The sequence below is a fragment of the Cyprinodon tularosa genome, unplaced genomic scaffold (genome assembly GCF_016077235.1).
Source record: "Cyprinodon tularosa strain WSP-4 unplaced genomic scaffold, ASM1607723v1 ctg604, whole genome shotgun sequence".
NCBI classification, from domain to species: Eukaryota; Metazoa; Chordata; class Actinopteri; order Cyprinodontiformes; family Cyprinodontidae; genus Cyprinodon; species Cyprinodon tularosa.
The window spans coordinates 372,427-444,515 of NW_024039346.1; the positions used below are offsets into that span (position 1 = coordinate 372,427).

Sequence of the window (72,089 nt, forward strand, 5' to 3'; positions counted from 1 at the left end):
AGCATCCTGTGGATTCTATATATTGGAACTTCACCTTAGCTGTTCTACTGAAAAATGACTAACCAGTTGCGTCACTTGTAAAAGTAATTTAAACATTATGACAGTGAAAGTTGGAGCACACAGAGGGACATCCAGCCGTTCCGCATGGCTGCTATGCATGCAGAGTGCAGGGAAAATTGATAACATTATCGATTTATTAGTATTATTCATCATTTTTATCTTATTTAAACAGAGGATCGTTTCCAAAAGATCAATATCAAATAGTTTTGATTTTATTGTGTAAACATAGAAAAGGAGATAGATGCTATAAGGGTGTACTACTAACAGAGACAACGCAAATATAAAATTCTGCTTTTTTTTACACTGCTTGCTAGAATTTACTCAGCTCAGAAGTTAGGGAAATGTCATATGGTTTCCAAGACAAACTGAATGCAGAGTAGGAGAAGGCAAAAAAAATAAGTATGAACTTGATATAAAGATATATATATATGTGTCCGTGTGTGTGTGTGTATTAAGTAGCATTTACTACTAAATTATATTATGTAATGACCTACTGTACAATTTATGGTTTTGTATGAAAATTCTATATTCTTTTGATTACCAGCAGGCCTGGAAACTATCTAAATGCTACCAACACCTCTGGTGCACACATTTTTCTTCAGCGTGTCTGATCAGCCAGACATTAACTCATGAGTCTCACACTCTGATCCAACACATGCTAACATTTGCCAGTAGGCTAAACTCACAACTGTGAAATAGCAATAATTTAGGGGTTTTTTCACAGCAAAACCACTCAATTTAGAATTTTAGTATTTAACCATAAAGATGTCGAACATTAAGGATTCAGTTTCATCACAGAATAAGCAAAGGGGTTATTGTCTTTCTTTTGCTCCAAGTAGTCTTTGACTTTTGTATCAACTTGGAATAGAAAACTTTAAATAGAAATGACCCACATGTCACTGTCTGTGTTTTAAACTCTTTGAAAAATTGAAAACCACGTAAAAAAACAAATTTCTTTAATCTAAATGCAAAAATGGGATGGATATGGTAATGTGACTCTGGAGGAGCTGCATAGATCCACAACATACTGTAGGTAGAACTTTTTGACAGGACAATAGCTAGTTACAAACAAGAGTAGAGAAGAGTTGTAAGAAAGAAATGTTTTGAAGTAAAGTCACATTAAGTTGCATTTGGCAAAAGTTTTATGGAGGGGGAGAGAATACATGAGAACATGGTGCACAGTTTATGGCAAGATAAATAAAGCTTACTACACAGCAGTTTAGTAAGACATCCAAAGCGACTGAGTGTGGAGCGGAAATAAACCCTTTTGTAGTAAAACAATCCAGAATATATAGCCACCACTGCAATGGAATGGTTTAGATCAAATTATTTCAACAACCAATCAATGCCCACATTTATATCCAACTGAAATTATGTGGCTCGACATGAAAGCTAAGCTCCCGAGATGCTATCACTCCAATTTGACTAAGCTTCAGCTGCTGTTTTTTTATATTGCTGTAGAATCATATTTCCTCCAATTCTTGCTCTACATAATGATTTGCCATAGAACGCAACAAAAATTTTTGATTTGAACTTTTCGAAAAGTGATCAATTAGACAATGTTCATGGGTATGACTATTTAAATATCATTAATGATTCATTCACCACTGCTTGTAAAGCAAGAAGTTTTTCAGTATAGTCAGACTCTGTACACACACACAAAAGCACTCATAACTAAAGCTAACAGCAGCTTCTGTCCTCATCCAGAGGCACCTGTAAATAATGCAGTGTTAAAGGTGACAGCCAGGCAGCAGTTAGAAGGCGAGCAGTTGGAGGGACCCCCACCTCAGCACCACACCCATACAGAAACCCCACTGCAACACAGATCCATGCCAAGTCTCACTTTTATTCTTCTTAACACCACAGGTGCTGAGCACCACCGCTGCAGGCCCCCACAGGGGGGCGGGGGTACCAGCACCACTACTCACCATACTCAAAGCAGTGATGGGCAATAAAAACACTTCCCACCTTAAGTGAAAGATACGACTTTAAATATTTTACACACATGCTGCATATGCAATTTATCCACACCTGGCTCTCTGGAGCAACAACATCTGGTAGCTGTTGCTTTAGGGGCAATTAATTCTTCATCTAAGTGTATAGGTCCTTTCTGAAAATGTGAAGGAATCCTTAGATGAGCACAAATTTCACATGAGCAGTCAGGGAAAAAAAACATTAAATACATTAAAAGGGTAAGCAGTTTGATGAAGTTTTATTATTTGTTTTGCAAAAACAAAAACAAAAAAAACTGAAATATAATTTAGGGATTATCCAAGTTCCACTTATCTCTAGTTGAAATACACGATCACACTTAGTAAACAGAAATAGCCACTCGATTTGGAAAACCCCACCTAGTTGTTCATTATAGTTAATTAATTATTGCAATAACTTTTTGAATCAGCTTGGTGGTCAGGTCATTGGTCATGTTATGGTCATTTCCTGCACATGTCCACCATTTTCTTTCATATATAAACATTAAATCTGAAAACTTCTGTGTTTTTCTCTCTAACAAATCCTCTGACTTTGTGATTTTAACCTGGGCTTTTATTTTTGCTGGTTATAAACAATCTCAGTTGGCTGAAATATTTTGCTGTTAAAAAGGCCCTGCTCTTTTTGCACATGAATTAAGGTGGATTTATGCTTGAAACCTTATAGCACCAATGCTTCTCCACACAGCCTGAATTTTACTCTAAATTATACATGGAAATATGGTTCATAAATATCATCACAATGCAGTGGCACGGGAAGGGGGGTGCTGCAGGGGCTGCAGCCTCCCTCGTCATAGCATCAGCCCCCCATGGTTGGGGGCTGTGGAGTAACATAATATTGTACTTAAAAACATGAAATTATTTATGTATTTATTTTTTAAAAGACTGTGTTTGATATGGGATTAAAATGATGGGCTGTGTATAAGATATAAACTAATGATTCATTATTTTAATATTTCATAAAAAACTAGGCTACTCCCCCGGAAGCTTCCGCCACCTCACATTCGTTTAGGCATGGCTAGCAATAGGCAGCAGAAATGTATTTCTGACTATTTCGAGGTAAGAAATGGTTTTAATTCCCCTATACTGCCGCCGAGCATTTATTTAGCGTTATTTATTTCTTATTTATTTCTATATGCTGAGCTTATTTGTCGTAGTCCTGTGGCTGAAGAAGTCTACGCTAGAATAAGGCTGCATATCACTAAATATTATGTCTGTATTAAGCTAATTAGTGATAAAATATGAAATTAGTTTGTTTTTTTTTTTGTGTTTTTTGTTTCAGATATGAAATCATTCCTATATCCATAGTTGAATGGACTTTCAAGACGTTCAATGCTCAGTTTAGGCTATATTTAGGCCATGTTTCATTCAATTATTCCTGATCCTCTTGATTGGGAGCTGTTGTTTGTTTTGAATTATTAAAAGAGAAGAAATAAAGTTTAAAATGTTCATGCTTTGTTCCGTTTTATTTTAAATGGCAGTTCTTGGCGACAAATGTAGGCCTACAATATTATGTTAAAAACGTCAGCCACAGCCCTCAACATAATGACGTCATGTGTTTTCCAACCCAGCCATCAGCCCCCCTCGCTTGAAACAGCTTCCAGCGCGCCTGTCACAATGAACAGATTATGAACAACTGTTGGATGATGGAGAGAGGCAGTGCATTTATAAAATACATTATAAAACTGTGTTTTATAATTCTACTTGCAACTAAGCAGTTTGTGTCTTAGAACCACGCCTAGAGTCGGCCACAATATTAGGTACATGGATCCACAAGGATGCTCCCAAGGTTGTGTTTGCAAAGTTTAGAGAGTATAAACAAGGCTTCAAAGTCACACAGACACAGCTGTTACAGCAATATTGAACTAAATATTGCATTTAAATATTATAATATATTAAGTAGAACCATAAAGCATGGTTTAGACTCAGCTGTGTTGCTATTTTATGAAAGAAAGAAAAAATAAGAAGGGATTATCTTGCATTTCTAAATCAGGATGCAAAAGAGATTAATCAAACATTTCATGAAAAGTCAAAATGAGAGAAAAAAAGATTAAAATCAAGAGCTCTCACATAGAACCTGGTAAAAAAAAAAATGAAGTAAATGAAAAGATTTAAGATAGAAAAACATCAGCAACCATGCTGAGGAAATCCAAGAACAGATGAGAAACAAAGAATCTTCAGGCTTTGTAACACCAGTGCATCACACTGTGAGTCATTATCCACATACTGAGAATGGTGAACAGTAATGAACTTCCCAGGTGTGTAGAAATTACTCCAAGGGGCCGTCCAAACAAAAGGTTGCATGTGTAACTATTGGGCGTGTTGTAAGTCATCTGCTAGTTGAGTGAACAATTGAAAAAAGGTGCAAAAGTGATACCATCCGCCTGTTTGTATGCCCCAAATGCAGCGACGTTCTGCAACAGCACTGCACAAAGATGGCAGGTATGGTCACTATGTGGAGATGATGCAGGCAGAGGGCAATAGAAAGGACCATCTCTTTCGTTGACAACACAAAAATAATCAGGATCTATGAGCTATGAGAAAATTTAGTTCAACAACAGTGCAGAGGAGTTTCTAGATTCTGGAACATTTTGCTACAAACAGACAAGGTCACCATTTTTACTCCTGAGAGTAATGTCACATTATCTAGTTAGACAGCTCAACGAAATAACCGTTTTTTTTTTCTTCTTTTTTTCCCAACAAATTGAACATTTGTTTTTCTCTTAATTTATTAAAAAATTATGTTACAGTTTTTAATCAATAAAAAGATAAATATTCATAATTGATAACATAATTAATAAGAGTGACAGAAAAAAATAGCTGTTGGAGATTTTGTGTTTTCATCATAGCAGATGTGTGGACAGCAGCATTACCATAGCAACATCTATTTTTATTTATTTTATAACTTTTTCCACTGATTTCGACGTCATGTTCATATATTCGTAATATAAATTTTAATATTTACAATCATGGTAAAAAAATGTTTGTCTGGGCCATTCTAACACAATATGCCCTGACTGAAGCTGTTGTAGCTTAGACTTAGACTACTTTTATTGTCATTTTGTGTACACAGTGTATACAAAATGAAATTTTGTTTTGTACAGCTTTCATGGCATTTCCATTTCTTAAAGTGCAGCAGTGATCAAATGTGTGTAAGAAAAAACATGTTGCAAAAAAAACGCACTGATATGGAAGTTAAAAGCATTAAATATATATGGTGCAATCATGCAGTATTTTCGTTTGGTCAGTGTGATGCACAGTGAGTGACATGATTTACAGTTTTCTCAACAGTTCAGCAGTCTGCAGTTTGCAGAATCTGCTGGGTCTCTATCTGCGAAGCTTCTTTCCAGAGGGCAGCAGGGAGAACAGTGCATGTTGGGGGTTTGAGTGCTCATTGACGATGTTACGGGCTTGGGAAACCCAGCGCGGGGATGAAATGTTTTTTATGGAGGGAAGAGAAGCCCCAATGATCTTCTCTGCTGTTCTTACCACTTTCTTCCAGTTTGTGGTGCTGCATCCTCCACACCACACAGTGAGACAGCTGGTCAGCTCTGACTTTACATTTAGGATTTTTGTCCTGCTGGGAAGTGAAATTCTGCGCCATCTAAAGTATTTTTTACAGCCTCTAACAGCTTTTCTTTTAGGGTTGTCCAGTGTTTGGTCTTATCCCATCAACTCTGACCAGCTTCCCTGCCAATCCTTAAGACGAACAACCCCACAGTATGATACTCCCAAAATCATGTTGCAGCTGGTACCCACTATTCAAATAATTATGGATGGATGGATGGATGGATGGATGGATGGATGGATGGATGGATGGATGGATGGATGGATGGATGGATGGATGGATGGATGGATGGATGGATGGATGGATGGATGGATGGATGGATGGATGGCAGAGGAGGACCTGGGCCTTGTTAATAAGACTGGGAGCAGATGGGAAGAAGCTGTTTTTCTGTCTGGGGGGGTTTATCCTGATGGACCACAGCTTCCTATGCAAGGGGAGAGTCTAAAGAAAGTTCATGTCCAGGCTAGGAGGGGTTAGCTGCAATCCTACCTGCTCACCTCTGGGTCTTGGAGGGGTACAGTTCCCGAAAAGAAGAAGTTCGGAAAATCCAGAAGTGGGTCTGTAATCGATTTAGGGTGCGTCTCAGCACAAGGAGCTCCAAAGACTTCACTACCACAAAAGTTAGGGTGACAGGTCTGCAGTCATTTAGACCTGTGATCCTTGGTTTATGATAAGTCAGGCTGACACATAACATGACAATGGTAAGGAGGTAGATGCTTACTTGAATGTTTCTCACAAGTATGGCCTTGTCAGAAATGTTACAAGTAGGGATCAGGTTGATCCTTTATTGCCGTAGATGGTGGCTTCCTTTTGACAATGTATTACCTCTTACCGGTCTTCTATCAAAAAAATTAAAATAAAAACTGTTTGAAAAATATTACTTGCACAAAATTTTAAGCTACTATGTTTTGGTCTGTTAAAAACAATAAAATAGAATATGGTTTGTGGCTTAAATGTGAAAAATGTTGAAAAAAATCAAGATGTACGAAGAATTCTGCAAGGCTCTGAATCAGAGTGCTTGATCAGCTCATTCTCATTTTGCTCTGCTGGATGATGATACACACATCTTTTATTGTCCAACTAAATCCTGTTATTATCTATGACCTGCAGAAAAAACCTGCTCAAATCTTTCTTTACATTGTATGGGGATACAAGCGCTATTGCAAACCTATTCAAACCAAATTTCAAACATAAAATACTTGTTTAGACCAGTGAAAAACCAAAAAAAACTTTCAGTTAAGGACCAGCAGTGACAGAAATGCTCATTTTGTGTCCTGACACACAAGCCAGAGGCAGCAATGTCCTTCTGCTGATGAATCACATAGATAGATCTACCTAATGTCTGGGCGTATTGTTGGAGGGGGGCATCTGTCTATGGAAAAGAAACTGATCAGGATAATGGTGAAAAATAACTGTCTTCTCAGGCCTGAAGGAAAAGAAAAACATCTTAAGCTCAGAATTTAGGACAGCTTGAAGTGACTGAGTAAGTGCAGAGTTAATACTTTTGGCAATAAACATTTAGGTTGATTACAGCACTTTGACTTCATCAGAAAGTGACCTTTGAAGACACTAAATAAAACCAGTTACCGTGATGGAGTTGAAACAACACTGAAGTGGTATATTGGGTTAGGACTGATTGGCTTAAAAACATTCATGCTGCACTCTTTTTCATCTTTAGTGCTGGAAATCACTGCTTTCCTGTTGTCTGAGTGGCCTTAAACATTTACCTTCCTCCTGTGCTGATAGGATTCCTTTGTTTATTGCTGTCTTTTCCCATGGGAATGAAAGCAGATTTAGAGTTCAATGCTAAGTGTGAAGTGCCCTGCATTCCCATGTACTGTATAAAAGCTGAGGACACCACCGAGGCTTATGAAAGGCTGTTTGCTGCGACCACATTGCCATCAAGGCCTGTGTCTGATGGTATGGAAGTGTGACCTGATCCGATGATTTCTTTTTTTTTTTTTTTTTAAGATTAGGGTAGAAGAGAACAAAACAGTCCTCTATCAGGGAGAAATAATAGGTAACATTTCTAAATCTGCACCAAAATAAGAGTTTCTGTTTTGAGAAAATTTTACGGTTTAAGGTCAAGAAAAGATTTGTTGAAATTGAAATTACTGAAACTCCCCTCAGCTCATGGACATTCATAATGCATTTCCTCCTCATGTGTTTGGGTTTGGCAGTTGTTTGGGTGAAGCTCAGAGCAGGTGAGGTCAGACTGCCGTGCTGGGGCTCGTTGTTAGTTTGTAAGGAGGGCGGGGCTGAGATGCTGGATGGACACCGGTTGTGGTGGCTGTTTATCATAAACACAGCCTAGCCCAGAGAGGTCCATCTGCTTTGATTTTATTTAGTGATTCCCCCCAGGGACCCTGAGCTGGAGTGAGAATAACAATACTCCAGCCCATCTGTTCCTGTAGAAACCAGCCCAGGCTAAATTACCGCACACTACGAGCGGCTGGCATATGCTGTGGCATAAAGCTACAAGAGGGCATTGTATGCCAGCTGTTCTGTTGACAAATACTTATCTGGCACTTCTGAACTCAGCTTGCTGAGCTGGTTTCAAGTTTGACTCCAAACTAAACCGGGTAAGGTGTTGGAAAGGGGGAGGGTGGTGAGGAGCATGTGTAATACATGCTGATTTATCCCCGGGTATCATTTTGTCAGAGATTGTCTGGGGAATTGGGTCACTGAATGAAGATTTAATCTGAACATACAGGGCAGATAGTCGACTGAAGCCCGCCAAGTGGGCAAAACAGACAACATCTAATCTTTATTATCCTCCAGTTAGAATAACAGATTGTAATCATATTGTTATTGTTTAAAGCTGAGGGGATGATCTTCATCCAAAGACCTAAAGTGGGCTTGATCATTGTAATCCCATCTGTAAAGAATAGGATCTCTACAATGAGAAATATAAATGTATAAGAGGTTTAGGAGGATTCACATAAATATTCAAAATAACAGCTATTATCCTGACAGTATCCACACGCATCTGACCAGCAATTTTTCAAGGCTTGCCACTGATTCTAAATCGGATTCAGGTCTGTGCTTTGATGGATTTCACCTTTATATAAAACTCTTCTTTATAACTTGCTCTGAACAACTCTTCAGTCTCCCTCCTCTGTCACACTTTCCTTCAAGAACTGCTCATCATTTAACATCCAGCTGTTTATACCAACACTGACCAACTTCCTTTAAAATAAACAAAAACAAAACATATCCCTCCTGTCACCGTCATGCGCATTCCTCACAACACATTCCAAAAAATCCCAATTTAAATCCCTGCTTTTTTCATGACAGTTTAATCAAATATACTGAAAAAAAACTCAGTATATTTACAGGTGACATCTAAAAGTCAGTGATTGGACTGGAGTTTATTTGGTGATATTAGAATAAAAGTGGGAATGCTAACTTTTTATATAAAAGTGAAGACCATGTATAAATTTCCACACACGCTGTGTCAGTCTTCAATCATTTATGTGCTTACAAATCTTTGGTCACTACTGTGTTTTGGTGTATATCTAGCTATATCAGCAAGTAAAAGTAGGATAATTTATATATTCGGATATTTAACATTAGATAACCTTCTAAATGAAGCTTAAACGAAAATTAAATCTGGACGACTCTTATTAGCCTCACCTGAATCACCTTCGATGTCCCTTGTTCAGCTCCAGCCAATCAACTCGGGGGGCCGCACCTCGTCCACAGTCAATTACCTTTAAAGACCCCCTCCATCTAGCTCCTGGCCGTTTCTCTCTACTGCACATAAGCAAAATTTCACCCATCTTTCCCCCCATTTCCTAGCCTGGGTGCCATTCCGAACTTAGTCCCGCCCACAAAGTTTGAGGTCGGGAAGTTCGGTCTGGCTCTGCTCCATAGTAGCGCAAGTATTATCGCCCACTGTCAGGCGATCCAATCAAATTGTCAGGGCGGGCTTTATACGATGATGGACAGATGACCAACAGTAACATAATCAACCATGTGACCAAAGCGAGCTTGGGTGACAACAATAATGGCTGCCGCTGGAGAGTTTAGGTGAGTAGATTCTGCTATTAGGTCTGTTCTAGAAGATATCGACAGCAAATTAATTTTAAAAGAGGAACAGAGAAACACGATCAAGTCTCATCTTCTTATTATAGGCGTGCAACTGCAAGCTTTGATTTTTGTGGACAAAACTATGCGTCGCTTAACATACGTCACGCACTCCGTTGCTCTTATTGGTTGTAGGTCTATCCAATGGAGTGCAGAGGCATTTTTTTCCCTGGTTCGTTCAAAAACACGCCCCATAATCACAGCTCTATGGAGCAGCATCAGACTCATTCTGACTAGAATTGAGTCGGACTACGTCAGGCTACCCATTTCCACCTCCTCCTATCTCAGACTACTCTCAGTCCCACTCACCCTCTGAAGACTATTCTAAACCTTTTCCTTTGTAACTCATCCAAGCAAATGTTGATTTACAGCATCAAAGTCTTCTGCCGGGGCCCGAGCACCAAAGAAGTTATTTCATTTATGTCTTCTTCTGTCTCCATGAACCCCAGTTGGTCTCAGCAGATGGCCGCTCACACTGAGCCTGGTTCTGCTGGAGGTTTCTTCCTGTTCAAAGGGAGTTTTTCTTTCCACTCTCGCTACATGCATGCTCGCCATCAGCTGGTTTTCCTTAGATAGAAACATTTTCAACCATCTGAATTTGTTACCAGCAAAAATTGATTGAATTGTATAATAATTTTCTAATTCAAGTTTTTCTCAGTGTGAGTCTCTCCAGGTCAAATTAAAACATATTTAACTATATAATGTATTTCAGTTATTTAGCAAATGATTAAAAGATTTATCGACTAACATAAAACATCTACATTTGTTGCTGAAATGCCAAGCAGAAGCGAATCGTCGCCTTCCTTAATGCATTTAAAACATGCAGCGCATCCTTCAAAACTGGCTTTATTTGGTTAACATGTACAGGAACATCACTGACATTAAGCTTCCACCCCTTACACATGTCCACACTGTACAGATTATATATACATATATATATATATATATATATATATATATATATATATATATATATATATATATATATATATATATATATGTATATGTCACACAAGAAGTTCCTCTGTTAGATTCCCTGTGACGTTGAGCGTGACTACAAAGCCAAAAAGGTGTCATTTTAAAGCTTCCCTTTGACTTTATTCTCACAGCCAAAATCTGTGACATGAATGGATCAAGGTAACACCTACAGCTGAAGGCAAATATTTACATACAGTTAAAAAAAAAGACAAAACAGTGAAATAAATTAATTTTTCCTTTTTTAGGTCAGGATAATTCAGATCAATATTATTTGCTAAAAGCCAAAATAATAAAATATTTGTGAAGACTTTGTTAAAAATGAAGTTCATAACCATTAAAATGTCTACAAGTCTATAATAAAATTATTAGGAAAAACTTATGTGATGGCTTTGCAAGACACACCTGATGAAGTATCTTAAAGCAACACCTCGAACATAACATTTATTGTATGACTTCAACCAAGAGAGGAAGAAAACTGTAGACCCTGATTAATTCATCCTTTTCTTTAGTCACAGCTTTACGACTTGACAAGGACTCCTGGATCGTGTTGAAACTTAACCGGAATATTTGAGCCAAAGTCCAGTTGTCTTCGATTTCAGCCTGTTTTGTGGTTGCCGTCCTTAGCTATAATAATTTATAAAAACATTGTACAGTATAAATGGAGAAAAGGGGTTTTTCATCTTCCAAACAAAATGTTAATATATTTTTTTTTTTTTTACAATTTTTTGGATAATTACTTCTCAAAATCTTTTGCTATCTAAGCTAATAGCAATTTTTCTTGTCTCAATAATCCAGTTAATGATTACTAAATGAGAGATCATTTCAGTTGTTTTAGTCCTAATTTGCACTGATGGATATGTCAACTTCAGGCATCTGGAAATCGTACCCATCTATGGGAATGTCCTCATACTGCTCAGAAACAAGGGTTCTGTGTCCCAGAGATGAAAGTGTTTTCGGGTGAAATCTGTGCATCAACTAAAGAACAAAAGGCTTTTTGGAGAAAACCACCTGAAGCATGAATCCTGCCACCAGAAACCTGAAACTGCACTCAGCTAGGAAGAAGCAGCAATAAAAAAAAGATAATTATTTTGGCATTTAGCACATAGAAATACAGCTGGTAATCTAAACTGACCTAAACCAGGAAAAGTTTGGCCACATTTATGCTCTTGGCATTGAAAATAATCCAAATATGTAAACATCTGGTTTAAGCTGCATTTGTCTAATGCTGTCTGCAGTTTGAAATTTTTTTTTTTTTTTCTGAATTCTGTGGGATGTGAAACCAGTTAACCACCTTAGAAATTCATTTTCTGTAAAAGTGGAACATAATCGAAGCCATGTGGGTCAGTTTTAATTCTTTAATAAAATGTCCTCTTTAAATACACAGATATATGGTGTCCCATGGTTACACCCATTGTGCCTTTTTCTTTTCCCATCCCTTGTTAACTGATAATTGAGTCCCCGTTAAAAATCAGTAGTTGCTATAAGACAACATAAAGTACAAACACTCACTTAAATATACAGTGAAAGTGGACAGAGAGTACCCAACGTCATCAACCCTGTTTCTTTCTTTTTTTTTCAGACTTTGTTATAATTAGAGTTTAAATAAATTATATTTGATCAGATCTGTTCTGTTATCTAGGGTCAGGGTGGAAATCTCACAGGTCACACCTTCATTAAAGGCAGTAAGAGTCAATACTTTGCTTCAGCTGGAAATCAGACCTGTCAGGACAGGCAGGGGGAGGGGAAGAGAGGCTTTGTAAACATAAAACATAATTCAGACTTCCTCGTTAACACAAAGAGCCAGACGCGGCATTTCTTCACACCACACACGCTCGACTCGAGGAAAAAACAGCCAGACTTCTCCAGTTTTTCACCTCATTGACCCTGTGAATGCACAGAGCGCTCCACCGAGCAGCGTTACAATAGAAGCCATTGTACAAGCCTCCTTTCATGCATTTATCTGCCACCTACTCTGCATTAGCGATGCAGGCCATTCTTTAGAGCTACAGCAGAGGAGCAAATCTGTATTCTGTAACAAAACTCTGATGTCCCCCAGCCAACAAATTAGCACCCAGTGTGACTTCAAACGGGGGCGAGTGGAAGAAAGAAAAACTTAAACGTTTCCTGATAGGTCCACTTGGAGATGGCGGAAAGGTGCCGACGTCTGTGGCAAAGCACGATACTTTCACTAAGGCTGCATTTATCCTGCAAATCATACAGTGAAGGACGTTTCTACAGAGGTTATGGAAAAATGGACGCCAGGTCATATAGAGCAGAAGAGCATGGGCATAATGCGACTGCACACCCAGTTGACAACTATACTGTTACTACCCGGAGAAATCTATGCTACTAAGAGATTTTGCACAAGGTTTCAATACAGCACATATAGGCTGGGTGAAAGGTATTCTACATTGTGTTGCTTCCTTAATGTGTGATATGGATGCTCCCATGTTTTACAGTGATTTAGAATAGCAGGACTCCTCTTTTCTTAAGGTAAATGAGGTGAGCAAGGTCCTCCCACAGGCTCCATTTGTTTTCGCTGCACATGTTTAGTCAGCCACTACGACGCAACACGCTCTGCCGCCCATCCTCCCTAAACAGGGAGTGGATCCTCATAATACCTACTTTGGCTTCATTAACCACTGCCGACGTGCAGCTGTGAGACACATGAAAGCTACATAGGACTACATAAAGAACACAGTACTTTAAACTAATGCACAGTGCAAATAGGCTTCTCTCTTCTCTTGTCCATCTCCCTAACTTCCCGAAATGAGCCGGCTTTGAGGGAGAGGATAGCTCCAGATACTGCAGCACCCCCCGGCACCCCATTCTGCTGGGAGACAACTTCTCTGCTATGAGTTCAGGTCTTTCTCTGAACCTCCAGGCTGAAGAAGTGGAGATGGAGTGGCAGAGGATGAAAGGCGTAGGCTTTAGACAGAGGAATCTACTTGTAAAGGCTCATGGTCGGGCTCTGATACATGCACATATAGGCGTCGCAGAGCAGACGTCGCGCCTGGCCCTGGATGCTCTTGGGGTCCAAGGTGTGCAGCTCCTCTGGGGTCATTTTCAGATAGGCTTCCACTTCGGGACAGGGAGACACCTGCGGTATGTTGAAACCATTCTGGCCCCCTGCAACATGAGGTTTAACTGTTAAATTAAGGCGCTTGAAGAACACTTACACATCCCTCTAAATTCTACATCTATTAATACAGCTATACATTGTTGTTGTTTTTTAGATCATTAACAGTAAATTTTAAGGCCTTAATAGGACTTCAAAATATCCCATCAACCTCAGAGGACAATTGAAGTAAAAAGTTGTTCCGTTGGAATGTGAGCCAGGCCTGTTTACGTTGCAGAAGGGGCTTCAAGAAACAGCATCATGAATTAGCTACTTTTTCTTTTCTTTTCTTTTTTATTAACTTAAATATAGATCTGCTCAACTGTAGAGATGGAGCCATTTCAAAGGATAAACCTAAAATTAATCTAATATTCTATCTGATCTGTGTCCATTTTTTCTAACTTTTATGACCATTTTAAATTTTCACACAGATTTTTTTCATTTTATAATTACTTTTAAATCTTATTTTATTCAACTTCTTAGTCTAAAATTATAACCCTACCTCATTCTATAGTTCTCAGGTGACATCCTGCTTGTGAATAATAAATAGCTCCTTTTTAGGCCTATCGTTAGATTCTCGATCCAGAAAGAACTCTGACTAGAAACAAAACATTGTGTGGCGGTCACACCCACCATCACGGTCCGCCATGCTGTCGAAGAAAAGCCAGGCAGAATCGGCGCTGCCGTACTTGACGAAGGCCACATAGTGACTGGTTTCGATGCACAGCACAGCAAACAGCTCCATCCGCTGGCGGGGGAAACCGCCCTGACGCCCCGTGCCTTCCTGCAGCTCCTTGGGGACGGATAGTTTGTTGTGTCGATGGGCTTTTCTTCTCGGGTGGAGGTGAACCTAAATGACAATGAGCAGAGGCACTGTCATATTCTTCTGGGTTTATTTTTTAAGAAAAATACAAGATATCTTATGTTTTTTAGTTTTTTTTTTTTTTATATATATATAAAAATCCAAGCAAGGCATTCACTAAAATGCTCTACTGGAAAATCATAAAAACTAAATGCAACTTTAATCTAAGTTGGAAACATGTCCTCTGCTACAATACTCCAAAATAATGATTTCTTTGGAACTGGCGCCACCAACTGGACAATTGTGACATTGATGTTGCAGCGCCGCTCTCCGATGTTTACCTGTGTATTGCACTTTTCACAGAACTGCTTAATCTTGCCAGCAGTGATATCCCCATCCTCATAACAGTCTCTGCATTCGTAGAGAGCCAGGCCTCCACAGATGCGACATTCCCTCGGAGCTGAACAAATGATAGAACGGGCTTCTTTGAAAAACTGATTGAAGAGCAAGGAAAGGTTTCTTTCATTTCAGCTGAGCTCCAGTGACAGGCCAGAGGAGTTTCATTACCAAATGCCACACAGCTGCAAATCAACTCTACAGACTGGGACAAAAAAAAAAACACACAACTTACTGTCTTCAAGAAGGTCTGTGATGTCTAACTCCAAGGAGGGAAAAATCTTGTTGAACATTTTGAAGTCCTTGCCGAAGCGTGGCATCTGGATGATAAGGCAAGACGGAGCCTTGGGGAGCAAGAAAAGGAACATTTATAAAGATTATAAAGAAAGTTTCATTTAGATTCTAAATCCTGTTTAACAAAGAAGATTCGACACAGTGCAGGTCTGGGCTATATCGCATGGGAATGTAAACTTCCCTAAAAATAAAGTGAAATAAATGAAAATACTACTTACCTCCGCAAATTTTAAGTCACTGTTTATGAAGGACCACTCCAGGAGCTGCTGGATGGTTGGAACTCCGACCTTGTCCTTCTTGTCCATAAAGATTTGGTAAAAGTAACAGTCCTGGACTTTCTGACCTGCAGACCTGAAAGACAAAACAAAATGTCATGGGAAGTTAAGATTTTACTTAATGCTTTATCTCTGAGATGAAAAATATTTGCTTTATTGGCAAAGGCTGCAGAATTACAGATGAATCTCAATAGATTCATTATATTTGAGGGGTTAATTTATTTATTTAATTATATATATATTTTTTAAAACAATTGCCGTAGTGAAATATCTGTTTTATGGCTCATACCAAAATAGTACAAAAATCACAGCATATGTCACAAATAGAGATCTGACCAAGTACTGATGGTGGTTGGAGGTGCTGGTGGCGCCAGTGTGCAGCAGCCTGGCTTCTGTCAGTGAGCTCCAGGGCAGCTGTGGCTACAATGTAGCTCACCGCCATCATTGTGTGAGTGAATGGATGAATGACTGTAAAACTCTTTGGTCAAATCCTCTAACTTGAAAAAGCTCTTTATGACTACATGCTATTTACCTTTTAGTATTTGTGTAATCGCTGGACAAAATATTTGATAGTAGGCTGATATTTCTGTTTAAAAAACATTTTTAACATTTACGTAGCTCAAAGTCCTTAACTGTTGGTTGGCTCTGGTGCGTATAAATCTCTTCCTTCCACTAGACGTTTCATTAATATGCTGAGTTACTGAACAGCCAGTGTTAGAGGCTCAGTATCTTAAAGTGAAGTGAAAGTGAAAGCCCTTTGGGAAACTCCTCCAACTCCCATTGTCATTGTGACACAGCACACACAAGTGAACACTGCACACCATGAAATTGCATTTATGCCTCACCCGTGCAAGGGGGCAGCCCTCAATGGCGCCCCAAGGGAGCAGTGTGGCGGGACGGTACCATGCTCAGGGTACCTCAGTCATGGAGGAGGATGGGGGAGAGCGCTGGTTAATTACTCCCCCCACCAACCTGGCGGGTCAGGAGTCGAACCGGTAACCTTTGGGATCCAATTCTGACACCCTAACCGCTCACCCACGACTGCCCACGTCTACCCGAGGATGTCAATGTCTGTGTGTTTGGTGTTAAAGGACCAGTTTCTCATGAATGAATGAGTGAAATTCTGAAATAAAGAACTCTTTGGGTGATGAATATAATTAATATCAGCTGTAAATTAATTTTATCTCAGTGGTATTCAGCCTATTAAGATGCTACTGGAGAACATATATCCACCCTTGTTTAAGGATAAGCATATTTAAAACAATACACACAAAAAAAACATTTTTCCAGCAGTTTAACAAAACAAAATCATAGTTGACTGAATGGTTGCTAAAAGGGTTTAATCTTTTTACTGTATCCTGCATAATTTAAGCAAGCTCTTCCTGATCCATGCGAGCTAATGAGAACATAAAATAGGAGAGCAGCTGTTGAGGCAGAAAAAAATATTGGACTGCACAACCTTTTACCACTAATAAAAAAGGCCTCACAGAAAAATAAAGTAAAAGCTGAATATCTAAAGGACGACACCTCAGACAAAGACACATTAATAAAATCTATGTAGGAACAGGATTTTACGTTAGGGCCTATCCAGCACCTTCAATGGTAACAGTTTCCATAGAGAAGTAGGTTTTAAATTCATGGAAGAAATAGATTTTTTAAAACACTAAATTTATAATAGAGTTTATTTTTCTACTTTAAATTCACCAGGAGCAATTTCCCCTTTAAAAATTCAAAGGTATATTTTAACCAAAAATAAAACAAAAATGTACCTGCAGTAGTTTCACTTTTAAAATGTGGCTATAGAGAAATTTGTCTGCAAGTGTGTTAATGTTATATGATCATTCAAGCCACCAGCATTAAAGCGAGTCCAGTGCCTTTTAGCCAATCAAATATGCTCAATAGATCATGTGACACACTGTGGCTTTAGGTAGAAATGGGTTTCTTAACACTGAAAAAAAATATTTGCAGGTGAATTTCTGCCGAAGTTGTTTTTTTATTATGGATTTTCTAGATTTCTAGGAAGAAAAAAAAACAATTCAAACACATAATTTCACTGTATAAATCAGATGTCTAAAAAAGGTCTGATCCTGATGAGACCTTTTCTCATGTTTTTGTATACATGAGTGTTCTCATGCATGCAGATAACACCCGCTGATGTGGTTTAATGTGTCAAAAAAGCAGAAGAGAATAGCAGCTGTCGAAACTGGTAATTCAGCTGCTGTGAACTGCAAAAAACGTACTTAGAACACAGTCATAAATATTCTAAATAAAACCTCCGATCTCTCAATTCTATCAGGTCCAAAGCCTTAAAGCAGCAGCATAAGCAAAACTTTGGGATGGACTTAAATCTGCATATTGCTGAATAAGAAACAAAACAAAAAACTATTGAATTATGTGGAATCAGCTAAACTTGTGTATTTTAACTTAGTTTTATAAATTCATACAATTCCAACTTGAAAATGCTTATTTGTCTTTCTTACTCACCTTCACCTATTTTTTTAGAAGCAACTTCGAGGAACTTTTTGCTTTCTTGTCAGTGTTAGCTCCTTACCTTAGCTTCAGGAGTGGATCCACTCTTAATATGTGATGAAACAGGATATTAAGGAACTCCTCAGGATCTGCAGAGCATAAAGCAAATCACTGAGGTTGGATGTGATACTTATGTGCCAATGCTGCCATCTACTGCTCACAAATAATGTGTTTGCTTTGAGAGTTAAGTATTCAACACAATTTCCGTCTGAGATAAAAATGGCAAATATATAGGAACAAGTTCACAATTATAAAGGATTTTGGATTCAGGACATTATCTTTCAATTTAACTGAACCTTTTTCTTCAGACGTAAATCCTGAGGCAGCTTCTACTTTCTCGAGGATCCTCCTGAGCTTCATCACTTTCGTGGCACAAACGTACCCATGTCTGTAAAACAAGGAGGACAGTGCTACAGGAAGACTTCTGGGATGTGCATTTTGGGTATAAGAGTAGAGTAAAAATATAAAATAAACAACCCTTTAACCTGGACAATGCCTTGCAAAAGTATTAATGCCCCTAGAAATTATTTTTTGCTGCTCTAAAAACCCCTAAGTTGAATGTGTTTCATTTAGATTTTATATGACAAAAATTAAGTGGTTTATCATTTTAAAGTGGAAATGGATTAAATCGTTTTAAATTACATATATAAAGTACGTGTGCCTGTATACAGCATTGTTTGGTCGATGTTCGTATAGCTATCTTGTAGAGACCGATCGATACAAGTTTTTTAAAGGCCAATGCTAATACCGATTACTTTGACAGTAGCCTAACAGATCCCAACATGTGCTTACGATATGTTTGCGCCCATCCTTGGAGCCAGTTTTGCTTATTCCTCTTACATTTGCATGATAAAAATTACATAATGACAAAAACCGTTAAGGTCTCAATTTAAACAATAAAAAAGTCCTATTAACAAATCAAAGAAAACATTTACAATTTTTAGTAAATGAAGGGGAGAGGCAATGCAAGCACTTCAGGTAAAGCTAATGTTGGTCAAGAATATAGGCTGTCTTTTGTATTGGTTTATTTTTACTATCTCATTCTGATTGAAATTAACTATTTGCAAAGTAGTTGAAGCTTAAAGGAATAGTACACCCAAAACATGATTAGCCTTCATTTTCTACTCACCCCCATGCTGAACAACACTCTGGAGTACTTTTTTGACATCTCAAATGCATCTGGAGATCTGGGAGGCTTCTTGCTGTCTGCTGACATTCAAATAATGGAGGTCTATGGTGACTGAGACAGAAAGGTCCATAAAAGTCCACAAAAAACGTGTCAATATTCCTCCATACTGCTCGTCCAATGTATTCCAAGTGTCCTGAGTGGGTAGCGTCCATAATTTACTCGAAACGAAGTCATTTAGAATGTTTTTAGAGCATAAACAGTAGTGTATAGGATTTCCTGAAAGCGCGTTCACGAGTCTACGGAAACCGCGGCAGACCAAACCAGATGAAAGTGCGCATTCAGCTCGGCAAAGAACTCCTGCTCTTCCTCAACACTGAAGTCCTCAGACATTTTTCTTTTGTTGTTTCTTTCTTTGCACAGGTAAACAGCACATTTCTTCTTCTACGCTTGCATTATCGGCAGAGCAGACGCTGAATGCGCACTTTCATCTGGTTTGGTCTGCCGACTTCAGTAGCGTTGTGAACGTGCGGGCGCACGCTTTCAGGAAATTCTATACACTACTGTTTATGCTCTAAAAACATTCTAAATTACTTAGTTTCGAGTAAATTATGGACGCTACCCACTCAGGACACTTGGAATACATTGGACGAGCAGTATGGAGGAATATTGACACGTTTTTTGTGGACTTTTATGGACCTTTCTGCCTCGGTCACCATAGACTAGAGATGTCCCGATCCAGGTTTTTGCACTTCCGATCCGATACCGATATTGTTTTTGGACTTCCGATCCGATACCGATATTGTTTTTGGACTTCCGATCCGATACCCATACTGGCCGATACCAGCCTATCCGAGCATGTATTTAAGTTTAAGTTAAAGTATTTAGCCTTAGTTGTAAGACTCATGTTGAAAAGGGTTTTAGTACTCTTGATAACATCTAGCCAGCTGAATTAGGTGAGATTGAATAAAACACAATGCTTGGTAACAACAAACTTATCTGTTTATTAAGAGATAAACACAAACTGGACAAAATTATGAATAGCAATCTGAAATTGCACAGTGAGCAGTAAAACCGTAAACAGTTAAAGGTGCAAGTATTACTGTAAGTTTTAAGAAAAATGCAAAACAGGGGAACACTGGCGCAAAATAGTGGAATGGATCGTTTCAATCGGCGAAACTGGAAAATACGGAACGGATTTTTTTGTAAAAACTGGATCGGCAGTCTGGATCGGCATTTTACATGCTTTGCCGATACGCATTTTTTTGCCAATATCGGCATCCCGATGTCAGCAGACAGCAAGAAGCCTCCCAGATCTCCAGATACATTTGAGATATCAAAAAAGTACTCCACAGTGTTGTTCAGCATGGGGGTGAGTAGAAAATGAAGGCTAATCATGTTTTGGGTGTACTATTCCTTTAACCAAGCTGGTTGTGAGAATATTTTCTGATTTCTATTTGTCATTGCATTTGGACTTCTGGACTCGGAGCAGATTAATCCAAACCATGAATCCAGTGAGATCATTCTATTGTGTATTGCATTGGTTGCCTCACTGGTTTGCTGGAAGGTAAACCTCTGTCCCAGTCTCTTGTTTTCACAAACAGATAATTCCAGCTGGGAATCTTTACTACAACAGACACTCAGAAGTAGTTAGAGTTAACCTTAGTACAATTTGGAGCATCCATTTTTTTGGAGATGGGAGAGATCCCACACATTCAATGCTGAAAAACACTGATTTGATTCCAGCATATTATACGAAAGAAGTATGATATCTTTTGCAAAGCACAACATTTAAAGGCTTGACAGCACTGTAGCCTAAAAGCAAGCTAAAAACAGAAGGTTGTTTAAAGGGCAGCTACTGTCACATACATGCGCAGTGGATTGACTATCTCTGTGCGTAGCAGCTCCTGAGTCTCTCTGTAATATTCCACGTCAGTTTTTGAACGTGGCCTCAGCAGAACCGTGTCCAGTACAGAGCTGAAGGAGAAAAGACTAAGGAGCAGAAAATAATAACTATATTAGAAAGAAGCATCTGTGTCCACATGTTTAACAAATATGGCCATTAAATTAAGTTACTGGAAAAGTGAAGTGGCACTGACCAGAATAGAGTTGAATCCAGATAGCAGGAGTTGTAGTGGCCTTGAATGCCTTTCTTTTTCCCCACCATAACATCCAGACCATCGTTCTCTGTCCGAGGTGGAGTGTTCTCATGCACTACCTCACTCAGATAACCTCCAAATGCTGCAAGAATTGAAAGCAATAACCTTAAAGAAACTGGAAGAGTAGAGTTTTGATATTGCTAAAACTCTTGATTTACCAATAGAGTTGCACCGCTCTATGGGGTTGGAGGAATGGTGCAGGGAGGGGAAGCGGGAGTCAGGCCGACAACATTTGAGCTTCACAAACAGAGCTTTTTTGGGTGGGCAGGTGAAGTAGCGAGTCCCTTTGAAGGTGCCATCAGTGCATCCAGGGCACTCTTCTTCCTGAGAGAAAAGCGTCACATTCGTAAATGTTACTAGTGGAGCAACTGCTTAAATCAACTGTAAAAAAACACGTTTTTTCAAGAAAAATCTTTAGCAATTTGCACCAGATCAGCACTATTGTTGGGCCATAAACCATGACATTAATTTTGGACACTGCAAATCAGCAAAGTTTAGAGGTCTGGCAAAGTTTTGAGGGTTTTGATGATTTTTAAGTATTTCATGTGTTTACTGTTGTGTAAGACAACAAGCTAACACATTTAGCTGCATGGTACACCACACTAACATGTTTTGAGCTGTTTTTTATAAAGCTAAAACAAGCTTTATTTCATGTGTTTCCTCATATGCTTATCACATGTGTTTAAATGGTAAATGGCATGTACTTATATAGCGCCTTTATTCAAGTTAGAAGACTTGACCAAAGCGCTTTACACTACATTCATTCACCCATTCACACACACACTCACACACTGATGGTGGCAAGCTACATTGTAGCCACAGCTGCCCTGGGGCTCACTGAGAGAAGCGAGGCTGCCGTACACTGGCGCCACCGGGCCCTCTGACCACCATCAGTAGACAATGCAGGTGAAGTGTCTTGCCCAAGGACACAACTAGGGCTGCAACAACGAATCGATAAAATCGATAAAAATCGACGTTTAAAAGCGTTGGCAACGAATTTAATCATCGATTAGTTGTGTCGCGCGATTAATGCGTCATCCGCCGCCGCCGTCATCCCGGGGAAGAAAAAAAAATATGGCGGAGCGAGTCAGCGCCGCAGTTGCAGTGTTGCCAACTCAGCGACTTTTCAGACCCCTCCAGCGACTATTTTTTTAAAAAGCGACTAGCGACAAATCTGGCGACTTTTTACGGTGTCACTGGCGGCTTTTGGAGACTCTTACGTGAAAGCATGTATCGTTCCTACTCTTGTCCTCCAGCGGCAGCTGCTGCCGTGGGGCGCCTCCCCCATCCCAACGCCTTTCTCCCTCTCCCACAGGAATCCCTCTCAGCGTGCAATCCGAGCCGCAGGATTTTAGTGAGGAGTTTACCCTCAGCGTCCAGACTGCAAATGAAGCGCGCATGCCCCGGGATTGACGGCGCAAATTGATCACAATAATTAAAATAGCCTGCGCTTTGTAAAGTGAAAAAAGTCGTAACATGCAACTTTTGTAAAAAACACATGAACATGGCACGAAGCACCACTGTTATGACGCAGCACCTGAAAAGAAAACACGTTGGAGCCTTCAATGGCAGTGAAGAGAGCTGATCAGCAGGATGAGTAACCATGTTTGTTTCATTTTAAAGTGGGGAAACGTAAGTTAGTTTCTCAGATAGCTCATCTGATTCTTTCCTTAGCTTGTTAGTAGGTTACAGACAGTGATAAGGTTGGCTTCTTATTTTACTTTTAATTTCATTTGAATTAGCTTAAGCAGCGTTTATATTTTCTTTATAAATAAATAAATTTGCAAATTATGAGGGCAAAGTTTTAAAGTTTAAATCTTCTGGCAAAGAAAGTAAAGAAGATCCTGCAATTTATGGAAGTGAAGCAGAATAAAATCCAGCAAGATCAGTAATATGTCAATTAATTATCTGCCACATTCCCATGTAAATATCTGTCTTTGGAGGATGGGTTTTTTTAACACCCCTAGTTCTCTCATTTTTATTCCAAATACAATTTATAATTTGAATCACAGGGCTATTTTTATCTCTATGGTTAAGTATTTTCTTAAGTAGCAACTTTAACTGCTATACTTTCCTGTCTTAAAAGGCAGAACTCTTCTAGTCTAAAAAAAACTCATTTGTTGAAATGGGGGGGGCCTATTGTTTGAACCCCTTAGGGGCTTTTAAAAACAAAAATGTCTTTTTTTGCGCTTTATGAAACAAAGTACCCTATATTTTGTGGATGTACAGCTACATTTCTCATGTAAGTTTGCATAGTTTTAACACAAACATTTATTTTTCATATAGCACCAGTACAGTTAATGAGAAACCTGTACTTGTGTGCTTGTTTGTTCTGTCTAAAATGTTTATTTTGGAATAAAGAGGTTAATATAAAAAAAATATTTTGTGTCCGATTCATCGATTAATCGAAAAAATAATCGTCCGATTCATCGATTTTCAAAATAATCGTTAGTTGCAGCCCTAGACACAACGACAATGAAAGTCGGAGTCGGGGCTTGAACCGTCAACCCTCCGATTACAGGGCAAACACTTTACCAAAACATGACTAACAAGTCATTTGAGAGGAGCGCCCTTATATCTTCTGGCTACTAGCTTAATCATATAAGCTTAAGGATCAATTAAATAAAGGTTATTGATTTCTGAATGCAGATCATTTAATGAAACTTTATCAAATAATGTATTTAGCTCTTGTTATTGAATTGTTAATTGGTTTGAACATATCCAAATCGCTCTAAATTAGAAAAACCCAATGTGACCTTTCTTTAAGATAAACATGATTCTCAAACATAAAATGCATTATGAACTGTAATATTGTTGCTTCATTTTATTGATAATGGTTTTCACCCATTTTATTATTTTTTGTGTGAATATACTGGCTTTGTTTAGTTGAGTTTCACTAGATTAGTCAGGAGTTTTTAACTGAAATATGTGACTTTGGGCTAAATTATTTTTCTTAATACATAGTTATATTTTTTATGGAATTTGTGGTGAATTTATTCCAAATATGTGCAGTTGTCTGTTTGACCATGATCTAAGCTCGATCCGCACTTTAATTTGTTGTTCTAAAACCACAGCCAGTTGGGGGAACGTTGAATAAGTCACAACTACACAACACTTTCTTGACGTGTTCACATTTGCTCCAAAATACTGAGAGGCATAATGCTACTGTTACAACTGAACAGGTGAAACTCTTTGGGAAATGTACTTGTTTGTTTTTTTAGCTAGGTACTGTGACTTCCCCTCATCACTATAGAGGAGCCAAACAAACAAGAAAGTAGGAACTCACCAAGCTCAGCTAGATGAATAATACAGAGACAAAAACCCCTAAGAAACCAGTCTGCCCCTTTCAATTTTTACAGATGGTCAATTGGGTTGGGGGAAAGTTGGGGTAAAAGCTCCTTTTACTTCATACTAGTTGTCATATTTTGAGCTTTAGATTTTGGATGCCAAAAAGGAGTCCAATGATTTGATATATAATGCATATAACTCACCAACTCCAGTCCAGCCAAAGGCTCCAGCAGGCCAGGAGGCAGGCCCACCCAGCGGATAACACCACATAGAGGGGGGTTCTCCTTCACCTCCACCAGTGAGCCCACCTCAAGACCTGACTGCCCTCGGGGAGGCGTCGGAGGCCGAGGAGACGGAGGGTTAGCAGGCGATGGGGGCTCAAGCTGCTCTCCCATTACAGACCCAACAGAAAGTGAGATGGGCCCTTGGCTTATATTCTCAGGGGTCTTACGATTCAGGCTAAAGGGCAGCGAGTGGAACTTGTTGTCACTTGACAGTGAAGTTGTGGGTGGGGCTCTGGATGGTGGAGGAGACTGGTTGAATTCAGGTGGGGTGTCGGTGAGTGACTTTGCAGGGTCTTCTCCTACTAGAAAGCAAGATGCAACATTTAGTCATAATGTGAAGGTTGTCTTTACAGATTTTGTATTGTCCAAATGGAAAAGACATTTTTGAGAACAGCATGGTTTAAAAAATAAAAATTAAATTGGACATACATCACCAGCAGCCATCTCCACAACATTTAAACACATCTTAAAACATGAATTAACAAGACTGTTGTAAGGAAATCTGGCTAAACACCTATAAGAAAAAAAAAATCATTATATCCAATAAGAGGTCACTCATTTTAATTTGACCTTGGGTCATGATTTGTAATTTTTCATAAAGGTCAATTTATCTCAAAGAAGATGAAAGCCTAAATTAATGTCAGATTGTCTAATATAAACTTTCAAATAAATATAAATTGACACAATTTTAAGATATTTAATCATTTAATGACTCTTTCTCTCGGTAATTACTGCTGACAGATTGTTATTATCGACTTCCTTATAGAGGATTTTTCCTGCCAAAAATCAAGAGCACACATTTTCAATTAGAGAGCAGAATTTCCTTTATTTGCACTCAAACTTGTAATGCTCATATTCAAAACCTCTGCTTTCTATCATACATATTCTCATCTCCATCAAATCTTTGTTTCTGCTCTCAGATCTACATAATGCTTATTGCACTCTTGTTTACTTCCTTTTCCTTTGCTTTCGCACACAAACCAGTCTCTGCTTTGGTCTGAGATACGCTCACAAACCTGTTGGCTCCGCTTGTGGATTTTTTTTTTTTTTTTGCTTTTTCTCAGACTGGAGTTGGATTGTTGCCTAGCAACCTTTCTAGCCAAGAAGAAGACTGCCTCAGAAAGGGTGCGCATATTTTTTTTCCGCTGAGTTTGCCTATTATTGCTTTCTGATAACAGAAATAATAATTCCTAATAAATAAAGGGTAATATATATATATATATATATATATATATATATATATATATATATATATATATATATATATATATATATATATATATAATATAAAACATATATATATAAAACTGTCAAGGTTTTCAATGAAAACAGCAAATTATCATGAAGTCACTTAAAAAATAAATCTTCTTTAACTCTTATAATTTGTTTACAAGCATAAACTTGATATATTTCATTGGGATTTTGTGCGATACACCAACAAGTAACAGTTAATTGGTGTGATGAAAATGGTAGACAATATTCAACAATTTTTATACATCTCATATTGCCTTTTTAATTTATGTGCTAAAAAAACATGCACACTTGCACATAATATTATTATCATTGTTTTTAATACAGCCCTATGCATACTTTTTTTTTTTTTTTTTACATACTGTGGTTTTTTTGTAGCACTAATAATGATGTGAGCGATGACCAAAGCCAAAGAGAAAAAAAAGTTTTTAAAAAATTGTAATGGTTTAAAAAATATATTAAACGATTTGAAATCATGCAATTTGAAATCCAATTTGCAACGCATTTGTTGTCAAAATGTTGTATTACTTTGTATTGTTAAAGAGGAATTGTAAATAGTATTATTAATCCATTATCAAATACTGGAATTTGTAAATGTATTTTTAAATCCTATTTCTAAATTAGGATTTAAAAACACAATTGATAAACCTGACTATAAATATATTTCCCCATCACACATTTAATAATATCATTTTTTTAATCGATTTCCATTTTTTTTCCTTTCCTTATTAAATTTTTGAAATTGCATTTTCTTTTTGCCTAATCCGCTCCAATCACCTACGTGACGTTTCTGGTCCCTGAGACCTTTGAAAAGCAGTTAAACCAATCACAGTTTTTCCTCATATGTAACCAGCTCTCTCATTGGTTAGACTGTCACACTTGGTTCGCAAACTAACCAACAAGATAGCTGGTTATATCTGTGGAGTAACTGTGATTGACTTTACAGGATTGCAGTGTGCTCAGGGACCAGAGAGTTTGCAGAAAAGGTAAAAATTATTTTTTTTATTTGAAAAAGGATTTGAAAACAGAAAATGAAAAGTTATTATTTATGAAATATCTAATTAGGAGAGATATTCTTTATCAGATTTAGGAATTTTGGTTTTAAATCTTCATTTGAACTGTAAAGTGCCTTGAGATGACATGTGTTGTGAATTTGGCGCTATATAAATAAACTGAATTGAAAATTGAATTGAATTTAGAAAAAGGGTTCCAAAATTCATTTTTAAAATCCAGTAATAGCTGCAAAGTTACAATTCCTCTTTAAAATTCTATTTAAAATATGAAATTTGAAAATGCTTTTCAAATTGCATTATTTAAATGTTACATTTGAAATTGTTGTAGTTCATTTTCAGTGACTCTCTAGGTCAGGGGTCACCAACGCGGTGCCCGCGGGCACCAAGGGGCCCTCAAGGACCACCATGGGGTGCCCTCTTCATCTTCTGAAAACAGAAGAACTCACTCAGTGGGTTAAGTTTAATTTTTTTTTATTCCGTTGCTCTTCTTTTTAATCATTTATGTATTATTTCATCATGTTAACTATTTCATCATATATCAGTGGTTTCAAAATGACAATATTAAAAAGAAAATTAGAAATGAATAAAAGAATAAAATAAGAATAAAAATGAGTTTTTATGGATGAGATTTACTGTAGGTGAACACTGATCCCTCCAGTTCATAGGTCAGTATTGGTAGCCCTTCCTATGACTCGGTAGCCATGAAGTAGCCCTCAGTCTTAAAAAGGTTGGTGACCCCTGCTCTATGTCATTAGTTTTCCAAAAGTTTGGGATGCCGTTTTACATAGAATCCCAATAAAACAATCATGTTTGTGCTTGTGACAAAAAAAAAATAAAATAGCATATATATATATATATATATATATATATATATATATATATATATATATATATATATATATATATTCATAAGACATTATGTCTAAAACCTCTCACAGAACATTTATATTTAAGGTTTGCTTTCTGTGGTCTTTATATGGAGAAGTAATATAATGACTAACTTATGTCTATGAGTTTAGCTTTTTCTTGGACAAAGGATAAATATTCCTTTAGTAAATCAGAAAAAAGATGGACATCTGTTGTGCCTTCATCTTAATTCATTGAAGAAGAAAAAAATTACAAGCATCCAAACAATCGGACAGTACTTCCCTGGTAGGATGTAAACAATCACATATTTACAGGATTAGATTAGTGAGCATTTGGAAGAAACTCATTTCACTGTTTACGAACGAACCTTTAATTTCTGAAATTACAACACACATCGGCAGAACACCCTGCATTTTTAACATTGCCAAGCAAAATGGGAAGACTACTTTTAGAATCTCCTATTTTAGCAGACTTATGGTTTTGATTGCCAACTTTCAAGAAGAATTAATTTTATTATTTGACAAACAAATCTAACTAGGAGCAAAAGCTAATTAAATAGTAGAAGACAAAGGTAATGACATGGAGTGGATAAGTCCCACACACCACAATATATAAAAAAAAAATTGTGTTTCAGATCCACTAAAAATATTAACAAAAAATAAATAAAAACAAAACATGAAAACCAGAACTTAAAAGGTGGGATGTGATGCTGACAGAACCAATCAATAATGACCCCAGTAACTAAAGCTTTTACAAATACTCGGGCATGCAATAGGCATCACAAAAACTCATTGTCAGCAACTGCAGCAAAATAAAGGTTAAGGCATGTAAAGGAGTCCTTTGCAGTCCCAAGCATAATTAAAAGTCTTTAGCCACACCAATTACTCCATACTGAAACAAAGTAGGAATAAAATGGTGATGAAGGACAAGACGAGTGGAAAAGTCTTAAAAGCAAGCTCCTGCATCAACCTACTAACCAGGTTTCATCCCGGCCAACGGTTATTTACACAAATTAGCTTCAAGTTTGTTTGGTTAGCATTTGGTGCTCCTGCTATTAAACAAATGAGCCCTTCTAGTGAAAAATAACGGGTGTCTGTTGCAGTAAATGCAAAACACATTTTCTCAGGAAAATCCTTTAACTAAAAAGTATTCTATTTTCTTTAAAGATGTAAAAGACTTGTTGCTACTATAGACTACACTAAGTTGGTTTATAAAATAAAACATCTAAAAATGCAGTAGCTATGAATGTATTTGCAAGAGACTGCGTAATTTAAATAATTTAATTTGTTTAAGAGCAATTGAAATAGTTCAGAAAGAGACTGCAGCATCCTATATGCACAAAGGAGGGTCATCACAGATCCTTCCTCCCAGCCACTATTTGGCCTTATAACTGTCATGGCTGTTAAACAACCTCAATAATTATTTACATGCCACTACTAGCAGTTTGGACTATTATTAGGGAGCACTGTGTGCCCTTTTACTTATATGCAAAGTTTATTTTCACTCTAAAACATGATGGTTCTTTGTAGCCTTTACTTCGCTGCCCTAATGACATCAGAGAGTGGATACCACTGAATCTCTTAGTTTTAATTTCTTTTAAAAAGCCCCTGCTGTCTAAAGACCATCTAGAGAGTGTGGTTAATGCTTTTATTTCCTCATGCCGGGACTAATGCAACTTTCGAAAGGAGTTAGCCAAGCCTCTCTCTCACATCTACAGCTGTTAAAGAATGCACATAAACCAGAGCACAAAACTCCTGATTTAGCATCTCTTCACAGGGTCCCTTCAAGTTTTGAATTAATTTTAAAAGTATTTAAAGTGCTCTGCCCCTTTTCCAATGTGTCTGGGTTGATTTTACTGCTCATAGATTTGCAGAATTGAGGCCTTTGTCCTTTTCTAAATCCAGAAAGAGCATTGGTTCCTAAACTGTAGAATGAGCTGCAGTTGTTGGAGGTCAGGTAGGCTCCATCTGTTGATGGTTTTGAAAACTTGTTTGAAAACACACTTTTTCCTATTTAACCCAGAATGATTCGGCATCTATGCTTTAATCTTTGTGTAATATATTTTCTTTGTATAACTTGTCACATTTGTGTTCAGGGCTGAAACAATCATGATTAATCGATTATTGAAATGATTCTCAACTAATATAGTGATCGATTAATCCTTAACTGGAGTGTTGAGACAGAAAAACGGGTCTTTAGATTACAACTCACGTAGAGCAGTAATTATACGTAAACATTTTGCATTTAAGATATATATAAAAAAAGAAATCCTCAAGTGGAAAAGTTTCAGTTTCACCTGGTTTAAATTTGTAAAAAATCTTCTTTAAGGAACCATCGGCTATTATTAATCGATTAATCTATTATTAATCGGTTAATATAAAAAAATAATTGACAGATTAATTGATAAGCAAAATAAACATTAATTGCAGACCTATTTGTGTTAATATATAATTCTTTTTTTCTACTTTACATTCATTTTTGTACAGCAGTTATTTCGTTTTTAGAGAGCTTTATAAATAAGTTTGTGTGATAGGGTAGTCCTTTTATGCAGTTTTTTCCTATTTTATAAGTTTGCTTTTCTATAGAGATAAATACAAATTCACAATTTGTCTTTTTTTCTCCTTTTTTCCATCTTTACAGTCTCACTTCTATTTTTGTTTCATATTTCTTTCTTATCTGCTCCCTGTCACCACCCTTCTGGTACACCTATATTTTCCCAATGAAGGACATCTCTATTTCTATTTTAAACATAATAAAGAAAGCTTGAACAAAATTACTTAATTTAGATGCTATTCAATTTGTAAAAAGGAGAAATGCAGTGAGTGATGCAATTTGTCTGACTTACTTATGGGTTTAAATAAATGGTGTTTAAATAAATATGTTTTAACGCTTCGGGTCATTAAAAACAAAAAAGCTCAGAAGCAGAAAATATTAAGCAGGCCTCGGCAAAACCTATCAGGCCTCAGCAGGAGCTTGCCAACAAGACGACCAACATCCCAAGAGTTTTACCTTCATCAATGTACCATGTGCTTTTGGATTTGGGCTGAGCTGGGGGGTCAAGAGAGCTGCCATTTAAAGTATAGTAAAACTCAGACTTGCTCCTACTGCCACACTGATGAGCTAATCCTGCAAGTAATGCAAGTACATGAGGGGGGAAAACAAGAGAGGAGTTTAATGTGCAGGTGCACAGCTGCTACTCTGAAATAAAAGGAAAAAAATCCAACAAAGAAGATTTATGAAACCACTATAAACCTTTACAGCAAAGGAAAGTCAACATTAAAAAATACAAAGCCATTCTTAAGACTGGTATAGAATGGTTAGGACATTCCTAAAAGTTCTCCATTAGTTAACACAAGCAGAAAGATTCTCACTTCTACAACTAAAAAGCCAAGTTGTCTTTTTCAGTATTAGCCTCTCAAGTGTAGCTGTAAAAATGTTAGGTAGCTCAGTATCATAATGTTGTTGTAGTACCTTTGCTCTTTGGTTTGCTTTGGCCAGAGGAGGATTTGTCACTGCCTCTGGGGGCAAAACTGTGCATTGGCAGCCTTTGGTTCTGCATGGGATATTCTGCACAGAAAGACAGACATAACTGCAATGTAAGTGAAACCAGAACTTTTCATTTTTGTCACGTGAAATATCAACAAAGAAAGCTTCAGAACCTACATGTTAATTCTCCGTCGCCACATTTAACTTAGAATTAGTTTGGGGGAAAATTCCAATTCTCTATTTGATTAAATGTCTTCTTTAACAGCCTGACAGAGTGGAAACGTCAGTATTTTGGAAAAAAAAAAATAATTAAAAAAGGAGAATGTATATATCAGTATATAAAGTTTTATGTATGGCAGAAACATGCATAGGCGCAAACCAACACGCCATTGTAGAGAACAAAGACCCAGGGTATCTCACTGGACTTTCAAACACAAGAGAGCCATCGCCACAAAAGGCTCTCTGTTCCCGCTGAAACACGAACGCCGAACACAAACTGACTGCTCAGTGGGAGCTCAGTGCTGGTCCGAGGGAGGGACAGCTCAACCTTTCCAGAGACTAAAAGTTCCAGCACTGCAGAAACTGAGTACACACACTGATAGAAATGAGGTGACTTACCTGGCATTACGTCACTGATGTGGACGAGTCGAGTGTGCTCCAAACTGGCAAAATTACACACCAGCTTCCCTTCAATCATACCATCCCAGTTCCCTATAGGATTGTCCTAAAAAAGTTGGAGACATAAACACGTTGAAATACTTTCAGATATTCCTCATCAATGCAGCCCTCATGCCCTCGTTGGCAGCACAAGCTTTAATTTCCCTCGTTTCTGATAATGAATCATCTATCACAACCTAACAGAGACGCTTTAGCTTGGTCCTCTCCATTATCATTCTTCAAACTACTTGGCTCCTCTCGACCACTTAAACAGCAGATCTTCCAACGCAGGTCATTCCTTATGAAAGCTCCAAGCAGAGCCTTGCTATTCCTCCTCCTCAGGTTCAAATGTAGGATTCTGTTCCAGGGGACTATCTGGAATAAGGTTAAATCCAGAGCAACTAGCGAGAGAAGGCAGGGCGAGGCTGATCGCACAGTGAGGCAGAGCAGTGGGCTCTCCTCAGCTCCCAGCTGGCCTTTTGCCATGCTGTTGGGTCATACAGCTTCAAGTCTTTACCTCACTCCCCGCGTGACTGCCTTGCCTTTGTGTGGGAGGCTCAGATGCACTGAGTGGGCTGCTGCAGCAGCTGATGTGGCTGCTAACAATCTGTAGTCAAATGCCTCGTTTATATGTTTCAATTTTAACATGAGGACAATGCAACAAGCCGTAGCGTCCAACTAAAAAGAAAAGTCCTTTATAGTCAAAACTTAAGACTAAATGACTTCATCTAGTTTAATAATTCAGCATTGACCCCTTCCCAATACCATAAGATTTTTTTCTTTATATTATTACATGAAATGACGGGATAAGAGCACACAGATCAAAACTAAAGTAAGAACATTAACACGGTTTTAGTTATCTGGAAAGAATACATATAAACCTAACTTTCTTAGGTGTAACAAAAAAAATTAGAACACTATTTGGTATTTTTTAAACAACAGTTATATAAAAATCTTACTTTTTCAGGAGCAAAAACTATTCCACCTGCTTTTAAAATCAATATTAAATCCTCAAATATTTCAGCTATAGTAGTGGGATCCATAACATTTATCATTGCTATTTCATATATATATATATATATATACATACACACACGTTTTTTTTTTTCAATAGAGGTAATTTTCAGATTTTCACTACAATGTATCTAGAAACCACAACCATTAAAAGAATCTGTCAAACTCACCTATCAAAGTTAGGGGGCGGTTATCTAACACCTGATTGGTCACCCTGCACATTAAGGCGAAGCAAATCGATTACAGAGACTCGATTCGCGTTAACCCCGCCCCCTAACTTTGATGGGGAGTTTGACAGATTCTTTTAATGGTTTCGATGCACTGCGACACAGGACCATGAAATAACTAAATGCACACTGAAATAATTATATATTTTTTTCCAATAAAATGAAGACATATTTTATTAAATTAATGACACGTTTATATATTTAATTCCTTATTTATTTAATGAATTACACATTTAATTAATTGTTGATCACTGTATTTATTTATTTAATTGTGGCACTTTATATTAGTGACGTGGTTTTAATTAATGAATGACACATTTATTTATTTTATTCCACATTTACTTAATTATTGACACATTTAATTGTTTATTTAATGCTGTATTTATTTATAAAATTTAGCACTTTTTAATCCTCCATATGGCAGTAGCATCAAGCAATGGGAATTTTTTTTTTTTAGCAACAGGAACTGACAGGTTGGTCAGTTTATAGGGAAGGGAATGCAACAATATAAAGAGATGTCCTGGATGAAAACCTGTTCCAAAAAAACCTTAGTCTCAAAACCCAAAGCATACAGCCAAGATCCTAAAGGATTGACTTAAGAAGCACTTTGTGAATGTCAAAGCCCAGACTGGGATCTTGGTTAAACATCTGGAGAGATCTGAAAATGGCCGCACACTGATGGGTCCTTTTCAACCTTAAGGAGCTTAGGTGCACCACTAAGGGAAACTGCCAGAAGACAGTAGAGCTGGCATCATATTTAAAAACACTTAAAGCCCGAAATCGTTAAGCAAGGGGTGTAAAAGGTTTTTTTTTTTTTTTTTTTTTTTTACTTGTAATAGATTGAATAGTGGAAAAAACTAAAAAAAAATTACATTTCCAAATATTCATAAAAGGTTTTGTGTGTAAAATTTTGAGGAAATAAACGTATTGTATATTATGTTTAATAGTTTAAGTTGAAAGTTTATAACATAACTAAATGAGGAAAAAGAACAGAGTGATGAATGCTTTCTGCAAGCTCTTCAATTGTTGCAAAAATTAATTTCTCTTTTTTGCCATTTTCTCTTTGAGATAAGAGAAAGATATACACAACAAGCAGGGATACAGGCTATATTGTTAGCCCACAAAAAAACAAAACAAAAAACGAAGAACGTCTTGTCAAGGTGTTAAAGCGGCCAGTGAGCAGCCAGGGCTGGATAAATCAATGAACTGATTACCTATCCTTATTAGCGGGTGTAATTCCTTCTATAAAACTGAACCATTTTTACGTCCTCCTTTGAGTATGTGACGAGTTTCAACATGACAATCAGTAAAAAACTTTACCTTAGATCCAACAAATAGTATTTCCCATTTTTATAATTCATATGAATGGAGTTAAAACTTCAACCTCTTTAGGTCAAAAAGAAAACCTTCATTTCAGAACAAATGCATCAAACCAACTGGTGATTTGGGCTTTATTTACAATCACAAATGCTAGACACCTAACTTCTCTTTGCAAGCTATTTGGGAATTACAGAAACTATCATGGCCAAATGCATTTAAAAACATCCAATTTTTATGTTTGAACCCGCCCCTGTCTGGTTTCAAAAACAGCAGGTACAGCATCTAATTGAACTGGAGCCATACTTACCATGTCCACTCCCACATAGTAACCATGGCTCTCATTCCCTGGTAGCAGGTCACAAAATATGACGGTTCCTCTCTCCGGCTCCTCTCTCAGCACCACCCTGGAGTTGATCTCCAGCGGAGGATAGTCCTGGTCGTCCTCCAGTCTGATCTGATTCACCTCCAGCTGGCCCAAACTTTCATTATCATCGTCCTCCCAGAGTTCCAGCTTATCCAAGGCAACAAACACGCCGCACTCTTCCTCACAACGGAAGAGCTGCCGGCCCTGGTAGGAGCCCTCCGTGAAGCCCTGGCCCCGACCCTCCTCCTTGGACACGAGAGGAGAGAGCGGATCAGACATAATTCAGAGATAGGACAAAGCTTAGAGGGAAAGTTGATTTTTTTAAAAAAGGATCAGGCTGTGGATCTTTTATCAATCCTCACCCAAGTTTTTCAACTTTCCTTTTCATGTACACCTCTAATGCGTTTTTGTGAGCTAATGTTGGATTAATTTTTCAGGATCAGCTTCCTTATAAATAGAACTATGCTTAGACTAAAACCAACACTGCGCTGCTATGGTGAAAGCTTGTTTATATTGTTGCAGGACATAAGGTCCAAAGCAAACAGCATCACATCAGGGATTCAGACTTAGTGCCGATATTATTCACAAGTAAATTACACCGGGCTCAGTGGTGGAGGCGGTAGCACTGCTGCCTTGCAGCAAGAAGGTTCTGGGTTTGATTCCCGGCTTGGGGTCTTTCTGCCTGGAGTTTGCATGTTCTGCCTGAGCATGCGTGGGTTCCCTCCAGGGACTCCCACAGTCCAAAAACATTGCTGTTAGGTCAGGATGGATGGATGGATGGATGAATGAATGATACGGTGCAATTATTTGCTTACATTTATGTTAGCCTATACAGTGAATGAAATTATACCTAAAGGATAGAAAAAAAAAAGGAAAAACTCTTCATATTCATTCCACTTTCAGGTAAGGATAGAAAAAGATAGAGATTATATATTTTATGTATGTTAAAAACAGATATTAAGATAAGAAATCCAAACCAATTATCCAGAATTTCTGAAACGCAGTTATTGCTCAGTATTCATAGTCAATATGCACCATGATGATTAAAATGTCTTTTTAGTTGTTTTTTTAGTTTAAGAGGGATACTTTAGAGTTTTTAAAATGAGAATTTGGGAAGCTGTTGTTCCTTCCCATACATATGCCAAATCCTCTTAGGTTTTTAGATATGTGAAGAAATGCTAACCGTTCATCAGAGGAAGCGTCCATTTTAGATCAAATTTTAAACAAAACCAAGTTCGACTGAAAACACCACACATCGCTGCCATGTTTCCTGTCATTGTCTTATGTTGATTTAACCCTGTATGCTGTATTAATCAGCCTGTTCTACTGTGACTCAAAGAGCCGGCCAAATATTCGTTTTTCCAGGTTCATAATCTTTCAGAGATTACAGCAGATCGACAATTGACTACAACGACTGATGTCGGTTACTGATGTCGGCTGAATCTAGGCTAACCTCTGGTTCTAAGGGATAGATTCATTTCATACAGATGTTTGAGCTCAGATTTGGAAACAGTGCTGGGTTTGGAAAAAGAAGAAAAACAGTTTGGACTTTTTTGCTGTGCAAATTACTTTTAGCAACATTGGTGCATAACAATTCCTCTCTGTTTTATACATTCAAACACTAACGACAATGGTCACAAATTGTGCTTTAATAGAACTATGTGTACCTCTGCTTTAATGAGATACAAACTGTCCAAATCACTAATGAGTTATGTTTTCCTGTCTTTTGCAGCATGTTTTATATGCATGGCAGCCATATTCAGTGCTGTAATTAGTGCTGCTCAGTTCCCTCCAACTGACCAATTGGGAATTACCACTTCAAGGGGCATTTGTTTTTTTTGTTTTTTTATTCTTTATTTCTGAAGGCAAATAAAAATACATAATCAAATCTGAGCACAAACAGAACATATTTTTAACTGTCCAGCACCCTAATGCAGCTATTATAACTTCACAGAACCTCGTTTTCAAAACCTGTGTATCCTCTCATAGATGATCACTTAAAAGTCGATTTAACTAAGAAATTTAACAATCTAAGTGATATAATTTAAAATATTATTTTTGCGAATCCTTTATCAATTTGTTGTTTTTTTACCTGCTCTTCTGCAATGTTTTATAAATTAGCAGTAAGTAATGCTTAATTAAATTATATTATTCTGTGCAATGAAGCAAATTATCTTGCATTATTACATTCTAATATACAGAAATTAATTGATAAAGTTAATGCTAGGTGTGTTACTGAGAAATAAAAAACAAATATATAGATAAGAGTAGGTAACAAAATACTACTGTGAGGAAATTAATACATATAAGCAAGGTTCTACTTTCGCTAATCTAAAAATATACCACTGACAGTAACAAAACAACATTATTTTCTGTCAATGAGGCTCAGTTCTTTTTGCATCTAATTTTGTTGAACATCTGAGCAGCTTCTATGGTTATAAAAAATATTTACATATTTCTTATACATTCATGTTGAAGTAACTGGAAGCTTACAAGTTATTTTCACCCCTATATAATCTATGTTATTCAAAAAGTCTTTAATTTGTTATTGTTTTTTTGATTAGTAATGAAACTGCTATAGAAATCCTAATCCTCACCAGGAGCTCGACGCCAAACCAGATTCCGGAGAGGGCTCGGTCAGGAAGCAGCGAGCCTTTGAAACGCACCACTCCAGGTAGAGGTTCATCCCCCGAGCGCAGCTGGACGCGCACCTTGGAGCCACAGTCGATGTCTCGAACGCGTTCGAGCCGTTCCTCGTCAGAGAGCAAGTTGTATCGCTCCTCACAGTTGGTGATGGGGAAAAGCAGCTCAGCCAGCTTCTCGTCCAGCTCCACCACGTCCCGCTCATCTAGGCTCAGCACCACGTTGGTCTGGTCCAGGATACGGAGGCTCTTCTTGCCCTTGCATGGGGGAAGCGTTCGGCCCAGGCTGTTGCGCTCCTGGCAGGCCTGGCCGAGGCTACCACGGGGAATCCTCAGGGTCTTTTGGGTAGGCTTCTCCACAGAGCATTCCTTCACAACCATGTAGAAGCGCCAGTCCTCCCTGAAGCCCCCGCTAGCCTTGTCCCCGCTCCACAGGGCAGAGCTCATAGCTGCATGGCAGACTGGAGGCCAAGCGCCAAGACAAGCTTGACTGATGGTCTAAAATAACAGTCAAAGAGGATAATTTAATAATAAGCAGAACAGACAACAATATCTACTTAAATGCTTGAAGAAAAAAAAGCTGAAGTTAAAGTTACCAGGAAAACTCTCACTTTTAAAAAACAAGCAATGCTCTTTAATCTGCATGAAAGGAATAAAACTGGATGGGTGGATGCACTGTCTGCAAAGCTGCAGCATTCTGCAGTTTTGAAAAAAAAAAAAGGGTTTATGATACCACAAAGATTCAGAGCATTATATAACGCAAACAACACATACAACATGAGTAGGAGCTGTTGTTTCCGTTTTGACAGGGCAGAAACACACGAGTACAGATTGTTTAATAAGAAAATTACTAAGGAGCATTACTGGATACTAGATATTCTGTCATATCTAATGGGTACAGACTATGTCATGGTCAAGGAACTGCATTTAAAACCGGATTACACCCACCAGCCTTTTTTATAAAGAACCCAATGATCTGCTTGTTTAGACAAATAGCAGAAACCTTACAAAAATTTTTAGTTTTTCTTAACATCTCGATTAGGTCACCCTACTAATGGCCTACCAATGACCTCCATACCTTTGGGAGATAAAAATAAAAAAACAGACATTCGCATTAAGGATTTGCAGCTGTTATATCTAAAACAACAATTGTCTGACATCTTTCATAAGAATTAAGGGTGGTTTTGAAGGCAAAAGGATCATCAACCCAGTACACAAAATTTTTCCCATTACAGTGGCTGGTGCACTACAAAAACTGTAAATCTAAATAAGTCAGTTTTTCTTAAAATATGTGCATTTTTTCTTGAATTGAGGAGGTAAGTGAAACACTTTGCCAATGGAACAAGACAATTTACATTTAAAATAAGAATAAATAATTTCATTGTTTTATTTCAAGTGCATATTATCTAATCATCTTATTTTAAGCATAAAAATAGTCATTCCATTGGCAAATCATTTTATTTACCTACTCTAATTAAGGGTAAATACACTTAATTGAAGAGGTTTTTTGTTTAGTTTCTCGATCTTTTTTGTAGTGTGATCACATATTTATGAAATAGTTCTCATTGGTAAATGGTGAAGCAGAGCCATCCGTGAGTTGATGTTCTGCTTTCAGGAGCACCTCGTGTGTAATTACTCAAATCTACACATTTGAAAGTGCTAAAAATAGATAAGGAGCAGACAGTGGATTTTTTTTGTCTGCCACGCATGACAGGACGAGCATCAGCATGGTGGATTTCCCCTAATCACGTCTCAGATGTGACGGTGTTGAGCATATCTGATGCACCGCATCCGTCATTGGTCGCAAGGATGACAGCAAAGACTACTTTAAAACAAAAATGTTTACTAAGCACGTTTTTGTTTACAAGATTCAACACAACATCTGGACCGATCCTTAACTTACTATTGATCTGCAATGCACAGGGTTGAAATAAGACAATGTTGCAATTTAAGATATTTTTAACCTGGTAGAAAAGTGCACGCGCTCGCTCTTATGGCATTAATGTGTGTTGTCCATCATAAAGACCCAAAATTCACATTGGATTTAACTTAACATGTTCTTTGACATACTATGCAGGAGTGTATCACCAGGCAGAAACTGTCAGTTAAAGCCCCTCCACCCCTTTCTGAGAGGGAAATAGCTAAAATGCACCAAACAGTCATTCATAGCCAATGCAAGCGGCGCAGACGACTTACCTTCGAGACGAGGCAGGTCACTCAGAGGCTACTGGTGACTGACAGATCATCTCATGCGCTCATCACAGTTAAAAAGCGGCTTTTAAAGGCATGATAAATTCTCCCTGTTGTAACCTGTGTTAGCTCAGCCGCTAGCTAGCTATCGCTAGCGTTCAAAACAGCTGAGTGTCAGGCTAACGTTAGCCGTGGCGACAGCTAATTCTACGGTCAGAGGGCTGCCACTACTGAAATGAACAAGAAGCATTTAAATATTTGTTCCACATTAGGGGGAAAAAACGAAACAATACGCTATAACGCAGCTTACATAGTCTACATTTATTATTTACAGGAGACGACCTCACCGTTGGTATGGCATTACGTCACAGTATTCTCTATAGACATTGGCCATTCACTATTGTTTCTTGGCGCTGATTGGTTACTTTTGTATGTGTAAGGCAGGCCTATTGTGAGGGGTTTTCCCACTAGGAAAACATAGTTAGGTTGAAGCGCACACACACTCCGACACCCAACTCCCTCCCTCCACACACACACACACACACACACACACACACATTTAGCTCACTGCAAAATTAAATTATTTAATATGAAACTTTAAATCTGAAATAAAATTGTAATAAAGCAGGAGCTAAATTAGTATACTAATTGATTTTTTTATTTTTTTATAGCACATAAACCTGTCATAAGTCTTTATTTGTAGTGTAGAGTAATAATTAAGCCAAATCCTGATGTCTTGAAACATTTTGTTGTCATAACCTATTATATTATTGCAGCTATTCAAACAAAAAGATAAAAAAAAAAATAGGCTACCTTGTATTATTTATTTTTCAACAAACATTATTGGCTTTTGTGGTAACAACATGATGAAATATGTATAATTTCTGTTAAAAGGATGTTAAATAATCCATAATACTTAAATGTTAATTTTTTATGAATGTTTACTATATGGTTACTATCGTGCAGATGAAGCTTTTTATTGTAAACATGATGTTATTGTTATACAATAAAAACAAATCAAAGTTCAATATATTAAGACTAATATGGCTATGCCCAAATATTAATAAAAAATGCCTACTGATGCAAAACATTTTTTTTAAATAATATAAACAGTGAACAGGACTTACAAAAAGTCAGTGTGGCATTTTTTCTAAGATAAAAATATGATCGTGCTGCCATTGAAAAATCTATTGCCTACAATAAAATATAGATATGAAATATTATTCAGCATGAAAAGCACTTCTCAATGAAAAAAAAATATGCATATTGCAGGAAGATAGCTTAAATAGCTTGGCTGTTGAACGTGATAAAAATAGAGGAAAATCTAGTCTAACCAGGTTTCTTGTTCTCTAAAAATGGCCTGCTCTATTTTTAGTTCTTGAATGTTAATAAATGTTGTGACATGTCACGGTTGAAAAATAAATATTTATTGTCTTTGCACATTAGAGAGAAAATGACAGTAACATTCTTTTCCGGCAAGTGTAACTCTACATGCAAATATACTAAAACAATAAAAATGAAAGAATAAAAAGCAAATACAATTTCAAATACACAGTGTTTACATTATCCCATCAAGAAGTATATATATATATATATATATATATATATATATATATATATATATATATATATATATATATATATATATATATATATATATATATATATTTGTTACAACAATGCAAAAAGCTATTTCCCAGAGTGACAGGATATCAAACTCAGAAAACCAGTCTTGATTCAGTCTTCTGCAGTTTTTCAACCTCTGCTGAACTGAGGTCATTGTTTTTCAACCTGATCAGAAAAAGAGGAGAGTTGAATTAATCATCAACAAATTCTATTGAATTAAGTGTTTATAGCCAGACTAAACTGGATTATTGAAGTTCTAAATGTTACTAACTCTTACATTATACTGGTGTTTGATCTTATTTCTGTATGAATGGTCTTATACAGCACTTCATTAATTTCTAGTACCCTACATTGCTTTTCACTGCATTCCATCATTCACCCATTCGTGCACACATTCCCACACTGATAATGGTAAGCTACATAGATAAGGTTGATAAGGTTGAATCTCTATTGATATATTACATTAGAAAGACCCGCCCTACAACGGCGCCAATGAGCCTTCTAACTACCAATAGCAGGCACGGAGCATGAAGTGTCCCAATGACACAACAACAAAAGACACACATACAAAGCAGGGACTCAAACTAGCAACCAATTTGTTACAGGACAAATCCGTCCCTATTATTCCTTTCACCAGAGCCATTGTTGCCCAAGTAATGATGTAGAATGCTTCCCCAAACCACTCATGCTGGTTCAGTTTTTACAATTTTCCAGGTATCCACCCACACGCTTGGGTTAATTCTAATGAGACACTCAGTGAGGGCCTTTTGTCTTTTAATTATTTTTCCAAACGTATTCACAGACTCCTAAAATCACTTCTATGGCCACATGCATAGAACATTTAGAACCCTCACAGGAATAAGATTTACTAATTGATCAAATTTTTTGTTGATATAATTTATTAGGAACAAAATCAAATTAGCGACAAAGTGTTAGGTCAGTTCTAATCACAGAGGTGGTTCAATTAATAGAGAGGAAAATAGTTTTCAAAGGCTTATTCTACTTTATGTAGAAAAGCTGCTAGACCACCAAATCCCATGCTGCCTTTAGATGAGTTCAAAAACAGTGCATAAAGATCTTAATAGAAGCCATTTCCAATGGACATCACCATCACCAAGTAACATGCAATGGATGGGCACTGATATAAAGGGTTTTGCTACTGGATTATAAAGCAGTAAGTTGAAACCTGTTCTCTAGAGTAATTAATTCTCTCCCTCTGTGTATTAATCCAGACTTGGTTTCGAAAATACCATTTGAACAGATTTATTTCAGACTGGTTTTGATAAATGGATGTGCCCAGTTTCACTTAAAGAGCGCTCAATGCCTTAATCTACCAAAACATTTCAGATAATTTTATGACCCTAACATTGTAGGAACATTTTTGGGAATTTTCCCATCCTTATTCCAACATGACTGTGATAAAATACACAAAGCAAGGCAATAAAGACATAGGCTTCCAATGCAATCAGTAAGCACTGTAGCCAAAACAGAAGTGCATCAGTGGTAGCCATGATAGGTGTTGCCTTAATAGCATTTGTAAGGACGGAGGTAGGAAGCGGAAGCAGGATGCTTCTTCAATTTATTTACCATAGGGACTTCCTGACAATCCTACTTGGTGCAAAGGAGCTATAACGATTGGCAAAATATTTTGAGAGACAGACCTTATAAGGACAACTTTCCTAGCGGAAATGACTTAAGCTGGTGAAGATTCTCAGTCATCCAGGTCATAGTCATTCCAAAAAAAAGTTTAAAAAAAAATAAATAAAAAAAACGTCTGGACTTTGTTTTCCAAGTTTGAAGGCGTTTCGCTTCCCATCGAGGAAGCTTTCTTAATTCAAAAATGTCTGGAGTAGCGCTCGAGTTCCAGGCAATTAGAGTGGCCTAAACAACTTAATTTCTTTAACTTTTTTAAACTTTTTTCGAATAGCAGAAATGAACAACAACAAAAAAAACAACAAGTGTACTGCTTCAGGTGTAGTGTGTGTAATGCATGCAAAGGTACACACCATCATATATTTTGGATTGTGTGATTGGGGTTTTTTTTTTTAGTTCTTTTTGGAAAGTTGTAGTCCTAATTGGACAAAGATCTTTCTACAATGTCTGCCTTTTAACTGTGCTACATGCCTACCATGGTTAACATGGGTAACAGGGAATTATAAGGGGTTTTTTTTCTGGAGAGGGAACCTGAGAAACGGCTACCAGATCCATGGAAGGCATCAGCCACACAAAAAGGATGAAATGCTTGTGTGTTTCCGTCCTATAATGGCAGATTCCGCAGAGCAGGCCAGAGTTCTTTTCCTACCCACAATAGTGTCTTTACCGTTGATTGTGCAAAAGGTGAAGGAACAGGGGCTAGGAACAGGGGATAGGAGGCAGGGGCTACAATTTCATGTATTCATAATCATTCTTGTGCTACAACTCTGGTCTAACCACAGCACTTTTAGGATGAATTAGAATATACACTCACCGGCCACTTTATTAGGTACACCTGTCCAACTGCTCGTTAACACTTAATTTCTAAGCAGCCAATCACATGGCGGCAACTCAGTGCATTTAGGCATGTAGACATGGTCAAGACAATCTCCTGCAGTTCAAACCGAGCATCAGTATGGGGAAGAAAGGTGATTTGAGTGACTTTGAACGTGGCATGATTGTTGGTGCCAGAAGGGCTGGTCTGAGTATTTCAGAAACTGCTGATCTACTGGGATTTTCACGCACAACCATCTCTAGGGTTTACAGAGAATGGTCCGAAAAAAAAAAAACATCCAGTGAGCGGCAGTTCTGTGGGCAAAAATTCCTCGTTGATGCCAGATGTCAGAGGACAATGGCCAGACTGGTTCGAGCTGATAGAAGGGCAACAGTGACTCAAATAACCACCCGTTACAACCAAGGTGGGCAGAAGAGCATCTCTGAATGCACAGTACGTTGAACTTTGAGGCAGATGGGCTACAGCAGCAGAAGACCACACCGGGTGCCACTCCTTTCAGCTAAGAACAGGAAACTGAGGCTACAATTAGCACAAGCTTATCAAAATTGGACAATACAAGATTGGGAAAACGTTGCCTGGTCTGATGAGTCTCGATTTCTGCTGCGACATTCGGATGGTAGTGTCAGAATTTGGCGTCTACAACATGAAAGCATGAATCCATCCTGCCTTGTATCAACGGTTCAGGCTGGTGGTGGTGATGTCATGGTGTGGGGAATATTTTCTTGGCACTCTTTGGGCCCCTTGGTACCAATTGAGCATCGTTGCAATGCCACAGCCTACCTGAATATTGTTGCTGACCATGTCCATCCCTTTATGACCACAATGTACCCAACTTCTGATGGCTACTTTCAGCAGGATAATGCGCCATGTCATAAAGCTGGAATCATCTCAGACTGGTTTCTTGAACATGACAATGAGTTCACTGTACTCAAATGGCCTCCACAGTCACCAGATCTCAATCCAATAGAGCATCTTTGGGATGTGGTGGAACGGGAGATTCGTATCATGGATGTGCAGCCGACAAATCTGCGGCAACTGTGTGATGCCATCATGTCAATATGGACCAAACTCCCTGAGGAATGCTTCCAGCACCTTGTTGAATCTATGCCACGAAGAATTGAGGCAGTTCTGAAGGCAAAAGGGGGTCCAACCCGTTACTAGCATGGGGTACCTAATAAAGTGGCCGGTGAGTGTATACTGCAAAGCTAGGCCGTCAAGGCCTGACCTCAAAAATGCACCTCTGATCAAAAACACTCTTCTAAACATTATAAACAGCCTTTGCAGCGTAGTTAAAGCTGTTAGAGCGGTAACAGATGAGCAAACTTCATAATAAACATAGAAAAAATATATAATACAGCGTTGTTAGTAGAGCAGTCAGTGTATTAAGGCAGAGTAGCAGTTGGTTTTCATACATAATTATGCTTTCACATTTTTGGTTGTAATATGATATATTTGTAAAAAAGTTCAAGGGGTGGAAATGTTTTTGCAAGCAAATTACCTACCATACTGACTTGACATGATCATTGTGTTTCAAAGCTTGAGTCAGAGACTCCACTCCTGTTCTGGTTATGCAGTTCTCAGTCAACCTTACAAAGGAAATAAGAAAACTGCCTTTTTTAGTCATGCTGCAAGATTTATTCAAATGACAAAAAGAAAAAAAAGAACAGCTGGTTCATGCAAATGAAATCTACCTTTGTGAAGGTATGAAGACTCCCCTAAGACTTACCAGAGCTCCTCCAGCGATGTGCTGTTCCTGATGATGTTAGAGAGGGCAATGGCCCCTGCACTTCCAACACCATTGCCTACAAGGCTGCCAGAGTATGCATGTTCATGTTATTTTATATCATTGCTTTTACAGTATGTGAAAACAAGATCATAATGATGACAAAATGTGACTGATTTCTGAAATACTTAAAAAAAACAATAAAACAGTTGCAACGTATATGCCCTTATAACAGAAGCAGTCCTATCTAGTTTTATTTTCTACTCTGTCCAGGCTTATGGTACATTTTCTTTGCAAATGTTTAAAACAAATATTACCTGATCCAGACAATGGAATTGCCGTTCTGTAAAGCACTTGCAAGGGCCTTGGCTCCTTCATCTCCTATCTTATTGCCCCATAGCCTGAGAAAACAAATTTATAACAATACTGTAAGCAACTGGGTAATACACAACAAACAAAATATTTTTGCACAAAACATGTTTTACCCTAAATACTGCAGTGAATTGTTGAATTTCAGTCCTTCTGCCAGCTGCTTTGCTCCCTCTGCTGTAATATTGTTGTTACCCAGCCTGAAAGATATAAAGTACTGTATTGTTCTGGTACCTTACACAGCCACCATGCATGATGTAAAATGTAACTATTTTCTCTATAGGGTTGTCACTTTTGATGATGGTGTGTTCTGACCTTAAGGACAGGAAATTTTGTTTGGTCTTTAGCAGGTAAGAAAAATGCTGTGTGCAAGCGTCAGTTAGCCTGTTGTTGAAGAGCCTGGACAAAATGAATGAAATATTATTGAAACTGATAGCAATTTAGCTGTGTGTTTATAATAAAGTTTGCAACGGTTGCTAATATACTTACGCAATTTTCCGGAAGTTGTCAAGGTGGATGACTTTATCGATCAATTTGCGGATGCTCTCGTCTGTAATGTTATTATTTCTGAGGCTAATAAATAAGAAACAAACATTTGCATATAAATATAACAAAAACATAAATTAAATACGGTATGTTACATTTTTTATTTATACACTGAACAAATTGCTGAATGTAAAAAAACTAACTGCAGGAAGAAATTTAAAAAAGGAAACTAAGCCTCATATACGTAAAAGGAAAATAATATAACCAATGATTCATGTGTAGTGGCAAGTGAACGCAAACAGTACTATTATATGTATGTATTATATGTATAATTTAAATTGCACAGATTGCTTGAATACACCAGTCAATCAAGATGCAGTATTATATTTTCATCAAACAATCCATTCAAAAGTATAAGTTATAATTTCATCTCTAAAAAAGCTGTGCCAGAGATGTCTATGGAATTGACAGTTTTTTTTAAAAAAACATGTAGGTTACTGTCTCTCAATACACAAGTATTTCACAGTGTTTGGAAAATTATCATGACTCATATTTTTAAAACAGATGACTGCCTGGATGTGGCCAACTACAGGCTAATCTGTAAAATATGTGTTTGTAAATAGTAATAGAAAATTGCATTTACAAATAAATCATACCACATTTAGATTCTATTCGATAAACATTGGGGCCTTTATAATTTGGCCTTTTCAAAACAAAGACCACAGATATCATCCTATTAAAGACCATCACATACAAGCTGGACAGAAGGACAGAGGATTTCAAGAAGGCCTTTGACAGTAAAACATGACATCCTCATTAAATCACTGATTATTGTGAAGTGGATAAAGTCATATTTAGAAAACAGAAAGCAGTGTGATCTGCTCAGTAGTGTCACCTTGAGCAGTGTTAATAACTATATGGGTGTTCCTCAGGGATAAACCTTGGGCCTCCTCTTATAAACTTGCATCATTAATTTCCTTAAAAGCCTGTCTATCTGCAACATGCCAAATGTATACTGAAAGGAGAATTTTTCCAATAATATCTACACAAATACCCAGGCTAACCTGTTGGGTTTATATTTAAATGTTTGTTTTATCCAAATCACTAAACGAAGAACTTTATCCAACCAGAATGCACATTAACTGTGATTCAGCAATGCAGATTCTTAGAAGCAATTATCGATTCTAAATTGTCCTTGAACCCTCATCTCAAGAAAATAACCAATAAAACGAAATTCATGTTGGACGCATTTTTTGCAATACAACATTATACACTATATTGCCAAAAGTATTTGCTCACCCATCCAAATTATTGGAATCAGGTGTTCCAATCACTTCCATGGCCACAGGTGTATAAATTCAAGCACCTAGGCATGCAGACTGTTTTTACAAACATTTGTGAAAGAATGGGTCGCTCTCAGGAGCTCAGTGAATTCCAGCGTGGAACTGTGATAGGATGCCACCTGTGCAACAAATCCAGTCGTGAAATTTCCTCGCTCCTAAATATTCCACAGTCAACTGTCAGCTGTATTATAAGAAAATGGAAGTGTTTGGGAACGACAGCAACTCAGCCACGAAGAGGTAGGCCACGTAAACTGACGGAGCGGGGTCAGCGGATGCTGACGCGCATAGTGCGAAGAGGTCGCCAACTTTCTGCAGAGTCAATCACTACAGACCTCCAAACTTCATGTGGCCTTCAGATTAGCTCAAGAACAGTGCGCAGAGAGCTTCATGGAATGGGTTTCCATGGTCGAGCAGCTGCATCCAAGCCATACATCACCAAGTGCAATGCAAAGCGTTGGATGCGGTGGTGTAAAGCACGCCGCCACTGGACTCTAGAGCAGTGGAGACGCGTTCTCTGGAGTGACGAATCGCGCTTCTCCATCTGGCAATCTGATGGACGGGTCTGGGTTTGGCGGTTGCCAGGAGAACGGTACTTGTCTGACTGCATTGTGCCAAGTGTAAAGTTTGGTGGAGGGGGGATTATGGTGTGAGGTTGTTTTTCAGGAGCTGGGCTTGGCCCCTTAGTTCCAGTGAAAGGAACTCTGAATGCTTCAGCATACCAAGACATTTTGGACAATTCCATGCTCCCAACTTTGTGGGAACAGTTTGGAGCTGGCCCCTTCCTCTTCCAACATGACTGTGCACCAGTGCACAAAGCAAGGTCCATAAAGACATGGATGACAGAGTCTGGTGTGGATGAACTTGACTGGCCTGCACAGAGTCCTGACCTCAACCCGATAGAACACCTTTGGGATGAATTAGAGCGGAGACTGAGAGCCAGGCCTTCTCGTCCAACATCAGTGTGCGACCTCACAAATGCGCTTCTGGAAGAATGGTCAAAAATTCCCATAAACACACTCCTAAACCTTGTGGACAGCCTTCCCAGAAGAGTTGAAGCTGTTCTAGCTGCAAAGGGTGGACCGACGTCATATTGAACCCTATGGATTAGGAACGGGATGTCACTTAAGCTCATATGTGAGTCAAGGCAGGTGAGCAAATACTTTTGGCAATATAGTGTATAACAACCGTAGCAGCAAAAGCATATTTTAATTAATTAATTAATTCATTCATTTATTACATCACCCGTTTGCTACTATTTGTTCTGTTTTTATATGTTTTGATAAAATGTCTCTTGCCTACTGCTGTTGCCTTTGTCATAATATGTATTTATTTTCTTGAGAGTGGCTTTGCCTGCCCTGCCAACATCAACCTGCCCTGGAACTGCAAATGGAAATTTGCCTACATGGCTAGAGGTATGGAGCTAAATTTGGGCCATAAAAAAAGTAAAAAAAAACAAAAAACATTTACATCCGGACTTTTTGAACTCATGTTAATTAATATGAACTGTCCTATATTTAATAAATAAATAAATTACCTAAAACTAACCTATAAACTTTAATAAGCTGTTGAATACTATCATTAATAGATACGAGGTGCAATAACAAAACAAACAACACAGAAGCTCCCCAGTTTTTAAAAGGATATTGTCAACAATTTCTCTTTTTAACTGCCTGAACCTGATAACTGCATTCATACATGTTTTATAATTGGTGTATTATTACCTCCACTAATAATCAGACGCATATTCAAAAGCAAACAAATTTAGATTAGTCTATACACAAAGTTTGTCAACTGTTTGCAAATTGCAATTACTGTACAGTCTGTCATCTTGAGAGTACAGTGATAGAATAATACTAAAGCATGGAATATCGCACATGCAGGCAGTTCAGTGTGATTGAGAGGCAGTGGTGAGGATCGTTTGTAGACTAACACAACAAAGTTAGTTTGCACCACTACGGCACAGTACAGCACCATGCACATGCAGCACAAGACACGGTTTCACCATCTCCAATAAAGGAGAAAAGACTTAGAAGTCAATGAAACCATAGATATTATAAAAAAAATAAAATAAAATAAAAACATTGGGCAAGCCTTCCCCAGGTGGAAGGAGTTAAAAATGAGGAAGATTTAAAAGGAAGGCTGAAGTTATCAATTTTTTCGTTCAGTTATATGAGATAGGGTTGCTCACTACTATAGAAAACAGTAGATTCCACAAACATACAGCAGTCTTGTTGGTACAGAATTGCAGGTTTTTCTCTGGTTAAGTAGATTACAAAGCCGCAATGAAAGCTGTCAGTTCTTTGCCGTGACAACCACAGACACTGTAAACAATTTCACTGCATTATCAGTGTTGTTGCATTTTTTTTCCTAAGTTTCTATTGTTTTTTTAATTATTTTTTTGTTTTATGACACACTAAGTTTGGGTAAAGAGAGGGAGAAGTTGACTAAACTAGCTAACTACCTGGCCAGCAGCTAAAGAAACAGTTTATTGACACTACGGCAGTGTCACTATCCAATCTGTAGCAGAAGCAGGACCCATGCCATCAGCTAATTTGTGCATATGCAAGCAAATATTTATCCAGGTTTCTATAAGTAATGTATTTAAGGTACTGAAAGTACTTATTTCTATCGTTAAATCACCAAATACTAAAATTGCTTGTTTGACATCATCATCAGACATGCTCAGAGAAGTCCGATAAAATATGATTACATCTGCATTACAACAAAAGGCAAATATAAAACTCAAAATGACTGTATTTCTGTAGAAATCCAAAGCTGTCCTGAAGAAGCGTAGGATCCCATTTTTGGGACAGATCGGGCACAGATGAGTGATGCAACAGAAAGGATTTGAAGGCATTAATTTTACCAGAAAATAAATTGTTAACTTTTACACATTGCAAATTAGTATGCTTATTATTGCTAGGGAGGGAAAACAATTATTTTGGTCCTTTTTGATAAAGTACAATCGAGGGCGACCCAGATGTTTTTCTTATCGGCATGCACAATGAGCTGATGGATCGTGCTACCAGTACAGAGATAATTCATTTTTAGCAAAGGAAATGTTTTCTGTAGAACTCCAGCAGAAAGACATACTGGAGTTGCTTTGTCAAGGCATTGACGCACTGAGGTATAGCGTATGAGTGAAATACCCCCTTTTCACTGCTAGATGACAGTAATTCTTACACAAGATCCCTTTAAAACCAGTTAAGCTACTGTTAGTGAGAAAACCAATCATTCCAGAATGAATTCTAAAAGTATTGATCATTTCAATTACGGTATGCAACAGGGTACAGCAAGAAGAGCGAGAGGCAGTTTTTGGAGTTATGCAGCTCGAAACAAAAGGGGTGAGGTCTAGAATTAGTCAGTATTCCCCATGCAGTATGCTAATGTTCGTCTAAACTCTGTTGCTACCCTAAAGTATTTAAGTCTTTGAAAAACAAACAAAGTTTTTGTGTACCATACATAGCATATTATCTGCATTAGAGTCTGCTGCCTGATATTTCTTGGATTAGTTGGACAGTGAAAACCCATCTGTAGTCTCCATTTGCCTCCTGAGGGATGATCAGAAGCCTTATATTGGTGTAGATCAGATACTGAATGATGGATCAGAAAAGTCTAAGATAATATGGGATTATTCTGACATTTAGCTGTGCCAATAAAGCTATTATCTAGTCAAACTCTTAAAGCAAAGAGGCGTTCAGATGTTGGACTTACTACAAAGAGTTACAAACGTGCATGCAGGGAAGAAGCTGCTCCACTCCAACATCGCCCACGGAGTTGTTGTCCAGCTGGATTCCTACAGGATTCTTTAGGTGTTGGAGCACAAAAGCAAGTGCTGTGCACTCCACAGGGCCAATGTTACAGTATGTCAGTTTCAAGTGGTCAACTTCTAACTTACTCATGGCATCTTTAGCAATCCTGGTCTCCTGCATCTCATAGATACATTTAATGAGCCAGACAAATTCTGGCATAGCATGCATACTCTTCTTCTCCCCCTGCACAGGTTGAGGGATCGACTTGAAATGTTGCTGCATGCCTTTTGAAAGGCATTTTGCTGCTTGTTTGGCCTTCTTCTCTAGCAAAACACTTGAACTGCAATGAAACCAGAGCTTTCGATACCTCTGGGACAGGAGTCCAGAAGCAAAGGTGGCTGTGATTTGCAGATTTGGGGATTCTGCTGTGGTAGAATGGTCCTCTGAAATAGTATGTTCATTAGCGCAAGGCAGATAAAAACATGCACTACTGAGGCTTCTTTTCTTCATTTCATGCAGTTCAAAGAGCTTAGGGATAACTGAGCGGCCAGTGTTACTTGATAAAATAGTATAGATAGCGGCAAAGAAGCATTGCATTGTGATGTGAAGAAATTCATAGCATATGCTGTGGACCAGGGACATGTTTTTGGTTTGAATGAGAAAGCCCATGCAGATATCAGACTCAGTGAGGCTGCATGTTTCCAAGTCTGTGACTGAAAAGACATAACTGGAATTTAATATTCCCTCTAAGGCGAGCTGGCCAAGACGCAAGACTGTCCCAAGGTTCTGCTGCAGCCAGTTTACCCCAACAGCTCCCTTAAAGGTGCTGTGGTGCTGGAAAAAGTGTTGTAAGATCATCAGGTAAACATCAGTAACTGTTTGAAGACTTCCCTCTCCACATCCAAGCAGCTCCTTGTGACACTGTGAGACTATCCAGCAGAGAACTGGAATGTGGCAAAGTCCAAGTAAAGCTGTGTTTGCCTGTAGAGACTCCAAGACCTTAGCAGCCTCATTCGGATCATTGTGATGTTTTCTCACAAAGCAGTTAATGCCAGAAGGTGAGAAGCCTTTCAGATGTACCTCTTTCTGTAAGTGTTTTTTCAAACCAGGCCCCACTGCTTCTGGACGACTGGTAACAACTTTTCTCACCCCTTTCATTAGAGAACCCTGGATTAAGTTGAATAATAGTACATGAACAGGTGCCTGCTGGTTGGGGCAGCAAATTATATGTTCATCCACCAAGTTCTGCTTAAGCTCATCTAGACCATCAAAGGTAAAGAGGACAAGATTAGGGTGATCCAGAATGAACTGGAAGATCTCCTCCTGCTCTCTGTCCGGCCAGCAGCAGTGCTGAAAAAGTAGCTCCTTCACTGACAGATCCCTCTGCTCTGAGTTCAACCTGCGACAGCTAAATGGAAACAGCAGGACAAAGTTCTGAAGGCCAACTCCTTGAGCCCAGAGAAGGTGCAGCCTCTGCAGCCAGGTGCTCTTTCCACTCCCCGCCTCTCCAGATACCAGCACTGTGTCTGCATCTTCATTTACTGTTCCAACAGGACCAAATATGTCCTCAAAATCAAAGGATTTGTAGTCATCACCACTGCTGTTCGGTAGCTCTAGGTGGAGATCAGTGTAGATGTCATCTAATGGCATATGGCTGGTCCCTCCATAAGTACTGAGGAAGCGAGACTGTGCTGACACAGAGCTGCTCAGCTTCTTACGGTACTTTACAAACTCTGAGGGGCAAGAAGACAATACAAAAAACATTAGATAAAAACCAACAAAACTTGTTGTGCTGCTTGTAAAAGATGAAAATTGATTATCAATGTGGGTAGTTCTGTACTAATATTGGCTAAGCCTATGAAAAGAGCAATGACTCCAACCGCTACACAATGTGGCATTATACGTAGTTTGTGAATGCACCGAGGAAGTGTTGCCTCAAATTCTGGAGACATATTGTGTGGTGAAATGTTTTGCCATAAAAACCATTGTTACATTAGGAGGAAATCTCAAGGTACCTAGAGATTCACTTCCATACAGAAAGCCCATATTCTTATCTTTAGGTAACACAGAGTACATGTCAGATTTAATAATACTACTTATACTTGAGCAATAGTATCTAGGTGTTACTTTATTGTATGTCTATTATCATGTCCGTTGGTTGTGCTGTTCTTTTTACATCTCTTTGCAGATGATGAAGCAGACTGAAAGTTTTTTAGCATTATTTCCCTTTTATCTCATCTTTTCTCCTTTTTTTCTGTTTTTCCTTTCCTGTTCTACCTACATTGCAATGTCCATATAATCTGGAAAACTTCCTGCATAATTAGAATAAAGCAATTCCATCCATCCATCCATTTTCCTACATGCTTATCCAAAGTGGGGTCACAAGGGGTGCTGGTCCAGCTGTCTACGGGCGAGAGAAGGGGTACACCCTGGACAGGTCGCCAGTCCATCGCGGGGCAACACAGAGACAAACAGGACAAACAACCATTCACGCACACACTCACACCTAAGGAGAATCTAGAGAACCCAATTAACCTAACAGTCATGTTTTTGGACTGTGGGAGGGAGTACCCGGAGAGAACCCACGCATGCTCAGGGAGAACATGCAAACTCCATGCAGAAAGACCCCAGGCCTGGAATCGAACCTGCAAGGTGCAAGGCAGTGCAAGGCAGCAGTGCCACCCACTGCCCCAACGAGCAGCCCAATAAAGCAATTTATATGCATAAAAGAAGCGGAACACTATGGCGATAGCCGTACTGCTCCGCTTGTGAAAGTAAAATCTGTTGGGCTCTTTTTGGCATCAAGACAATGATTCTTATTGTCAAATCACCACACAGGACACTGTATAAAAAAAGAAAAAAAAAAGAAACGTACAAGCCTAAGAACACCCTGCCATTTTTCTGGACTGTCAGCATCATGTTTTAGGTGTTTTGCTGAAGGGACTGGTCCTCTCGGTGATTCAATAAAGAGGAGAGAACTCACATGGAAGCAACATTTGAACCATTGATTGGTTGAATGAGCGCAATCATACAACCAGATTAGTCATGAATGTATTTTAGAAGGTCAAAACATTTCACCTGTTTTCTCTGCGTGTATTTACCAACTATAAAGCCATACAAACCGGCCCCACTAACATTTAACCTTGCATCATTTTATGAATCCAAACATAACTTTATTGGTGCTCTTTCAAAAAAGAACAGGGCTGAAACTTCAGCCACTGCTGGCAACACACCTTTGTTAAGGGTTGGAGATGTCTCCTCCAGGTTTGGACGAGATTCCTGGGTGTGCTCAACATACTGCAGGACGACAGCAGCTGCCGACTCTCCTTTGGATCTGACATGATCAAGTAGACGCCTTGCCTGTTACACACGCAAGGCAGATGACAATAACACGATCATAAAGGTCTACTGTAGGTAACAGCTTGACATTAGGGAAAATGCTGCTTAAATTAGTGAACATTCCTAAATCTTTACATCATAAGGTGGTGTAAGTGCTGTAAAAGAAAATGGTGGTTTCAAGGAGTTATGTGAAAAAATATCTTGACTAAAGTTACTGTTTAGTGAGCCTTGACTAATTTAGGTCTGAGTCATATGCTTCACACGTCACAGCCTTAAAATTGCGAAGAAAATATCATAAGAAAGTGTAATTCTGACATTGCAGATGTATTTCAGCAACAGCCTCATTCTGCTTTTCTTTTTGGGAGAATCTTTTCGTGTTTTTGATAATAATATAATTAGTGTAGTTTACTTGTTAAGTTTCCCTCATCATACCAAACAGTTATGTAAGTCCTTATCCCCCTCATGATAGGTCATTGATGCTTTAATCTTTTCTAGAATGGACTACTAAGATCTGAAAATGTAATATGTTTAATAAAATTGATTGGTGTCTAGTTCTAGCTCTGGAATAGTCTCCCTCCTTCTGTGAGGTCTGCTAGACCTCTTAATGGATTTAAAGCTCTTTTTAAGAACCTGTCCTACATTAGTTTTCACTTCAGAGAAAATAGTCAGTAGATCTAAGTCTTCGGCATTGGATTGTTTATTTATTTTTTATTATTGTGTTGTTTTTTTATAATATATTCTATTTATATTCACCTGTGCAGCACTTTGGGTGAATATTAAATATGTATGTTAAAGTACTTCTTTGAATTTAAAATGTTTTGGTTGATTTATTGATTGATTGGTTACTGTACCTGTTGGGAGGGGGTGTGAATAGGCAGCTGGACTCCGTCACAATCTGAAGAGGAAAAGTGACCTGATTCCACAAGAGCTGCCAGAACACCATCAAGGCAGCCTTGGAGTTTGCTGATGAGACTTGGCCTTTGAGTCAAGAGTGCCTCGGTAAATGTTCTCTGAGGCTTTTCTCTGTCATCTGAACTGGAAGGGAATTCTGAAGAGAATAAACCAGCTCCCTGTGCTTCCGGCAAGACCTGTTTGACAGCAGCAAAGAAGAGCCCACAGCTTTCTGCACCTTTCGTATAAACCAGGTCGAGCAGTTGCCTTGCATTGCAATAAAGGGTCCTTCCTGGTACCAGCACATTTTGATAATCCTCCCATCCGAGCTCCCCTTGGGCGAGCAGCATATCCACAACTCTTTCGAGATGCTCAGATGACCCACTGCTGCAGAGGGCGTGAAGAATTTCAGCACGTTGTTTCAGTAAAACCTCCTGGGAAAGCATGTCTTTCTCACCTCAGCTGGCATGCCCTGGCAGTCAAGTCATACTTCTACTGCCTCAGGCGTACAGTAACATCCTGTCACAAAGGACAAAAACACAGTTTCTACTACAGCAAGAGTCATCCATTGATGAGCAAGCTTCCAAGCAGACAATTTTTCCATATACAGACTTGACAGATTTTGTTGATACAAACAGGGACTGCATCCCATTAATTATGTTATTCAAAAATACAGAACTCATGACACAAAATCAAAAGAAGAACTTATAAGACATAGCAAAGCTAGAAGTACTCACTGCAATATTTCAGCCACAAAGCTCTCTTCTCTGCATCTGTTATTTTTGCAGATATGCTTGAGAGCTTAAGACCTGCCTCTTCCTCATTCCACATCTGAAAGTGAAACTCACACTGTTGCCATGTCTCTAAATTAGGCTGAAAGTTACCTTTTGAATCAGAATCTAAAACACCAGCTGGACCCTACAGAAAGGCATCATGCTGGTGTCACTCGCCTGACGTCGTTGTCGCCCACTAATAAGAGCATAAGGGGAAGTTGGATTCAACTGGAAACTTGGCCAAGCCCTTTGTTTGTTGTAATGCGGTGATGTTTTGGTATCTTCTTGCAGCGGCGTGCAGCTCAGATACCATAAAGAGGAACACATTTCTAAAAAACCAAAGGGCAAACACTGCAGACACATTATTCAGTTTATCAAAAAGAATCAGTCTACATTAATTGTAGTAATGTCTTGGAGCCACATGATGGAAGTGTTGCATTAAAAGAAAATCAACATCATGCTTGAAACACTAGCCTCTTCATACAGCATTCTTCTATTTTCGAATGTCTTTGCTTTTTCTCATTCATTTAGTTTCTTTTCCCCCTGTGGTGCTTTCACGAGCCAATGTGTAATTGTTCACATGGTTTCGCAGTTTATGTAGAAAAACTAATAATAAAAAAAAACTGTTTCCTTTTTTGAAAATGATGTTACAACAGTAGTATATTACAACAGAGCGTTGGTAAAATCCCCATTTCTCTTACCGGTATATCTTTTATTTTCTATTACCACAGAAAAACCTTTAGCCTGTTTACTACGAGACAAATACAAGGCTAGTTAATATGAAATGGAAAGAAGAGAAAAACACCAACTCATTATGTCAACATTATTAAAACTCTCAGTGCATGCCCCTATCAAATAAATATTTAAAGAGAGAGGAGTATTTGGATTTATGTTTAGGCTGTTGACCTGCTGAAATGTTGCCTGGTAAACTAGACAAAAATGTGAGATTAGGCAAAAATGATTTTGGCCGCTGGCGGGTGGGGCTCGTTTACGAGGCCTAATGAAATGTATACCTCCGCCAAATTTTAAAACACTTTACAATAAGATACACAAAACTGATTAACTACTAGAGAACACCTAAGAAACTAATCAGGTACTAATGCTGACCAGTACTTACTGGGGAACATCCAGCCCTTCTTAGAATGGGACTACTGTTCAGTTCCCTGGGGAACATAGAGTTTCACTTTACTTTAGGATACACAAAAAACATTAGATAACAGTCATGCATTGATTAGGTAGGTTTAACTCAATATGATGTTTCCTCAACAAAGTCTATTGAATAATAGCTAGACAATATTTTTTTTAAGTAAAGTAGTTTTTGTAACATGTGGCTTCACAGATTTAAGGTTTATTCAGAACCACACAGATCATTTCTACTCCAACTTTGTGGTAAATTACTAGTAAGCCCCTAATCAGTAGCTGTTAAATACCCATTAGTTGCTGATGATTTACTATGTGTTTCCCAGGTAACTAAGCAGTAGTCCCATAATAAGGCTGGGCTGGGTGTCCCCCAGTAAGTACAGGTTAACTACCATTTAGGTTCTGATTAGTTTCTTGGGCATTCTCTGGTAGTTAATCAAATTTGGTGTACCTTATTGTGAAGTGTTACATTCAAATCTTTGCACCCTGTTTTGCTGTTTTTGTTTCAGCTTCAATGGTGGATTCCAGAGATGGGAAGTAACGAAGTACAAATACTTCGTTACTGTACTTAAGTAGATTTTTCTGATATTTTTACTGTACTTTACTACTTATTTTTATGGCGACTTTTTACTTCTACTCCTTACATTTTTACACAAATATCTTTACTTTCTACTCCTTACATTTTAAAAAATTGGCTCGTTACTTTAGTTTTGAATCATTTCAATGGAGTTACCGTTATTATTTTTCACGTCATCAATACCAAATTCAATCTAATTGGATGGGAATCTACGTTGCATTTGACGCACCACTACAAGATGAATCGACAGATTCGGCGGTGTTCATTGGCGGCAAATCATTGCAGCTTGGTGGCGGTGGCGTTAGCATAGTAGCATGGACGACGAGATGATTGAAAATGAACACAACGGAGATCTAGTCCTATTGGCAGACATCCATTTAAAATGTAGGCAACGGCATGAAAAAAGTGGTTTCTACTTTTACTTTTATACTTTAAAGGGATAGTTCGGTATTTTTGACATGAATCTGTATGGCATCCCGATCACCAGCGGCATGCAATCACACTGACTTACCCCTGGCAGCGTCCTGTGAGCAGAGTTATCGTCCAGTTTTGGTCAAGCCGAAAGTAGTCCTGCAGGTTTTTAGGAACAGCGAAATAAAACGTTTCTCTTCCCAAAACATTATGTGTCCAAAAGAGTGATATTTTCGCATCCCAAAAACATTGTAGTTGAAAAAGTCACACGTCGTTATCAATTGGTCCTATTTTCTCTCTGTTCGTATCAGTGCGCGCCGTCATTCAGACAGCGAGCCCAACAACAGCCATGTCTCCTTCCGCGGCGGAGGGAGACACAGGACGCTGCCAGGGGTAAGTCAGTGTGATTGCATGCCGCTTGTGATCGGGATGCCATACAGATTCATGTCAAAAATACCGAACTATCCCTTTAAGTAAATTTACAAGCCTGTACTTTGTTACCTTTACTTGAGTAAAGAAGTTTAACCAGTACTTCCACTTTTACCAGAGTATTTTTTAACACAAGTATCTGTACTTTTACTCAAGTACGGAAAGTGAGTACTTTTGCCATCTCTGGTGGATTCCCACCTATAATGCAAATTGTAGCTCCTAGCTCCTATTCCTGCACCTAAAAACTCTGTCCTGGGTAGGAAAGGAACTCCAGACTGCTGCTCTGAACCTAGATTTAAGCCTTATATATGTGATTAGGTCATGAAAGCACATGGATGATGCTGGTCAAATTGGAACTTCTCTGAAAAAGAACTACAGAGAATTTTAAACAAATTTAGTTCTCCATTATTAAACCCAAAACATATATGAAGGTGCGTACATTAGCATGTGTCATGCAAAGCGAAACTGAAGAAATTATGTATTCTTGCTAAACTTCGTTAGGTGGGCTGTGCGCATAGAACCTGTCATGCAAAACATTATGAGTAACCGTAAACCTCCTATGCAGTGAAAAGGAACGTAGGGAGGTCCCTCTGCTAAATTAATTCTGAGCAGGAAACATCCTGCTTCCTGTTTCCAGCTCCTTCCTTCTATTCTGAACCCCAGTGGGCCTCAGCAGATGGCCGCTCACACTGAGCCTGCTTCTGCTGGAGGTTTCTTCCTGTTAAAAGGGAGTTTTTCCTCTTAACTGTCGCTACAAGCATGCATAGTGTGAGGGATTGTATTGATGTCAATGCAATCAACTGGTTTTCTTTAGATAGAAAACTTTGAATCAATTTGACTGTATGATCTGGTTGAACTGTAAAGTGCCTTGAGATGACATGTGTTGTGAATTTGGTGCTATATAAATAAACTTAATTGAATTGAATTATTCTGACAGCATTTATCGTGGCGACCACTGGAGCACTTCCACTTTGGGTTAAGTGTCCTTACTTATTTGCAGAGGCTGATATTCAAAATCAGCCTCTGCTGATAGAATGCATCTCCACAGCATGCTACATTCACCACCGTGTTTCATAGTAGGTGATCATGTCTAAGGTGATGTTCCATGTTGTTTTATTGTACTTTAAATCATATTTCTTTTTTAAGTAAGGACTAAAAGTTCTATTTTCGCTTCATCTGACTAGAGAATTTCCTTTCATCTTTGCTGTATCTCTGTAACTCGGCTTATGATGCCTGTTAAATTGTCCTACTGTTACCACTCCTCCGTGCATTGGGAATCCAGGATTTAAACTTCTTCCACCTGAGCTGTGGATGTTTAATGAAGTGTTGCTGGAGTCTTTATTCTGTAGCTCCTCCACAGCTACCAACAGCACCTTTGCCCGCTTTTCTGATGAATGCTGTCTTTGCCAGGCTTATCATGAACTGCAGTGTGATGGTAGGTTAGAGGTTGTGCCATTCGCTTTTATTTTAAAGCGATGGGAAAATGTACTCTGCGAGAAGTTTCCAAATAGTGAAAGTGATTTATTAATCCTAAAATTTACAACTTTCTTTTTTATCTTTTTTGTTTTCCATTTTAATCGACTGTTTCTACAAACCTTATAGGCTTTGTTGAACTGCTGGATTATGCTGATGATAAATTCAAGGCGGACATGGTTTATTGATAGGATCACCTCCAAAATGCAGCTGGTTTTACAGATTTTTATTTAGGGATATCAAAAAAAGGTTACTTGAATAAATATTGAAGTGAACATAAGGAAAAGTTCACTATTTACAGTCAGGACCAAAAAAAAGTTCAGGAACAACTCTGATTTATTCTTTGTGGTCCTTGTAGCTCCCTGTAGAGTACGGAGATCAGTTTATTATTCGCCTCTGCTGTGTTCTTTTGGGAGAAATATATCCTCTCGCACATACGGACAGAAGTAATCAAACACAATCTTTCAAAGAGCTGCTTCTTTTCTTCTTTGTGTCTGAGAAACAGCCGACTCCACCTGAGGGAGTGTAAAGCTGAGTGCTTTCTGTCAGGCTTACTTCACAAACCTTTAAGGTGGAATTCTGTCATTCGAATGACAGAAGGGGGTCCAGAGGTTTTGCGGCGGATACAATTTGAGGTATGAAAACTGACACTAAGCAAATAAATAAATAATCTTAAAAAGAAATATCAAAGTATTTTTTTTTTCCCTCAGCTAGACCAGAATGCTAAAGAATTTGTGGAAAAGCGCAAAAAAATATCTGGCTTCCTACATTTGATTTGCACTCATCTATAATTAACTGACATACTTTGGAACTGTTAAATCAGAATTATGATATCTGAAGATTTTTTTTTTTTTTTATCAGTTCAGAGGACTGTGTGATGTGATAATGTTCAGATTTTAAGGGGGGAAAAAGACAAAAACAATGTCTTCATCAACCTGCAGCTTGTGTGGCAAAGATTTAACAAAGCAGGACTCTGTGGAATCAGTTAATGTTGAAATATAGGGCAAAAAAATCTGGCCAAGTATTAAAATATTTAACAAGTATTAAATTGAAGCATCTGCAATCAGAAGTATGGTGACATTGAACACTATGGCTTATTACTTTGCACATGTTACACTGGATTTTTCCTCAGAGCAGCAACTTTAAACTGCAATAAACCTACAAGTTGGAATCGTGCACAAAGTCACCTCACCTGGACTGAAAAACTCAAACAAAGACAAAAGTAAAGTAGGGCTAGCTTATTTTCCTAAATCTGACAAGACAAATCTGTTTAAGATTGCCTATTCTCTTTAATATCAATTTCCCTGTCCCAGCCTTTTAAATGGTTTTTATTCTGTGTTTCGACTTTGTTTCTGCCATTGATTTTTTATTTTATGTACATTGACCTTGAGTGTCCAGAAAGGTGTCTTTTTAAAAAAAGAGTATTAGTATTATTATTAAAACTTTGGAAATCTTCTAGTTTTAATCCAGTATAACTGAAGACTCATTAAAATCAGAATGTATTGTTGAAAATCTTTAATAAATTACTATGTAAACCCCTTTTTAGTTGAAAAAATGTATTGAGAAAGACATAAAAGTTCAAATACATTATTTTCTAAGTTGGTTGTAAATTTTCTTTAGTCTGAGACCACTAATTATTTCATATATGCTAATATGATTTTGCATATAACAATAAATATTTTCAGGGCCGAGACAAAACCAAATGTCTGAGGGTCACTTTTAATTAATAGACAGGGTAGCGTCCTTCCTATAATATTGCAAGCATTTCCAAAAGGGGGAAGAAAGTGTAGCAACCACTGTGTTACATAACTAACATGCTTTACAAGTACTGTTTATCCTCAGTGAGGCATAAAGAGCAATTAAAGGGTAAAGGGTCAGTTTCAGGTCACTATATTTATTTGAGGGGTGAGAGCAGTGGCGCCACCAGGAGGTGGCTAGGGGTGGCCATCGCCACCCTGTGCAATGCCCTGGCCAACCCACTTGCCAGTGTAAGTTGTAGTAGCATCAGTTTAGTATTTCATCCCATTATGCACAGCCAGCTACATAATATTAAAAATCACACAATAAACCAAGATATGAGTAGGTGTTTACTTAAGACTTGTAGTGGGAAAAAAGTATTAAACTATTCACCCTAGTTAAATAAACTGAGATCGATGGATTTCACTCAGTCGTCAAATTTATTCATATCTTTGCAAAGAGAGAAAAGTTCATCATACAGCCCTTATGGCACAGCATTCTGCCCTGTTCTGCATGAGCAGCGTTCGTTCCTCCCTACTTACAACAATGGAGAAGTAGTCAGAATAAAAACAAATTACAGACACTTTTGTTGACAGTAATATGTTATGAATAAACCTTGAGAAAGAATCTGGTTTGGTTGTTAGGTTTCTGTTTCTGTTATGTTTTTCTTTTGCTCCTTGATTTCTAGTGTTTACTTTTCTTTTCATCATGTTTCTTTATCCTAGTTATTTGATTATTATTTTGTTGTTGTTTTCTTATTAGTTCCTGTCTTCCTGGTTCTCCATTTGTTGTCCTCTGCTGCCCTCTTGTGTCCTCTTTCTCTTGCTCTGTTTTCTGTTCAGCCATCACCTGTTTTCAATTTCCTCATTAGCCCTCTCCCTTTCTCTGTCCCCTTTAAAAGCCCTTCCTCTTCAGTTCCTGTTTGCTGGATCCTCATCTAACTTCTGCCTGTCTTCCTCGTCTCTCCCTGGCTCCTAGAGTTTTGGTTTACCCCTGATGTCTCCTTGGTTCTGGTTCTTTTTGTTATTTTGTGATTTTTGGATTTTTTTGGTTTTTTGATGCCTGCCTCAGTTCCTGTGAACCTGTAATTCCTGTTGGATTTTTGATGTCTGCCTCAGCTCCTGTTAACTTTATTAAACCCTCTTAAATTCACCTCAGCCTACTTGTTTTTGCATTTGGGTCCTCAACCAACACCACACCCTGACATTGGTATGGGAAGAAGCTATGTCTGGTCTACAAACACCATCCTGCAGAGAATGGTGTGGCCTTGAAGGTGAAACAGACTGAGTGAAAACTTTTATAGTGAGTAAATAGGATTAAACAATATATAATAGAAGAGAAATCTAAATTTTCCGACAACAGACTTTATGATGTCTACAGGCAGGTTTACCACAACAGTAGATTCAAACCATGAAATTGTGGCTTTAAGTTTCAGTGTGCCACCCCAAGATTTTTAGTGGCCCCATCTGTCCCCGCCCCCCATGAAACATTTCTGGAGGCGCCACTGGGTGAGAGACATCCACTCCTAATGGTTTAAAAGGCAGGCATATTAGAAGCAGTTGGCATAGTTTCATTAAATGGCATGTGAAGGAAGTTTCCGAAGCCAAATAGATGCTTTTAGCTTGGATGTGGAAGGGCCTCATGTTGCACTGCAGAGACAGGTTAAAAAAAAAAAAAGTGGATTAGTGCAAAGTCAACAAAAACGATTAAGCTACAATTATTGTCTAGAGTCTTTAAGCATTTAAGCATCCTTTTAAAGTTTTTTTTTGTAGGAAAACAAGTATGCCCTACTCAATTGATGCACCAACACTCAGCCAATCACAGAGCACAGCTGCAGCCAAAAGTTAAACCAGGAGCAAGATGGAAAATAAGTCTTTGCTCATAAAATGTCAGACATAAAAATCTTGAAATCAGTATTGCAAGAAAAGTATAAAACATATTAACATAAACTTTTTGTTTTAAATATATCAATCAGCATCAATTTCTCGACAGATGTTTTAAACAACCCATCCATAGATGTTCATAAATTATTTGAAATGATGTTATGACACAAGAAAAATGTCTATGACTTCAGGTTATGAATCCCTTCATTTCATCATTTGCTGGACATTTAAAAATTGTAACAGCACAAAATGAAGCTGAATTCAGAAAATGATTTCCGGCTATATGAATAAATCATTTTCCTATGCAGATAAACTCGTATAGTTTATTGAAAATAAGGAAATCTCAACTTCTGCGTAAAATACTTAAAGTTAAGAATCTCATCAATGAGGCTGGAGCTTGAAAATCTGGAGAGATGAGAAATTTATCTGCATTAAAATTATAAAAGTGTGTTTTAGTAAAAACAAGTGTTGTGGACATCTGATAAAACGATGGTTCCTTCATCTGTATAATACGATTAATAATTTAAACTGCACCTGCTCTTTGCAAACATGAAGTTGTTCATTTTTGAATAAATTTAATTTGGATCAAGTTATTGAAGATGTATTTTGATTTATAGATTTTTATTAGGACTAGTTTCAGCTTATTCCAACTGGATTGTTCATTAAATTACTGTAAACTTTAAGAAAACATAAATATATACGGTTGTTAGTTATCGTTTAGTGAAAAGTAATAAAAAGTTTGTAGAATACTCTTTTCCTATGCTTTAATCTTTACATATTGACTTATTATGATTTATAATAAGCTGCCATGAGATATATTATAATCAATTTCAACAGGTAAATATTCCAATCCTAGATTAACTTTAGACGTTTAAAGATTAAGAACTTCTGGTCTCTTTATAATAATATGGCTTACCATGTTTTTTTCTTTATAGGCCAAATCTCAGTTCATCAGTGCTTTCAAGCAAAGATGCAGTGAGCTTTACAGTGAAAGAAACCAGTCATCCTGGATTCCCCAAAGCAAATGGGTTAACAAATAAAAGAGGATTAGCTCATTAGATTAATGATGACATTAAATGTAAGAGGATCCAGGAAATGCTCAGACTGAAGCCACATAGTGACTCAAATATGGAAAGAATTGCTGCATAATTAGGAAAGGCTTTTCTGAGCCAAAAAGAGACATTTTGTCACTAAAGGGGATGGCATCTCTTCCAGAGTAGACTGTTTAAGGTCGTGTGTGTGTGTGTGTGTGTGTGTGGGTTGGGTCTGGTTGTGTGCGTCAATCAGCGTTTAATTGACAGGCAGATTAAAGCCCACATCTGAGGGGCTCTCTTTTTGCTGAAGCATGCCAAGTTGAAGGAGTCTTGTCTCAAGCGTCTGCCCAAGGTTTAGGGTGCTGCGCTCAAGGTTAGCTGTGGCGCCCCGCTGAGTGTGCACTGTCTGAGATGGGTCCTACTTGTTGGACATTCATTATCAAACTCTGTTTGCTCCTTTCATCTGCAGCTCTCTGCAGCACTCAGCATAAACTACAGAGGCACCTTGCAGCTTGACATCTCTCCATTCAGTCTGTACCTTAAACAGCATGCTGCCACATCAAAGAGCCGCGGCTGCCTTTGATGTTGCAGAGAGAAAGAGCTCCAATGATCTGCTAAAAGCCAATGCAACTTTCTGAAGCCTTGTTTTATACATTTGCTATCTCTAAAGGTCTGGAGTCAGGTTCTAAAAGTCTACACGGCAGACTTATTTTGCAGAAGCTGGACGGCACGTTTTACTTCACAATGTGAAATAGGAAAAGTTAAGCACATCTTTATATCCCTGGAGTACAGATTTCTTTCGCCATGAATATCCTATTAAATGGCACATTTGTTCAGTTAAAGGGGATTATCTCTGAGCTTGAGGAATGAGGAGTGTGAGCAGGCTTCTTTCATGTTGTTGTAGTTAGAGGATACAAACAGTTATTTCATTTTAAAACACAAAGAGTTATTGACATAGTTTAGATTTTGCTTTAAAGTGAAAGTTTGACCGACGGATAGAAGATTTACAATCAGACAGTTTTGGGGGATAAATGAAACATTTATTTAGCTTCACGTAAGGTTTGTTTTTTTATATATAGAATATTTAAACGTTGCTCATATTGAAGCTTCAAAATCATTATATCTGAGCCTATAGAGGTAGATTATTTCTCCTTAAACCTTACCGGTACCTTAACTTCCCCTCGCTGTCTGTCAGCTTTAACTTTCACTGAACCTCACTCCTCAGTATCCTTTAAGCGCCAACCACCTTACAAAGTTTTCTTTTTTTACACAACATTTTTAAATGCACAATTTAATGCATGGATATAATTGTATGTATCAATGTAGAGATTTTAAGTTTGTTCTCTGCATCTTTAAGAGGTTCCAATGCTCTAAGAACAGAATATGAATCACCACATTTTGGCAAAACTCAATCCTAAATTAGAAATGTTGGAATGTTGAAAGACCAACTTATGGTAGATTGTACTTATTCAGTAGAAAGACATCTAAGCAATATTAAAAAGCATTTTCAAGACACACATTACTATTTTTTAAAACCTTCCAATGAGAACATTTGAAAAGTCCCATGGCAAAGAGAAACACAGCTCAGGTGGGAGAATATATCCGGGCAACTATGAGTCCTAAAGCCATAAATCTGGACAATATAGCGGAGAGAGACATAAAAAAAGAAGACTGTTAATAGAAAGGCATAAAAGGTCCAGTTTTTGGACAAGCCATGTAGGAAACACAGCACATGTACACATTGAGACATGTCCCAGTACATTTAAGGCAGTTACTTAAATTATTCTTGGCAGGGACAACCCAGGCCTTCATGGGCCCCTTAGCAAAATCTAATTTTGCAAAGGGGGATTTTCATTTTCTTCCTATAACTAATAAATCAACAGTCCAATCTTTAGATTATTCACACAAACGCATTGCAGCAGTGCTGTTTAAAGAGTCCTGATTGTATTTGTAACCAAAATCAGAAAATTAGAAGAGTAGGTTAAATGAAGCAGGGGACTCATAAGCTATGTATGGGTTGTTCTCTAGTTCATATTTCTCGCATGTTGCTTTTCCTGCTTTAATTGAGAAAATATCGCTTACTGTGCCGTGATGCTGTTTGTGGAGAATGCAACAGGTTTTTGCTTAAGATTCTCTGATAAATATGAATTTAGTTGTTTTTGGGGGGCATTTGACCCCAAAGCAAACAGTCCTTCATTATCAAATTTAAAAGAGGATTCAAAAGGTTTATCTTAATGACATATTATTGGATCAAAGAGGACAGCCCACAGGCCACCACAGATTTCAGATGTGAACAAAGTAGCTCTCTAGCGCCAGCATGAGGATTACAGGCTGAATTTAATCCTGCTAATTATAATTTCATCAGATAGAACCAAGTGGCAGTTCAAAGTAACCTTTAATGTAAATGGCCACTGGGTCAGCAATACTGAAATTCAGCGCTTTGTCAGCTTATTTCCTAATCGAATGAACTTGACAATAATTGAAGTATTTTATTTCTGCCCTTCTTTCCTCACATAAAAGGAAGGCACAGCAATTAGTTTTCATTTTCTCTTTCCCACTCTTCCTTTTCATGTTCTTGAGTAGGCTGAAACCAGCATATTCTGATCATTTGCATTATCCAAAGCAAATCTGCTTTGAAGTACTAAGATTCTCTACAGAAAAGGAGCCACTTATCCAACATGGAGGTTGGAAAAAAGAGTTAGAGGCTCATAAAATCATTGGAACAGATTTACGTTATCATCAGACTTTTCTTGCCTCTTGTTTTTTTTTTTTTTTTTTACCTTATTCCATCTTATATTGGTAGGAGGACTATCTTATGTCCCCCTGATCCCTTAACATTTAGCATCCTTCCCTTGCAGAAGCTAGCGCCTGCTGTGCCAATCCTCACTTCAAAGCTCTCCGCGTATCAGCTGGAAACAAAAAACCAAGGAGACATCATGGCAGTTTCTCATTTCCCCATGTTAAAGTCAACATCACAGTGTTTTTGTTAGTGAATTATTTTAGCTTTACACTTTCTTAAGCTGAGTTTCAAATTCGAACAGAATGTATATGTGTTTCAGCCATGGAAACATAATTAAGGTGTGTTGGAAATGCATTTTTCTTACAGGGCTTTATATGTAGCTGACAACACAATATTAGAGAGGATGTTGTGTTACATGAGTAACTTAGCAATGTTTAATTCTAATGCAAAAAATATTCAGCCACCAAGCTTATCTGGGAAAAAAAAAGAAAGGTAAATTGGAAGGAACAGCTTTAGACATTAAAAAAGTCAGGGTAAGAAATGCCATCATCTACTCTTACAGGGGGAAATTCAGAAGGGATGTTTCATGCTCTTTTCTTTAGGTCTGCTGTACATTTTGTTGTTTGCTTGGAGTCTAAAAAAGTGCAGAAAAGTGGAGTTTAGTCTCCCCACGTCTCGTGTTAAGATGCTGTTTGTGTCATATATTTCATTACATTTAGTTTTCTCAATTCTTGATTTTTTTTTTCTACCACAGTATTTGTTCTGGAGGTGCTGAAAAAGTTGATGGACTACTTAAAAAAAAAACAATGTAGCAAATCTGCCATTTTATTTTTCATGGTAATTTTGTTGTTCAAGTTGAAGAATGCTGCTCTGATAAAACTGAGTTTTTTTTTTACTCAAGTTTGATATTATATTGTTAAAATTGCGCTTCATTTTTATACAAAAGGAAGACACTGCAGGTTTTGGACCTCAATTAAACAGCTAATAAAAAGATGAGTGTGGATGCTAGAGTGGGATGCGTAAAGAACAGGTTCCACATCAGCTTGCGAAAGGATTTCAATCAATCGTCCTGTTTCAGATTTAGTTACATGCGCAACCTCAGATAATTTTATTGGGAAATTTTAAGAATTATCTTTTTTTTTTGTCTTTGCAATTTTATATTTCAACAAAATTTGGCAGATCTCCCTTAAGCTCCTGTCAGACCTTGAGGATTTAGACCAGCGTAAGGCTGACATATAAAAAATCTGGCAAAAACGCAGCAGGGCTGAGCTTAATTGGTGGCAGTGGCAACGTTGTGACACTTCCGGGCTGACACGGCTTAAGGCTGGTTTAGGCTCAGGTCGTCTGGTTGTGTGTCACAGTTACAGTAAGGCAGATATGCCCCCGCCCCCTCGGCAGACACTGTGGTGCATCTCTCCAAAAATGTAGGTGACCGCAGAAAGTGAGGCAGACAGGAGGCCAGAGGCAGACAGGAGGCCAGAGGCCTCTGGTCCCCTGTCTGCCTCTCTCCAGCGTTGCCCCCTGTCTGCTTCTATCCTGACAGCTTCTTTCTCTTTGAACCGTAGTCGGCCTCGGCAGAAGGCTGCTCACACTAAAGGCTGATTTATACTCAGAACCCAGGTTGCCTGCGTGTGTGTCGCAGTTAACGTACATGTACCCCTGCCCCTTCCGCAGACACTCTGGTGCACCTCTCCGAAATTGTAGGTGACCACAGACAGTGCTGCAGAAAGGAGGCCTCTGATTGGCCAAATCTCCATCCACTCTAGAGTATGTGTATTTCCTGTTATATTTGTCAAGGTGTGACAGGGTCCTTTGGGAGCAGTGAGCAGCCTACAGCTGCCTGGGGATCAATCTGGGGCTAAGGGTCTGCAATGATAATATTTATAATAATATATAAATATTTATTATAATAATAATAATTTATATGATGGGCTGAATTGAAAAAAATAAAGTTAGAGGTAAATGGAAAAAGGTTGTTTTTTTATTTTATTCAAGGCTGTATTTAAATATATATTCTCTACTTTAGCTTTGGACCATTACAGCTCCTCCAGAGTTACCATAAAGTTTGTAGTGGCTTTAAATTCATACTCTCTTTGCCCACTCACACCTTTTCAATTTTGCCTTTGTGTCGTACTCACCCTATTGAATGACAGACCTGCATGAGCTATTCAAAGCTCTTTACTGTTTCATGCCCTATTCATGCTTTATGCATTTGTTTTTTTTTATTGAATAACATTCTAACAAACCTCTAAGGGTGTCACAAAACAGCTGTATTCCTTCTGAGATTAATTTACACACTAGTGGGCTTTATTTTCTAGTGGCATCTGAGGGCACTTGGTTGCACTGAATGTAACTGTTCAATCATATATATTAAAGAGACTGCAAACAATTTCACGTCACACTTTTCAGATTATTTAGAATAATTTTAATCACTGTGTCATTTTCCCTTCAACCCAGTAACAAAAAACTTTTATTTGATCTATAAAATCCAAATAAAATGCACTAGTTGTAGCATGAAATGTTGTATACAACAACAGAAACACTTGTCTTAGGCAGAGTATCCTGCCATCAACACAGCAGACATTTAAATAAATAAGAAAAAAACACGAAAAGTGAAATGTATCAAAATGATTATCCTGTTATTAAAATAAATATGTCGCTATTTGTTTCCTCACCTCGGTTGGAGAACAGCTTATTTTTACAAAATGTCCTGCAGATGTATGTGTTAGTGGGTATAAAAAATAATAAACAGGAGTCGGGAACAGGTTTGTATTTTAATTAATCCCTTGGCACAGATCTGCTATGCAATAAATAAACCAAATATAATCTAATAGAAACTAAACAAAGACATGAAAAAGTTTAGATGTGATTGAGGCAAAAGAATGAGAATTAATGAGGCTTAGAAGGACCAAAAATTAAAGTAAATTGGTAGAAATAAAACAGGGACAATTATTCCTCTCTGCTAAGTCAGACCATCATGCCAGATAAGAACTAGGAGTGGATTACAGATACAAATTTACAACTTAAAAATAGCCTTAATATTGTTTCAGTATGATGCTGACTCAGTCTTAATTCAATCCAATATCAACAAGAGATCAGAATAATGCTGGATTGTACATTAGATATTATTAACATGAGCATGTTTTTTAGCATTGGGATTCAAAAACTGGATGTTGCACTAAAACTAGTTTTAGCCTTTCTATGCCTCAAAAATAAGCAAAAACTCTCCAAATATAAAACATTACAAATGAGCACAACGTCCGACAGAATTGTGAATATATATATATGTCTGCATCATACCACAGACAATGATGATATGAATGGATAAGGAAAGAGAAATTAAATAGTTACCGGCAAGTTTGAGATAAAAAAAAAGAAAAGAATTTGGTTAGCTTGTTTTCACTTGGAATTATCTGTTAATGTTTTCTGAAGTCAGAAGAAGTAAAAGCACCGCCAAAAGTTTTCTACATTGTCGGATGCATTTAAAGGTGTGTTCGTTGGTCAGGCTGCAAGAGAGAGCAAGGCTTGATTTAACAAAAATATATCATGAATTCACGCGCACCGAGTGTGACACAAATGTCTCCACTTTTTTATGTTCTGGGTTTATAATGGAGAGCCTCAGCCTTTCTCAACGTTTATTTAACTTTTTTCTTTATAGCTCTCATCCAAGGGGTTGCAATGTCTAGATTGAGGAGAGCAGTTCCAATGTTTTTTCCTACCCCCATTATAGTCCTTACTATTGACCCCGTGAAAGGTTAACAATAGCTAGGAACAACAATTTGCTGTATCTGGTTTGAGCTTAAGACTTATAGCATTTAACAGGAAGGCTAAATAGCATATATAAAGCAGCTTTTTAATTATTTCAGCATTTAAAATTTGGTAAAGTTAGC

General features: G+C 37.9%; 3 protein-coding genes across 6 annotated transcripts in view; all 3 read right to left on the minus strand.

Annotated features, from left to right (window-relative positions):
- Positions 1-12,024: 12,024 nt before the first annotated feature.
- cylda (cylindromatosis (turban tumor syndrome), a) lies at positions 12,025-40,357 on the minus strand. Of its 3 annotated transcripts, XM_038307226.1 has the most exons (17): positions 39,992-40,357; positions 37,751-38,293; positions 35,097-35,399; positions 32,190-32,295; positions 31,557-31,652; positions 31,095-31,211; positions 24,874-25,256; positions 21,541-21,706; positions 21,323-21,464; positions 21,093-21,215; positions 18,394-18,485; positions 18,120-18,186; positions 15,512-15,644; positions 15,235-15,343; positions 14,945-15,063; positions 14,435-14,651; positions 12,025-13,812 (listed from the first exon to the last, which is right to left on the minus strand). In XM_038307226.1, the coding sequence occupies exons 2-17, from the start codon at positions 38,240-38,242 to the stop codon at positions 13,628-13,630; spliced, it is 2,850 nt and encodes a 949-aa protein (XP_038163154.1). In that variant the 5' UTR covers positions 38,243-38,293; positions 39,992-40,357; the 3' UTR covers positions 12,025-13,627. The 3 variants fall into 3 exon arrangements, with proteins under 3 accessions (XP_038163154.1, XP_038163157.1, XP_038163155.1); XM_038307229.1 differs by lacking the exon at positions 31,095-31,211 and having other exon boundaries at positions 24,874-25,253; XM_038307227.1 differs by lacking the exon at positions 31,095-31,211.
- Positions 40,358-41,396: 1,039 nt separating this feature from the next.
- Positions 41,397-56,900, minus strand: nod2 (nucleotide-binding oligomerization domain containing 2). Of its 2 annotated transcripts, XM_038307225.1 has the most exons (12): positions 56,740-56,900; positions 56,460-56,521; positions 55,963-56,389; positions 55,006-55,132; positions 51,735-53,505; positions 46,681-46,764; positions 46,507-46,590; positions 46,308-46,391; positions 46,140-46,223; positions 45,826-45,909; positions 45,602-45,685; positions 41,397-41,776 (listed from the first exon to the last, which is right to left on the minus strand). In XM_038307225.1, the coding sequence occupies exons 3-12, from the start codon at positions 56,350-56,352 to the stop codon at positions 41,704-41,706; spliced, it is 2,865 nt and encodes a 954-aa protein (XP_038163153.1). In that variant the 5' UTR covers positions 56,353-56,389; positions 56,460-56,521; positions 56,740-56,900; the 3' UTR covers positions 41,397-41,703. The 2 variants fall into 2 exon arrangements, with proteins under 2 accessions (XP_038163153.1, XP_038163152.1); XM_038307224.1 differs by having other exon boundaries at positions 55,963-56,521.
- A 14,054-nt stretch (positions 56,901-70,954) lies between these two features.
- The window catches only part of LOC119797947 (protein naked cuticle homolog 1-like), a 7,032-nt gene continuing 5,897 nt past the window's right edge, over positions 70,955-72,089 (minus strand). The window contains exon 2 of the mRNA XM_038307230.1: positions 70,955-72,089. This exon is cut by the window's right edge and continues 4,236 nt beyond it. The gene's annotated coding sequence lies outside the window, so the exon portion shown is untranslated.

Excerpts from the sequence above, each read along its gene's own strand:
- cylda (XM_038307226.1), bottom strand. The coding sequence starts at position 38,242 with ATGAGCTCTGCCCTGTGGAGCGGGGACAAGGCTAGCGGGGGCTTCAGG. Across the intron at positions 32,296-35,096 it reads ACTATGTGGGAGTGGACATG|GACAATCCTATAGGGAACTG; the intron begins GTAAGTATGGCT and ends CAACTTTTTTAG. Across the intron at positions 15,344-15,511 it reads GTGACTTAAAATTTGCGGAG|GCTCCGTCTTGCCTTATCAT; the intron begins GTAAGTAGTATT and ends TTGCTCCCCAAG.
- nod2 (XM_038307224.1), bottom strand. The coding sequence starts at position 56,448 with ATGCTTTCCCAGGAGGTTTTACTGAAACAACGTGCTGAAATTCTTCAC. Across the intron at positions 55,133-55,962 it reads TTCACACCCCCTCCCAACAG|GCAAGGCGTCTACTTGATCA; the intron begins GTACAGTAACCA and ends CGTGTGTAACAG. Across the intron at positions 45,910-46,139 it reads AATTCCATTGTCTGGATCAG|CCTTGTAGGCAATGGTGTTG; the intron begins GTAATATTTGTT and ends ATACTCTGGCAG.